The 72,089-nt window shown below is 37.1% G+C and overlaps 1 protein-coding gene across 3 annotated transcripts; it reads left to right on the forward strand.

Moving 5' to 3' along the window:
* The first annotated feature begins 1,705 nt into the window (after positions 1–1,705).
* On the forward strand, positions 1,706–25,389 carry LOC131160051 (uncharacterized). Of its 3 annotated transcripts, none has more exons than XM_058115354.1 (8): positions 1,706–2,120; positions 7,468–7,560; positions 7,991–8,058; positions 13,284–13,359; positions 16,878–16,981; positions 17,078–17,182; positions 21,747–21,846; positions 25,030–25,389. In XM_058115354.1, exons 2-8 carry the CDS (start codon positions 7,477–7,479, stop codon positions 25,204–25,206), a joined length of 714 nt encoding a protein of 237 aa, XP_057971337.1. In that variant the 5' UTR covers positions 1,706–2,120; positions 7,468–7,476; the 3' UTR covers positions 25,207–25,389. The 3 variants fall into 3 exon arrangements, with proteins under 3 accessions (XP_057971337.1, XP_057971338.1, XP_057971336.1); XM_058115355.1 differs by lacking the exon at positions 1,706–2,120 and adding an exon at positions 4,314–7,278; XM_058115353.1 differs by lacking the exon at positions 1,706–2,120 and having other exon boundaries at positions 7,459–7,560.
* Positions 25,390–72,089: the final 46,700 nt, after the last annotated feature.

Consider the following 72,089-nt stretch of genomic DNA (forward strand, 5'->3'; position numbering starts at 1 on the left):
AAAACATAGCAACTCATCCTAAGTAAGTGCACATTTTATGTCCAGCTCGCCTAAACACCGTTTAATGCGAAAATATGCTCCAGAGGTTTAGAGCCTTTCACCTAAAGGAGACGCGATCCTTACTTGCTCAAATTCCACAACATCGCAATCACAACATTGCACAAAGTGCCAACTATTTTATATAATAGCAATTCAATAGATGCACAAACACATGCTATGCTATAGCAATATAACCGTCATCCTTTACAAGATGAATATCTATCACATTAAAATTACCCAACTAAACAAAATATGCAGCTATAGTAACCAAAGGGAACGTATATATAGCCATATCAAGTAATTAGAAATAACAAGTTTAAATCTTCCTAACTAGGATTAAATTCCACGCAAGATTCTACCTTTAATTTCCTTTGAATACCCAAATTCTCTAGGTGAATAAATGAAAATTAAGAACGCCTACTTTGATTTTCTACTTCTTCTAACTTAGTTTAAGTTTCCCTCTGAATTCCCTATATTTTCTCTTGATTTTCTTCGAATTTCCTTGATTTTCTATTGAGCTCTCTCTCTCTCTCTCTCTCTCTCTAGAGCTAGGGTTTATAGCAAGAGTTTTTTTGTGTGTTGGGAGTGCTCTGCAAGGCTGGAAAGGTCAAGATAATAACTACGTGTTGCTAGCTACTTGCCAAGTTTCTCCTTCTAGGCTAGAAACATGGCAGGACTGCAGTAGTTGGTGACAATAAGGGTTCTGTAGTGTTGCCATTTATTTGCTAGGTGTTGACTGCTGGTCTGCAGAGTTGCCAAGTGGCTGTTGCTAGTTTGTAGTGTTGCAAGGTGTCATACTTAGTTTCAACATACCCCATGTTGTGTGTGTGTGTGTGTGTGTTTTTTTTTTCTCATTCTTTCTCTTTGCCCCAATTCAAATGTTGTTTATATTTTAGCATATCTTTCATATTTTCCTTTCATCTAAGCCCCTTCTACCACTAATAAGTCAAAATTTCTAATATTAGTTAACACAACTCAATTAATAAGTAACATGGTGAGTGTGAACTTGTTTAATGCAAAACAAAACAAACTCATGCTAATTTCTCAAAGTAGTTTAAATTTATTGTAACCTAAAGCATATGATTATCACAATTATCCTCAAGAAAAAGGAAGGTGTCATCAGAAAATTGAAGATGTGACACTATGATCTCCTCCCTACCTACTATGAGGCCCCGAATGACATTGAGACCTTGGGCATGATTAATCATCCTACTCAGCACATACACGACTAAGATAAAGAGATACGATGAAAGATGATCCACTTGCCTAAAACCCCGTGAGGCCTGAAACCACTCCGTTGGTTGATCATTGACTATTATTGATATTGTTGCTGGTGAGGGACATCTTTCTAACCATTTCCTCCAAATCCCATTGAAACCCTTGAAGACCACACATTATCCAAAAACCTCTAGCTAGCTATACCGTAGGCTTTTTGAAAGCCTAATTTGAGTAAAACACTCCTCTCTTCCCTTCTCCTCACATTCTCCACCACCTCATTTGCCACAAGAATAACATCTAGAATATATCTATGTCCTTGATAAAGATTGACTGCTCTAAAAGCCTCTAATGTAACTATTCCCCCACAATACCACCTCAAATCTTTTAGGAGCCGTTTGTTTACATGAATGACCTTTAATTGTACTAGTTTTTCATTTTATTAGCATAGTCTAGATGAATACCCTTCCTTAGTTCCTTGCTCTCTCGTCTCTCTCTGTCTCTCTCTTCCCCCTTATTCGTTTGACGCAACCAACCTTTGCCACCACTTCCCACCACCACCGTCTCCCACCACAGCAATCACCATATCCGGAGCCTCCGATCGTGCTGCCACTGGAACCCCCGCCACCACTTCCCACCGCCATTGCCTCCCACCAACGCAACCACCAGATCCGGAGCCTCCCATCGTACTGCCACCACAATCTCCGCCACCACTTCCAACCACCACCGCCTCCCACCACAGTAACCACCAGATCTGGAGCTTCCCATCGTGCTGCCACCAAACCCTCCGCCACCACTTCCCACCACCACTGCCCATAATCGCCTCCCATCACCACCTCCTCCCATCACAGCAACCACTAGATCCGGTGAGCAAAATTCTGTGATTTAATTTCATGAAAATTTCTACCTGGTGACACTTCCTTCAGAAACTATGACTTCATACTACCAAATCCAATCATCATAGAATATTTTAATGCTACATGAAAGAACTTAGAGTTTATTGTGCTAGAATAGTTAATTTATGACCCAATTCTATTTGTGAACAACCCTCAATCATATTATTCTACGAACTGGTTCAATTTGAAAAGTGGGAGGGTCTCCCACCGCACATTGAATTGATTTGATAAACCTGAAGTTTGGGGAGATGTTATTTATGTTAATTTATTGGATAGGTAATTTTCATGGGTATATTTGTGTTCTTGTATTTGTTTTTTTTCATATATATATATATATATATATTTTTTTTTAAAAGGCATATTTAGATGTCTAGATTTTACCAAACAAGTTACATTTTTTGGTGTTAAGGGGTTCAATTAAGTTTTAAATCGTTTCACAAAATTCAAAGTTTAATTTGGCATTCAGTGCTTAATGCTTAATTTTCTTGAATGTCCCCTTAGACTAGACCTTGTCAAGAATTTTATTGAGGCTAGTTACTGGGTTTTTCGGTTTGGAATTCTCTCACTTTCTTTGAACGCTCCTTCTTAGGAACAAAAGGTATAAACGTACCATTCACATTCTTCCCACCACTCCATTTTTGTGAAACTCATGAAAGAAATCCATTAAATCTTCTCGAGTCGCCTCCCAACTGTCTTAGAAAAATGCCATTGTAAATCCATAGGGGCTTGGAGCCTTACACCTATCCTTCTCAAAATTGCCTCCTTGATCTCCTCAATGTCAAAAGGCCGTTCTAGCCAAATAGCATGGGTTTCCTCAATGAGGCTTCAATTTATTCCTTCAATCATCAATCTATTTGTGCAATCCTCTGTGTACAACCGCTTATAAAAAGTCTGTCCGATATCTCTTCCCCAATTTAGCTGAATCCCGCCCAATGTTTCCTTCATTTGTTTCTAACTCCTTAATCAAATTCTTCCTCCTCCCATTGGCCTGGAATAGTTTGGTATTGCAACTCCCTATTTCACTCGCTTCATCTTGGATTTCTATTTCCAACTTATACTTTCCCTAAAAAGAAAGGTGTCCCCAGGCCACAAGGATGCCCGCTTTGCGAGGGTAGGGGGAGGGTTGTCACAGCGTATGCAGACTTACCCATGCTTTTTATGCAAATAGGCTATTTCCTTGGACTTGAACCCATTATCAATCAGTCACAAAGGAGCAACCTTATCGTTGATCAAAGGCCCACCGTCAACTTATAGTCTTCCTAAGAAGTATAACCGCTAAATCATTTCTATGTTGATATCTTCTAACCCTAATATCCTATCCTCTTTGCTAGCCAAGCCACACTCCTCCCAATTGTCCAAACATTCAATCTCATTTAGAATCAATTTTTTTTCCTCAAATCACTGAAAACTTACTTATTCTTGAGTTTCAATCTATTTTTCATATCCTTCAACTTTCTCATAGATCTAAAGCCCGTCCACCCTTGAACATTGCTCTCTTTCAACCAAGAGTTAGTGTACTCCCTGAAAGAAGGATGAGTCAATGACATATTCTCAAAAAAAAACGGGCGGCAGGGCCCCAACAGATGGGGTTTGTATCCAAAAGAATTGGGAAATGATTGCAAATTGGTCTAATGAGAACTTTCCTGGAAACATTTGAGAAAGTATCCTTTCATATGGGTGAACAAAAAATGGTCAAATACGGGAGGAGGCAATTTTGTCTCTTGACGCTACTTAGGTAAAGTGGTCATAATTCAACAGTAAATCCTTAAGCCCACACTCTCGAATAATGGAATAAAAAGTTCTCATACCACTATTCACCCTCAAACACCCCAACCTCTCCCTAGTAAGTTGAATGGTATTGAAATCCCCACTCATCAGCCAATGTGAATTGCAAAGGTCAAAAAGACTAGCGAACTCCTCATAAAAAAAATTCCTCAAATGAGATAGTGTGGGATCATAAATTGAAGAAAACCACCAATTCCGAAAACCCTTAAGCCCTATTTGGAACTCAAAAAATATTAGGGAAAGAAAAGGAAAATATCAAGGAATTCACATTTTTATGTTTGGTTATCAAGTCAGAAAGAAAATAAAAAATATATCAAATCTATGAACTAAGTTTTGATTTTACACATCATTATATTTTACACATCATTGATATTTATTTTTTTCCTAATTTTTAGTCATATCAAAACAAATTTTTACTTTTTGATAGTATTTAATATAGAAGGAAAATATGAGGGAAAATGAGTTTTCTTCATTTTCCTTTCCTTTCCTTTACCCAAGCAAAATCCTTGATCTAAACGTACCTTAACCTCTGGTAACACAGAAAGAGAGAAATCACCAGCTACACAATCATTAAACAATGCCATCCTAGTATCCCAGAGAATGATTTGCCCTCCAAGGTACTTAAAGAGGGAAAGAACACCTAATCTCTAAGCCTAGAATCCCAAATACTTCTCACTAGAAAGGCATCTACTAACTTAGATTTAGACTCTTTGATGAGTAAAACATTCGGAGGAACCCTACTAATTAACTCTTTCACAACCCTATGCTTTTTACTACTTCCTAAACCTCATACATTCCATGACAGAATCTTCATTGATAACTTATATCACCACCCATACACCTTTCTCCTCTAGCATAGTTGACTGAGGAGGCAAGCCTACCTAGCTCTCTACTCAACTTTGATGATCATTTTCTCTCCCTCCTCACCCTAAGACCTAACTCATCAAGCAGGTTTTGGGCATCACAATTGTCCCTCTCATCTCCTAGAAGGTCCACTGTTTGAAATTCTCCCTTTTTAGATAACCCCTTTTGGCTCAATACTGTATTAGATGTAGAAAAGGAATGCTTAGGGATGGCGAGAATACCTGTTGGGTTAGCTACCCTGGTCATTGAAATCCCGAGAGGTTCAGTCCCAGTGTCGCAAGTTGGGCTATTTGATATAGGAACAGGAAAAGAGCTTAGAATTTCTGCAGAGGAAGTATTGAGGGAAGATGTTCTGACTAGGTTCTCCCAAAAACAAAGGTTCTTCTGAATGTTGTTACCCTTCTCAACTTGTTTACCCTGATTGTCTCAGTTAGGATCCTTAGTTTCCAATCCCTCCCCTTCCTCTTGGTGGGAGCCGCTGAGAGCACTTGATGAGGATGGGCAGTGCTGATCATCATTAGCTCCTTCTGTATTTCATACGTGCTTAATCAACAAATCCTCAGTTTCAAAACCATAAGAGGAAAGAGAAGCAAACTCTCTTCATCAGTATCCATGGTGGTCTCATAATCACTGCAACCCCTCCCATCTTTGCTTTAATGTCCTCATGCACCTGTGTAAGTTTTTGTAAGTCTGGATGCTGGGGTCCTTTCTCAGTTTCAGAGCCTGGTTTATCTGTCATATTTCTTTCTATTTTGCTCATGTACTTTGTGACAACTTGTACCCAGGAAGGTGCTGCCAATGGAAAAGAAAGCATAGCCTTTGTATTGTTCTGTCTTGGATCTTGACTTTCCTGGACATTGGAAGATTTCCTGCAAGCCCATTTTGTCCCCCTTCACTTCTGTTTACAGCCAAATCTTCCTTGTACTGGGGCTGATGAAAGACCCCTCGCTTATATGAATCAGCTTTAAGCCTGAACCTGTGGGCTTTCTTGTAGCCCACTTCCTTAGTATGCCCATTGCCATTGTGCATATTCAAAAAAGGATGTGAGCATGAGGTTGAAAAATTGCCCAAATTGTGAGAGGTTTTCCTTCCTTTTCTATCTTTCTCATGATCCTGGTCAGCCTTTCCTTCTTTAATAGAGATTTTCGAGATCCTCCTCACTGGAATTCTTCCCTTTTCGGCAAAACAAAGCTTGCAGTCTTGAGAATACTGAAAGTCTGGGTTTCATCAGAGGCTGTTGCTGTTGTTTGTTTGCAACACTAATATATGTGGTCCACAGTCACGACATCTCAAGATCTGATTTGAGTTTGAACCTTTCTGAGCTTGTTGTTCTCCTGTAACTACCTCCCAAATTTGCATCCACCCCTTGGCCTCCTTTCCATCTGGTATGCACACAATTTGAATCACTCTACTTGTTGGGTTTTCTCCAGAGATATGAAACAACCAAAAGCATTTTCTCTTTGTCGTAACATGATAAAATGGTTTGGAGCCCTAAGAATTTTCACCCATGGGGTTGCTGTTTTTGTGTTCAAGAAGGTCCTGAGATTGCCCAACAGCCACAATCTCTCCTGTTCCGAGAGGGAAAGGGAGAAGAGGCCATGTCTTGCCTTCTTAATGATGACAAGGACCCCTCCCTTTTCCTCAATGCTGAACCTTTTCTTGTTTGTGAAGAAATTGAAACTCCTTATGACATCTGCTAAGAAGATAGCCTGAGAGCTTGCTTGGAGTGGAGCAGCAATGAACCTTGAAGAAACCTTGGTTGGAGTGGGGGCTGCGTTGATCGCAACAAGGAAATGAGGTCTAGGATGGATAAACGAGACTCAGATTTGTTTGCAGCAGTTAGATGGAGTTAGGATGTGAAAATGAGGCTTGGTTCTACTGGGTTGGGTTGGCTTAGAAAAATGAGGGGTTCACAACAGCAGACAGTTCATATGATGAGTATTGAGCAAACAAGGTTTGGATATTCCTTCAACCGTGAGACGAAGGACTAGGATGGGAGAACGATGCTTGTTTCTTCAGGGTAATTTGCTTTAGAACAGTTAGGGTTTGTAGAGCAGATCACGAGCAAAGGGTAGAGTTGATGAGGGCTAAAGGTTCAAGGAGAAGGAAATGGTTTTGGGTAGAAAGATTGAATGATAGATTGGGAATCAAGTTTTGAAGGAGGGAGGCCAAGGTTGCTTGTTGCAGGTCCCAGCGGCCCCCATCATCATCAGTCTTAATATTCAGAGGAGGCTGGGCCTTAGGTAGCCAGAGGAGAAAACTTCGTCTTCGACCATTGAAAGAGAGAGGGAGCTTCGTTATGGTTCACCGGTGGAGGGGAAGCCTTCGTCGTCGACTGCCTAGAACCTTTGTTGTTGAAGTGGGCTTTGAGATCATTGCGGGCTGCAGGGATATGAAAGGATATTTTCTTTTGCAACTAAGGTGTTCATTGGGCAAATATTTCTCCAACAAAATCCACCTGGGAATTGTTTGATGAACTGTAAGTGAGTGTTTCCATGGTTTCTTGAGGACAAGGTTCTTTTCTACTTTGGCTGAGGGGGGGTGCATGATATGAATTTTCCTAACATGAGTTTGAACAATATATGATTATGCAGCTCTAGTGGGCCTCGGTGTTGTTTGGCTTTTGACATGTCTGTTTGACTGTGTGTTTGCTCTTTTGATGCTACAGGATCTTGTAATGGGATTGAATAAAACTGAAGTGAACATTAGGAGGTTGCTTGCTGCTGCACCTCAACAGCAAAATCAGACGAAGCTTATCCATGTATGTTTAGAGAATTTTGAAGTTTGTATTTGGTAATGAATTTTAAGTCATTACCCCCTTCATTCATTCTTTTATCATTTGAACTTTGTAAAAATTGATTTGAATATTGTGTTTATATTTTGATTCTCTCTTCTTGCAAATCTTTTATGGTTTTTTTTTCTTGGTTGCTTATACTGTATAATTTTGTTTCTAATGAAATAAAATTCTTGCCTGATCATTATCAGAATATTTTTTGTTTATACTAATCATAATCCCTAAGCTACTCATGAGCTTTGTATGTTGCATTTTTTAAAAATAAATTTTTGACTGGATGCTTGGTTCTAAAAGATTTTATTTATTTATTTATGTATTCATCATGCTTAGGTGCTGAAATTATGTTTGCTCCTAAGGATTAATATGCTTATAATAATCCATATTGTGTAATCTGCAGTATGTTGCTACTTTGCGCGAACAATTAGAACAACTGGGTGAAGAGAGAACTCCAGAAGGCTTACCAAGGTTGTTCTGCGGTCTTTCTTTCTTTGTCACTTCTACTGCCAGACTCAATTAATCATACATAATCATCCCAATAGGCCCATACTACCATTATATACAGATTAATAGCAGCATTCTCTATGTTTTTCCCACTGCAGAACAGTTGCTTTGAATTGTAGACACTTGTGTTGTTCCTGTTTTGAACTTAAATCTTCTCCTAATTACCCTCCTTTTTTTCTGTTTTGGGTAGTTAATTGGAAAGGGCATACTGAGTTGTTATTCTCATACACTTTTTATGTTGACTTTTTTTTTTTTAATTCTTATGTCTGAGCTTGTTTACTTTTTATGTTTATTTCTTTGTTTTTTTAATCTTTAGCTTGTGGAGATTGGGTCATATTGCACTGGTTGGGGTAATGTTGTGTTCTGTTTCTAATTAATCGACATGCTGACATATATGGAAAAGTCTATTCAATATTATAGATTTAAAAGTAGAAATGATAAAAATCAAATAATTGAAACAAGTTGTAGTTATTTAGATGGCTAGAAATGATTCAAAATGGATCTAAATTGCAAAAATGGGTTTAAAATAGCTAGCAGTTTGGCTGCTACTACGCATTTTACTTTCTTTTTGACATGGGTTGAAGCATTGCTGAGTAGACGATATTTGTTTTATATACTGACGTTGTTTTTAATTTTGTAACCTCCTTTCTGTCTAACTTCTTGCAAGATCTGGTTTGCACTGTATTATGCTAGGAATATTTACTGTTGAGCTTCATCGCCATGTTAAATTTCTTAGTGAAGTTTTTTCTCACAAAGTCTCCATTTGGTTTTTTAAAAGGGTAGTCAAAGATGAGGCAAAACATGATTGTGGAAACCATTTTTAAGGATTTTGTGTTCACATTCTCCTTCTGAAAAATCAAATGAAGCCTAAAATTCACTCAGGTGTGCTGTTTGGAAGCAATCATTCTTGTCTCTCTAGGTACCTATTTTTTTTGTGGTTTGCTTTATGGAGCTAGGATATAAGATTAAGAACAAGACTGGGTGGTATTAAGTTGATGTTTTTATGTCTTTTCTCCGTTTTCATGAGTGAGAACTTCTTGTTCTCCTTTATTGCATCTGTTTCTCCTAGTTTCAATAAAGCTTCTTTTTCTATTAAAAAAAAATATTGGTTGGCCATTGCACAATTGAAGATAAACTGGAAATTTAATTCAGAGTGGAGTAGTAGTCAAACAACTGACTGACTGATTTTCTTGGATCAACCAACCTCTTATCTGCACCACCTTATAGGTTTTATTTTAAAAACGAGAAATTATTTTCAAAAGCCCTGAACTCCAAGATCTATGTGATTGCTTCGTTTCTCTTTTAACTTTGAAGGTTGAAGATTTTGAGGTTGTTTGAGTTTTTGAGAAAATTCTATTCTCATTGAAAAGGATATTCCAGGAATGATCTTTAAAGAATAAACTTATGTGTTCCTTTCATTTTCTCTCCTTATTTATTTTTTATTCTATAGGGATCTCTGTTCAGCATTCGTATCTATCTTTGAAGCGTTGATATGGATATGGGGATATGCAAATGGGGGTTTGCTGTTGAATGAGATTTGGGAGCAATATGGTTATGTTTTTAAATCCTGTGATGATCTTGGGGACCTTTCATATGTTCATCCAGCTCCATTGGAAGAATTGGAGGGGGTTTCTATTCTTGAGAATAAGGGGTTGGAGAACAAAATGCAGTGCAATGATGGTATTTAAATACACCAGAGGTGGTGATTTCTAGGAAGGATTTGGAAGCCCAAGCGATATTGGATAAATTGGATTTGAAAATGAGTGATACTGGAGGAACGCAAGTGTGTTTTATTGAGGGGGTAAATTCAAAGTGAAAAAAGGTCAAAGGGAGCTAGAAAATTTGAAGTGCTCGGTGAATTGCGATGGGGGAGGGTTTGAAAAGGGGTTTCCTTGGTTAATTGTTCTTTTTAGTTTTTGTCTTTTTGCTTTATTTTTTCTTTCTTTTCTTTTTTTCTTTTTTCTTTTTTCTTTTTTAATCTTTTCGGGTGGATTCCCCTCAGTTTGTAACTTCTCTCTCTCAATCTAATATACCTTCTTTTATTATCTAAAAGAAAAAGATATGGGGATGTGTAAATTTGCAAAATTGTGAAATTTGAGATATAAAATGGTGGGGATATATTTATAATTGAAAAATACATTTGCACATATATCCATCATCATTTTACATGTTCTATTTATATCATACATAACAAGTACCAAAAAGTTTGTATTTTACCATGTTCTATCTATAACATACATAACAAGCACCAAGAGCCTTAAAAGATGGAGCAAGGTATGGATAGAACTATAAAAGCACAAGCATTTAACAGTTGTTATATTTCTTGTCTGCATCTTGTGTTGATTCTATAATTATTTAGCTGCTAGTAAATAAATATTTTTTTGCACAAGAAAGGAAGCTATCCTGACGTTTGTGGTTATCCATCATGTTCAAAAATTATTTCATGCATTTTCAATGTCAAAATGCCTATACAGTGTACACATGTATAGATACATTGTGGATATGTCAAGGTAATGAGATATTGGACATGTATATGAGCATATAAAGAGTATCATTTTTTTATGAGGATACAACTTGTATATGGCTACAGTCTAGAAATATTTTTACTTCATAGATGGTCTATTATACTCTTGATGATTTGAGACGAGGAATATTAAAAACTTGTGGTGATTTTGAGGTTTTATTGCCACTTCACCTAGAAGCTTAAGCTCTTAGGTGGTGTGCCTATTATATATACCAAGCCATAACACTCCTTTGCATGTGTAGCTGGATTGCATGTGGAGAGGCAAATAAATGATGAGCAACACCCATCGTGGGTATGACACAATTTTAACAAATTGACAATCAACACATGCCATTAGAATAGAACCTGAGACTTCCTGATGACCATGGCAGTCAAAGGTGTGCCTAGACGCAAGGCACACTCAGGTGATGAGGCTCGTGCCTAATAGGGGTTGAGGCAAGGTGACATTTACGAGGCACACTGAGACGTGAGGTGCGCCTCACACATTTTATTTTATATTTGGCTTTTTTTTTTGTCCTTTTTAAATCTCAGCCATTTGATTTGTGTTGCAAGCATAAAATAAAGGTTAAAAGCACAATATTATAATTAGTTTATCCTGCATCTAATATCTTTCAACTCAAGCAAGTTAGCATTCTCTCAAAAGAAAAAAAGGTCTCAGCATCTCATGGTACAGGTCCAACAGGCAGGGCTTCAATCAAAGGCCATCCATTGATTCCCAAGGCCAACTCTCAAGCTTTAATTGAAGGTTAACTCAGTTTTTTTTTTTATATTTGTTTTTTTTTGTTTTTTTTCCCCATCATTTCTTCTTCTTGTCAACCAGGTGTCACCTCTTTTTTCTTCTTTATTCTTTCTTGTTCTTCTTCTTCTTGATTGACCAAAATCAGTGATTCTGTTGCTCTGCTGCTATCAGTTAGAGCTGCTGTGACCCCCTTTATTTTTTGCTGTTTTTATGGAATTTCTGCCACTTTTTGCTGACATATCTCCTCATCTGTATTCAGACTTCTTTCTTCTTTTCTTCTGACCTTCTGTGCTGCTCTCAGTCAGAACTGCGAACCTTTTTTATTCTTTTTTCCTTTCTGTCTCTGTTTTTTTTTTTTGGAGTTTCTGCTCCTCCCGAAATCTCTGCTTTGCCGCTCCTCAGTCTTCTTCTGAACTGCTCTGCTGCTCTGAGCCCCTCTTTGATGCTGCCCCCTCCCCACATATATATATTTTTTTCCTTTTTTGCTGTTTTATTTGGAAACTGAGCTATATGTTTTCATGGAATCATTTCTTTTCTTGGCATTTCTACTTCTGTTAGCTGGAATTTCTGGCATTTCATTTACAGCTGCACTGCTGCTGCTTTTGTTGTTTCTTCTTTTTGGTTTCCAGCTGCTTATTTCTGCTTCTCTTATGTGGAACTTATGGCATTTATTGAAAAATTGTGTTATAGTATTCATTTTTCGTATTGAATAATTCAAAATTTTGAAATTCAAATATTAGTGCTAATGTGTTTACAGCCAAGAATCGATTATATAGGGTGTTTTACAGACAAATTTATTAAATGTGCGCCTATTTTGCCTTGTGCCTAGGCTCCAAGCACCCTTTGTGCCTCATTGCGCCTTGCACCTTTGACTACTATGCTAATGAACATGGCTTTAACACCATGTTTAAGAATCAAATCACCTATGAGCTTAAACTTTTAGTTGAAGTGGTTGCTTAGTATGGTATCTAAGCTCTGGTCCCAAGAGGTCAGTTTAGGTCTGTTTCCCTGTTATGTTCATTATGGTCACTTCATTCTTTTTGTGTTTGTCCACAAGTTCAAGTTTGTTTGTTTGCACCTGTGAGATGGTGAGGGGGAGGTTGGATAGCTTGGTATAACAATTAACAAGCTTTTATGTTGAAGTGGTCGCTTAACAGATGATACAAAGATGCTGACGGCTATAGGGATGTTGGTAAGGATTTTGAAATACTAAAATGTTTCTTGTTTACTTGATACTTGAAGCCAATATCAAAATATTTATTGATAAACATAGATGTTTGAGATAGCAATCATACTATTAATTCCTTGATATACCCGGTCCACTCTTATCTCGTTTTGCATGGGATAAAATTGTTGTCTCGTGTTGGACCAGATATCAGAGAGTATAATGCCTGGTTTATTATGTTCCATATGCAGAACAATCATGTTATAATTTACCAAATTGGTTTTATTGTTAAAGCAATAAGGTGATGGTACAAGAAGCATTTCAAGTTAAATTATTATCTGTTTCTAGCAGTCATTGTTGATTGTATTTCTTGGTAACCAAATATTGGATATTAAAGTCCTCTGATTCTGGTTTAGACTTGTCCTATAATACATTGAAGACAATTGATTATCAGATTAGAGATCTTTGGCATCAAGCTGGTTTTAGATGAAGTAATAGCATGCCAGTTGTTTAGTCTAGGTTCTTCAAACTTGCTTCTAGTATGTATTTGAATTTCATTGAGAAATTGAAATTTGAGGAGACTTGGAAATTCAACTACTTGCATCATTATGCAAAATCATTGTTAAAATTTTTTGGATTCTATATTTTGTATGATAATTCTTCTTGCATCTTCATGTTTTATGTTGTTTTTTGTTTGCTTCGAGTACTGCGAGAGTTCATTTGTGTAATCATGAAACTTTCTTTTTGGATTGTTTCTATAGAGTCTCAAAAGCTTTGTTGAATGATTATTCTGAGAAGATTGAAGCTATTGCATCCAAAGTAACCACTGACTTTTTGGTGCGTGGCCGTTTATCTCCCTATGAATTTTAGCAATTTACATTTTAAAAAATTTGTATTCGTTTCTATAAAAAACAAGTTACATTCTGGTTCTCCACTCCCCTGGACTCCCTTTTTTCTCTTCTATATTTTTTTTGGACATTTAGTGCAATATTCCTGATGGAGCATGGTTTGCTGTGTATTTTTTTCATCCTCCCTCAACTTTTATATGGTGAGAGTCCAGTTCACATTTCTATGAGGATTTGTGTCTGTGATATTGATGTCATGAAAATGCATGTTTTGAACCAATGTAATGTGGATGCAAGGATCAGGTATTTATATCTGCCATAAACCTGAATTGCTTTGCTATGGCTGTAAGAAATGCATATGATGTGCAACAATGTATGAAGAAAAGGCTAGATAGGGCTTGGTTACTGTCAGCCTCTAGATCACTTGATGGTTGAGGCATGTGGTCAATTAGGCCACATGCCATGGTTGCATCAAGAAATGGTCTGTCATTGTCTATCTTGTGGGTTTTGGACTATAAAATATGCTTCTTGGAGTGAGCACATAGTATTCTCATCCAACAGTTGATTTGTTTCCTTGGTGGATGCTCGACATGATCAGAGGTGGACATGGTTGGGGCAATGGTCTCTGACAACATTATTGCATTGGCTGGTTGGATGTGTGGGTGGTTAATCTGATAGCTTGTTGGATGCATTAAATGTCATGCAGCTCTGTGCTCATGTGTGGGAGGTGGCATGTTTGAAGGGAATCCGCACAAGAAAGACATTTAGCTCGTAGGCCATATTCCCTGGTCAAAGACATGGGCAGTTTGTTGACATGTCGACCAGGGCAATTATTTGGCTGTTTTAGAGTTGGTGGATTATTGCCCTGTTGGCACATGCTGGTCCAGCACAGTTTAGGCAGTTCGGGTTCTCAACTGCAATCCCTTTTGACAGTTAGTGTCCAATGTGTTAATGATAGATTAAAGGTAAGGAGGTTCACTCCTCTCAATTCTATGTTTGTGTGCGATGTTTTGTTTCTCTAATTGCAAGATATTAAAGTTATTAAACCAACAAGTTGATTGTGGGAAATTGGCTGAACCAAGTGGGACTTGGTGCCATCATGGTGGGGAAAAATTCTTGGGAAATTTAGAACCTGTGATAGTTACTTAGGTTGAGCTGTTTTCTTCAAGCACATTAATGAATAACATAAAATTACTATGCCATGGATATGTAATGATTTAATCAACGACCACTAGTATGGCAATAACATGTTAAGCCCAGCAGCTTGGCTACCAGAAGATGTGTGTTTTTTTATGTTGTTGATATTCCCGATGCTCTCTCTTTCTCTCTCTCTATCGCATGCGGGCGAAATCTTCCCCTTTATTCTTTCTCTCTGTCACCAATATTCATCATGGGTGTGGTAGGCGATGAAAGGAGAGGCTTGCAAATGTTCAATCCAGACTGAAGTAAAGAGCCTTTTATCTGAGGTTGAACAATTTGGTGAAGATGTATCTCTTTTTATTCTTGAACACAATTTGTCTTGTATTAGGTGGGTGAGGCTGTATTCAGGTGCTGCAAAGTGGTTTTCCAATGGGTTGTCGTTGTCTTTTGGAAGGTTGGGTAAAGGATTTTAAAGTGTTCGCATTGGCAGTGCGAGGTATTGGATGGTGACTTGAACAACAGAAGTGGGCAAGTTTTTGGAGTTGGGGCTTGGTTGGAAAGGAAATAAAGTTTTCTGTGTTTGTTGGAGGGTCAACAGGAGATGGTTGGCGACGATTTTGAAGGAATTTTGTGCATTGGCCAGGGTTTTCTTTCCAGATGCTGCCGGCACAGGTGAAGGAGTCCAGCGAAGTACTTGTTCGTGGAGCCAGGTGGTGATGGCAGAGAAAAAATTGGGCATTCATTGTCAGAAGTTAATAATCTTCCTCTGGATGCTATGTCACCTAAAGCCGAGGCGACTATGGTTTTGGTAGGGGCTGCAAGGGTGAGACAGGTGGCTAGGGTTTCCCTTGGGGATGAGAGTACAGTGAGAATTGGGTGGAATGGGCCTGGGTGATTAACGGTTGCTGTGGACCTGGGCCAGTTAATGGAAAGGACAGGATTTTTTTTAATTATATATATATCTCAGACAGGCCAGTTAAATGAACAGGCTCAAAACCAGATTGCTAGTGGCTCAAACCTGGGCCAATTCTTGGAAAGAAGCACTGGCTCATTTAATTCTCAGCAGTTGGGCCACTTAATGGAATGGGCCCAAAAGTTGAATGATACTATTAAAGTCCAGGAGGCTTTTGAAACACCCCAAGGCTTGGACAATACTTTATGTAAGGGCCAGGGTTTTCTATTTTTGGGGATTCAAGCAGAGGTAAGGTGCAGGAGGGCCTTATATCGCTTTGGTTCTGATCAAAGACTGTGCAAAGAGCAGAAGGCACAGTGCAGGTCGCACAATGGCTGTAATGGTGGGAAGGCATCTCAAGCTGTGCAGTGGAAATGAGGTTAAGGGATGCTGTTTGGGTGTGATATCTTCGCCTGAGTCCTGATCGCATGTCAAGAGAGATTTCTGGGGTCAGTATTAATTGTGAAAGGACTCAGGCAGAGCAGGAGTTTCTGCCTGTTGGAGGTCAAGACTCAAGATAAGGAGTGAAGCGGCAATGGTTTGCGTTTAGAGGTGATATGTAGATTGGGGGATATCAAGAATTAGAGGGGATGTAATAAGGTTGAGGATATGAAGGTGTACTGGTTCCCTGCCTCTAGTCTAACAACCAGTTGACCAAACTATTAAAAAGAGACTCTGTCCCAAAATTCTTCTATCAGTAGCAGAAGAGAAATTGAGAAGGAAAAGTAATGGATTGATATTTCAGAAAATGACAGTGAATATGATAGTGATTTCATCTGTGAATGGTTCCTTTTTGGATGAGTTGCACAAACATTCCAGTAATGTTTCTGTCTGTTCTGAAGAACTTGGGGATATTTTTCTTGCGTATCTCCTCCTCTGCTTGAAGTGTTAGGATGTATCTATTTTTTAGGAAGGAGGTTTAGTAAAGACTTGGCATTGAGTAGTCATTATAGGTCTAACCCTGTGGAGGAGGTTAATGTGAAGGACATTGAAGCTCAAAACTTGTTGGATAAACCTGTGTGGTCCTGGGGCTTTTCCCCATTTTAGTCATTCATTGCCTCCCATAATTTGTCTAGTCTGAGGACATATTGAACTAATATTCATGTTCAGTAAACACTTGTACAAGCTTGATATATTTAAGCCTTGAAGACTGTTGACTTATCTCTCCCTGCCTCCTCTCTTGTCCATTTTCATGAAGAGCTGTCACTTGTTATATTTCTTTATTCTAGAATTTAGTGTTTTTATTTGGGGTGGGGGAGGGAGGGTTGTGGACCTGTTTGAGGAAATTATGTCTTTTATTTATTTATTTTCTGATTAGTTTTAGTTTCATAAAATCATCCTGCTTCTGTCAAAGCACATACACTGGCTAATTATGGTGGTTGTCCTTCCTAAGCATTCCCCCTTTTGGTTACGTGCAGAAACCTCAAGAGCCATTTCAGGGGACCTTGGTCAAAGAGAATCTTTCTACAATAGAAGAGGAAAATGATATTCCCTCTTCTCCAGGATTGAGGAGAAGACACGTGTAAGTGACATTATTGTTTCAATTAACATGATTTGTCGTGGCTACTTGTGCTTCTTTTTCCATGTCATATTTTGTTTAGTTAGATTCATTGTGCAGGCCTGCTTTAAGTGTTGAAGATAGAATTCAATGTACTACGGAGGCTGATCCATCTGTGCCTGTCAAATTGGATGCTGCTGGGCGAGCACACATTGAAAAACACAGGTATGTCTGTTAGGGGCTGTTTGGTTTACTGTATTTGAGGGATTCCCATGAATTTAATGTAGGAGATAATATATTTCCCCTATTTGGCTTGTCATGGAAATCGTATGCAGTGGAAATCTAAGATGCCACTGGAATGTGACATTCTCACAAAACATGGAAATCCAACATACACGTCATCTTAGGTTATTTTTAATTTCCGTGGGCATTCAAATCTATGGAACTAAAATGTCCCAATATTTAGCCCAGAGATGGGCAGGTGTAGATTCCTAGGTATCCTATAACATGAACCAAATAAAAACATTTTCATGAGAACATGAGACAGGCATATTATTCTCAGGCACAGAGTTCATGATTAATCTCATTCCATGGAGGCATGGAAGATTATGAACCAAATGACCCCTTAGAACATGAGTGTGGAACTAGAGTGATTTTAAATATGTAAATGACAGCCTAAATATAAGAAGAAAAGGTAATATTTTGGCATAGATCTCATACCCACATAATATATTGGTATAGATCTCATACTCATATACTCATGGGTATGGTGCATACATACAATATATATTTATTTTAAAGTCAGTATAAATTGAAATTCTTTAATTGCAGAATGTATGTCCACAATGAGAGCAATGAGTGGGGCATGTGCAACATAGGCCAAATAGTGCACCAATGAGGAGTGAACTAGTTATTGTTAGTGGTAGTAGTAGGGGTGGGGGTAGATCTAAAATAACTTGGAATGAGATAGTAAGGATTTAATAACCTAGTGAGACTTAAGTATTGGTTTGTTGCATGTTGTATTACTATTTGGAAAATAGAAGAATTATTATTATTATTATTATTTTTTTTTACATTTTTGTTTTTCACACACTAGATCTATATATTACCTATTAAGATCCCCATTTACTCGCACTTGGATGATGTATCTCACCAATGTGCTGTGGGTATAGCGCCCACTGTCCGCAAACAAGTGTCTTCTTGTGCTAGTCTCCTTTAAATTAACCCTTGATACCAAGCTAAAGCTTATTATCTGGGATTTTGTGTGAAGTGGATTAGGAACCCAAAATTTTGGTTATTATATCTAGGAGACTTAGTGTTGACTTTCCCTTGCATTCTTACATGCCATAATGTCAAGCAACATATTAGAATATAATGCAAGATATAACATGTCCGTGGCATATGAATTTTCATGCAATAAATTTATATCATTTTCGTTAACTGGCATACAGATTCCTTTGACAATCACCTGCCAGGCCCTCCAGTCCATTGATTTTATAAATATGCCCATTCTAAGTTTCCAATGGGTGTAATTAACACCACAAAATAATGGAGGACTAGTAGGTGACTGTCCCTCTCCGAATGGGAATACACCAATGTGAACCATCTCGATCTTTAGCAAAAATATTTAAGTCAATGCCACGAGACTCTGATGCCAATTGTTGACTTTGGTGTATTCCCAAGAGGAGAGGGGGGGGGGGGGGGGGGGGAGTGAATTGGGTATTAAAAATTTATTTCTAGATTAATCCAAATCAGTAGCAGTAATACACAACTTAGGGTCTGTCTATATAATTGTAAACCTAATCAACACATGTACAACATATAATGAATCAGGCATACAACATACATGTGCTGAAAATAAAAGTGCAGAAAATAAATTGCAGAAATATAAAGTACACGCATGTTATGTTATCGGGGTTTGGCCAATACTGCCTACGTCCCCGCCTCAGCTCGCAAGACCAAGGATCACCATTATTGCTCACCTAACGGGTGAAGCGGTACCGTTTACAATCAGATCAAATTACACCAGGGTTGACCTCAACCTTTACACTCTCTTTGTGGGGCGGAGAAGGCCCTACTGATCCTTATGGGCTAGATCAACGCCCTCTCAGGCCACACTTGGAATACAACGGACAATTTAAATTTGCATACAATTTTAATGCTTCTAAACACAAGCAGATTTGTACCAATACTGCACAGTATAATCAATGCACATCAAATAGATAAGAACTATAAGCTCAGTGCCAATGAAGTGTGCTAACACTCAATCTGATGTCAATATGCAATCAAATCCTAGAGTGTATTTTCAAACAGTCTTTGAAACAATGTATCAATATTAATCAATAACAACTAGGGTTTCAAAGAGTTCCAACAAGAGTATTCAAAATATCCTAAAAATGATTTTTGAAAATATTAGCTCAAGTGATATTTGAAAAATAAGCTTGTGAAAATAACTTTAACACAAAAAAACACAAGCTTAATAAGTCTTGCAATAATGATGCAAAGACTCACTAGCTACAAGGTTTTCCCACACTATGATTATTAATTAAACCGGGGGAAAAATCTTGGCTAAAACTCTCAATCAAAAACAATCAATCAACTAGAACAAGGAGAGTTTTAAGCAAGTGGAATCAATGTGGGATCACTCAAGAGCACTCTTAAGAAGCTTGATTTATCAAGGGAATAGCAAAGGAAGAGTGTATGGGCTTTGTATTTGAAAAATATGCACTCAACAATTCAGAGGATTTTTAGGCTAATCCAAATGCTAATCCCCATTTAATTGTGCAAATGAAGTCATATTTATAGACATTGTAAGAATTATGACCGTTGGGGACATCAGGGGGATTTTTAGAATTGTTTAAAATGAGTTTTATAAAAATAATTCTGTTTTACCTCAATTAACCCTCGGTAATTTTTGGCTAACCCAAGAGTTTCGGTCGACCATATTTGAGGTTTGGTCGACCAAATCACTAAGTTTAGTCGACCATGGCATTTTTGAACTAAGGTTTTGGTCGACCAGATTAAGGCGATTTTGAACCCTCCGAGGTTCGGTCGACTAGAGCATGTTCGGTTGACCAAATTCAAAGGTTCGATTGACCAGGTCGAATTTGAACTAATATTTTGGTCGACCAGGGCGTTGGGAATTCCCCACGTGTCAATTCGGTTGACCGTATGTGCCCAATTCATTTGAAAATGGTCGACCAACCAAAGTCAAAATGTTGATTTCAGTTCGGTTGATCGAAGCTTCTATGTAGCTTTAGGTTCGGTCGACCGAGACCACTTAAGATGTGAATTTAAGCCCTATTTTGGTCTTAATGATTCATCAAGCCAAAGTATTTATACATAAGGCATTTTAAGCTATGTGAGTTATGATTCCTATGGTCATTCTAAAGCCTAGGCTTTTTAACTAGTCCCAAAAAAAAATCCGGAGTCGGTCAACCTTCAGTGATCCCCAAGGTCCTGTGGTTCCCTATGGCCTTTTAGCTTATAGGATCCTACATGCATGATATGCATCAATTATTACAGACCGTTCTTAATTAAATATTACAGACCCGAATAAAAAATACAAAGAAATTAAACACTTTGGGTCTTCTTTTTCGTCAAGTCAATATGTGTTGCCATATGATTTCGCTAATATGATCCTGTACACAAACTCGGCAAATATTAAATACCTTGTATTTGTTATTATAAAAAACGAGATAGGACCCAAAAGGTCAACACTTAGACTAGGTGATTTTAATTTCTTTAGAAATGTCAATAATAGGGAAGTGGAGGAGCTTGCTTATTTAGTGGAGGTTTTTGCTACCCTTGCACTGATGCTAGTTAGAAGGAAGAATTTGGAAGGGGGATGGTTTTTGTCATTTTTCTTGTTTCTTGACTTGATTGAAAGTGTCTTCTTCTTCTTTCCCCATGGACTGAATAATTTGGAAGCAAAAATTCCTTCTAAAGTTAAACCTTCCATGAATTATTACTGATTATGTGTTGGAGGAGATGAGGCCTTAGAAGGGTTGTGGCCTGGATATGAGTGACAAAATGTATTAAATTTTCACATGAAGGTATGCCCACCTTTTTCTTAATTGGAAGGTTGTTAGGATAATGTGGGGCAATTTGTTTGTTGTTCTTGGGGTGGTGTGGGTGTATCTAGCTGATATGGAAGAATTTATGAGGATTGATTTTTGGGCTTCCAAGATGAGCAAGAAAATGATTTTGTACAGTTGCTTATTTGCCATTCTTTGGGTGTTGTGAGCTCGAAGAAGTGTGAATTTTTTGGGGTTTACTATTCCTCTTCTATTTGGGATATTGTTGTGTTCTTAGCCTCATTTTGGGCATTTATTTTAGGTTTTGTCCACGTGGATTTCTGGCTTTGGATTTGGATTTGTATGGATTTTTACGAAACAGAATATAATTTTGTGCAGTTTTTTGTCCAAATCTGTGGTCTAAACTCCAAGCTCTCAAATGCTAGTCAATGTTTTTGGTATTGGAGGTATTTTCTTAGGTAACTTGCAATATAAGTACTACAAGCTTGATGCATCATTCAATGACTAAAAGCCAGAATTAAGTGTTTTGAAAAGAAGCCTGCACCACCAAAGTCCTTTAAATGACTAACATGCAAGTTGATTTAGTGACTCAGTGATCTTAGCATATCCCAGATCTTAGTCAATGTTAACCCAAAAAATTTGGTCAAAAATAGATATATAAATAAGAAAAAAATAGCGATGCTTAATTTTCTTTTTGATATTTTGTCTTTGCATATTCTTAATTAATACCTTTCAAGTTGCAATTCTAACAGAAATCTTCAAGAAGATTTGACCGATGAAATGGTTGAGTTGGCCCAGCAACTCAAAGAGAGGAGTCTTGTGATGAGCCAGTCCTTACAAAATACCGAAAAGGTATGATTTTATAATTCATTAGAAAGTTCTACTTTCCTTTATCTTAATGTATTAATGAGGATGGTGCCATTCATGCATATCCTTGCAAAAATAAGTGATCATCCTGATAATCTGTGATATTGAACTGATAACGTCTTTGTTTTGCTCTCACGAAAAATTTTAAATTGGTTGCTGTATGTTAATCATTCTTTATATAAGATAGAGGATTGAGTGAGCCTTATTTTCCCATAGTTCAGACCATTTAGTCCTCACCTCCTTTCAAAAAAAAAAAAAAAATCAGTTTGTCTTCTAGAGTGATATTTTTTTCTTAAAAAATAGTTTTTGTAGAAGGAACATACTGCTAAGCAATAAATATAAGTGATTTGAGGGGAACACTAAAAAAGGGCAGCCTGGTGCATAAAGCTCCCGCGTGTGCAGGGTCTGGGGAAGGGATGGACCACAATGGGTCTATAGTACGCAGCCTTACCTTGCATTTTTGCAATAGGCTGTTTCCACACCTCGAACCCGTGACCTCCAGGTCACATGGCGACAACCTTACTGTTGCATCTAAGCTCCCCTTCAAACAAAAACTAGTATTAATGTGCATGAAAAATTTATAGATCAGTTAGCAATGCAGCCACTCTCACTTGTGTTATGGGACTTTGCCTATGTAATTATTTACTTAACATAATGCTTGTGAAGTGCATAGCATTTGGAACATTTCTGACACCTATAATCTTTGGAACATTTCTGATAGACACCAATAATCTTGTGATCATTGTCAAAGTGTTAGCTAAGGGTTTGTTTGGTATCATTTTTGTTTTCTATTTTCTAACTCTGTTTCTGCAAAGTGAAGAAATAGATTATGTAACCGCGTTTGTTTATGTTGCCAATTTTCTGTTTCTGTTGTTAGTTTTTTGCTGTTTGCAAAAAAATTGAAAACCAGATTTTGTGGTTTTTAGTTATTTACAACTTGTTGCCAGGAACTTTAATATTAAAAAATAGTTCTTTTAGATTAAATAATTCATTTTATACACTTCAAAATAAAAATAAAAATAAAATGATTACTAAATTTATATATAATTAAAATAAAAATATACGTAAATTTCAAAACATAATAATATATCCAATTACAAAATATTTTTTTACTATTTTTCAATTGTTATGCTCAATAAAATTTTTATTGGAAATTAATTTTGAAAGGTATAACAATTAAGTAAAGTAATTATAATGTGTATTATTTTGCAATTTAATTATTTTAATCATATGTTTATAATATTATTTGATTTAACAACGAAAATAAGCATTTTTTAATTAAATTTTAAATTTATTTTAGTTTTATAAATATTAACCAAACAGGTTGCTGGTTTCTAGTTTTTGGTTTTCATTTTTGGTTTTTGTTTTTGTAATTTTTTATAGTGATACCAAATGGCCCCTAAATTGTTTTTCCATATTGGATATCAATTTCTAATGAAGATCAATTTAGGAAATTCTCTTATGCGTTAGGGTTCTCAAGCGGTTCAAGTTATTTTTCTCAAAGTAACTTGCTTTTTAAAATTTTTGCTATTACTCAATGATCTATTGATGGGTGTAGCAATGCTCACAATCTTAATGAAAGTTTGTTATTTCACCTCTTAAACTGCAATATTACACCTTTCTCTCCGTCAAAATAATGCCTGTAGCTGTGGATCGTGCTCATGGGGGGTCCATGGGAAGAATATTCTCCGTTTTCTTTATTAGAAGACCTTTTGAGAAATGAAATACTAATTTTGAAAATATCTTTTTGGGGCCATCTTTTCCTATTGAGTACTCAATTTTGGAAGTTAGGTTTTCAAAATTATGAATACTTTCCTAGTATTTTTAGAGTTAAGTGATAAGTCGTCATTTCTAGTTTAGGAAGCCCTAGGTTTCCTAAAATGGTCCATCACCTCTATCCTACTAAATCCTGAATGGGAGGAACGTTCATTAACCTGAATTATGGTAAATTGACAGTTCAGGGCTCTGGGGGTTTAGCGATAAGAATAAAGGTGAGGTCCATCAGAACTGAGATAATGTACAGGTCCATAATGTTAATCCTTCATCCCGTGATCCAATTTTAATGGAGCCTTTGGAACGAGCCCATGGTTTTATGATCAGGCTTCAAATATGGCCCAAAAGATTAGGCCAAGTATTCTATAAGAAGAGCTATAACATAGAAGCATCTTAAGAACTGAAAAGTAGTCATCCTTGTGTCAAAATATAGACAATTCAGATGGAGATAAGGAGGGAGGATAGGCGAAATCTGTCTCCGTCAACATCCATTTTCCATCAGAAGGGTCTTCATAATTTACAGCCAGACTCAAATTGCCACCATTAAACCCAACCCTCAAATCTCAACACACGTATGCCCTGCCTGCACCTCCATCACCATATAACCCAAAATTGTAACACATCATCCTCTCAAACACAGTCATCATCCCTTTTTTTCCATCCTCGGCAACCTGATGCATCAGCACAAGTTTGAGGATGCAAATGGAGGTAGGGCAAAGAGGAGAAAAAAAATGAAAAAAAAAAAAAATTTTGAAGTTGGCTTGGTGTTAAGAGCATCTAAATGGTGTAAAATGGATGGTTTTGGGCTGTTCAGATGCCAACAAATCTACAGCGATAGTTTGAGAGCATCACATTGGCAATGTACGGAGTGAAACTGTCAATGAAATAAGTGAATAGAATAGTAGAAAACTTGAAGTCATGAGCTCTCCCTCCTCTTTCCTCCCTTCTCTTCTTTTGTATTTCTTGCCTCATGGTCCTCCCCTCCATACTGAGAGCACCACCAGCCTCACCTCGGTTACTGTCTTGGCACCCATCATCATTCTGTTTCCACTCATGGCAAGCACCACCTCCAAGCCTAATTGCTGCCAAAGTCGACAGATAAAGAGCAATGGTAAAGATAGATTGTCATTGTTGTATGTATGTGAAGGCCTTGTGCAAAACATCGTAAATGGGTAATTGGGCTTCCATGTTTCTTCTTAGTTAGATCTTAAATGACAGGAGTGGGTTGTCATTTTATCAAAATTACTCGACTCTGCTGCTGTTCTCTTGTAATTAGGAGCAGGATTCAATGACGCATTTGTAAGTTACACAGAAGAGAACCTCTTTCCCTTGAGCTTTTTTCTGATTAATTGATAATTGTTTGTGTAATATCGTAGTTACAATTTGAGTCTGCAGATACTAGATTCTACGGAGACTGCGATTGAGCATAGCTTGGCAAGCACCGGTCATGCCAATACACGAACCATGCAGATATCCTCAGCTAGTTTTAAGACGACATGCTTCACATGGCTTGCTATTTTCACAATGACATGCATCTTCATCATGGTTGTACTTCTGATTCGTGTCACCTGATTTGTATCTTGGGTCGAGAACTCGCCGAGCTCTCTCGAAAATTATGAAATTACCTGCATATGTGAAAACTATGAGTTATCCAAACCATTTAATAATATATCTACTGTTTCTTGTACTCGAAAGAAAATGTTAATGAGACCGTTTTGTTAATGATGGAAAAAATAGTGATATTTTATGTGGAAAGCCCAAATAGCAGTTCTTTTTTACCCTTTCCTGTGCTGTAATATTGGATAAAGTTTGAACAATAAATTGAAAACATTAAGGTAGTGTTAAAGAGGTTGGATTTTGGAATTTAAATTTGAATTTTTGTGGATTTGAATAAAATTTAATATAATTTAATGTTATATATATATTTTTTATAAATTAGAATAAATTTAATTTAAAGTTATGAAATTCATGTTTTTAAGATAGGATAAAAATAAGGAAAAAATACACTAATTTTTCTTGAAATTTGCTAAAAAGGCAGGCGCTTTCTTTGAGGCTTTAAATATTTCAAACCTCCTGAAGTTTTAAAAATTTTATAAATCTCTCATATTTCAAAAAATTTAAAGGCTATTTTAGACTTTTAATTTTCGGGATATTTATTCCTTAGAAAAACTATCTTGTCAAATATAAGAAAAAGTTTGTCTTTTTAGTAAATTTGAGGGGAGCCATTTATAAAATTTTTTGAAAGCTAAATGGAAGTTTTTAAAATTTAAGAAGTAACTTATTTGAAGTAATAAATATTTATTTTTGATGTGATATGGGCTTTTGCATGGATACTCAAAGAGATCATTGTCGTCCACTCATCCTAGTGTTGATTAATCTTGGTATTGATGAGTCACCCAATGCTTGTGATAAAGGTTTTGAGGCCACGCTACGTAAAGTGTGTTCGATGAAATGGATTAGTTCCATGTTCCAAAGGAATGAAGCACGTGCATTGCATGCTGGTTAGAACTTAGAAGGGGGAACTTTAATGCGTAATTGTGTTTTGAATAAATGATTTAGACACCTCACTTGGATGTTTGAAGTCAGCCTCTAGTTCTTCTCAAATCCTTTTTTTTTTTTTTTCCTAAATATATAGTTAGAGGCTTGCTAATGCACCTTTAGATGGGGGATTTCGATTGTTAAAAAAAAAAATTTTTTTCTTGTAATTTTTTAATATTAAATATAATAGTAATAAGAATTTGTTCAAATATGATCAATTTTTTTTTTTCAAAAAAAAAAATGTAAAATAATTTTTTTGTGTGTTGATTTACTATTTATTTTATTTATTTATTTTCACTTTTCTTGATAGCAAAAAATGAAAGTAAGTTCGATCATATTTAAAAAAAAAAAATATTTTTCAAGTTTAAACAAATTTGAAGTATTCACTTGAATCTAGATACCATTATCCATGTGTTTTTGGCCCAATAATAATACAATAACATCGACGTCTTTACGGTGTCTAACAACTCGTTAGCATTAGAAGAGAGAAGAAATGTGAAAGAAGAAGAAAAAAATTAAATACTACATTTTGAAGCATTGACTCTTAAATTTAAAATCACATAAATTTATATAAAATAATATAATTTAATATTTTGTGCATTCATGTATGATGGGAATTGTAAGCTCAAACTCAAGACCATAGACTGATGTTAGGGCCCAAAACTTTTCATGAAAAATCCTGTAACTAAAATGTTATACACACACACACACACACACACACACATATATATATATATATATATATATATATATATATATATATATATATATATATATAGGGTTGCAATTTTTAGGGTCAAAATTAGGGCAAAAACTTAGGTTTACACTAACTGTTGACTTTTTTGAGTCCGATCCCTATTTTGATGCTAACGAAGCACCAATGTCTTATGTGTGTATTTAGTACTTGTGAATAGGTATAATATTCAACACACACATAAGGGCAAGAGAACATGGAAGCCAAGACAAGACATAACGCTCACTCTGGCTTATTCCATGAAGTTAGAAGAGTTAGGAAAAATAAGAAGACATATTTATTTTAAGTATAATGCATTTTGTTTTATAATTTGGTCTGTAATAATGCATTTCATGCATGATATGAATGTTAAGCTCAAAATGACCATAAATTTGACCATAGGGAGCCAAACCTGACTTCAGTTGACCGACGTTGCATTTTTTAGGCTTAATTAAAAAGCCACGGTCGACCGACTAGATTATGTGTTATAGCCCTTGGTCGACTGAACACACTCAAAGCTCAAAGTCAAAGTTTGACTTGGCTTGGTCGATCGACCGATTTTGAATTAAGGTTTCACGATCGATCGACAACATCGTAAGCTTGAAGTCAAAGTTTGCCTAAGGCTCGGTCGACCGACCTAGTTTTGAACATACCGTCCACGGTCGACCGAATGGTCAAATTGTACTTTTCATTATACTCGGCCGACTAGCCATTTAGTTCAAATTTACCGTGGTCAATCGAAATTCAAGTTCGACAAATCGAACCTACGAAGGTTCAGAAATTGCCCTGGCTCGGCCGACCGGCCTTTGTCCTCAGTCTACCAAACCGCTCAGGTTGACTAGTTTTTCAGCGCCTAAATGCAATAACTAAAAAAATGACATCTGTATCCCTCAAACGGTCTGATTTTGAAATGTCTATATATATATATATCCCTTTATTACTCTATTTTTAACATGAGATTAAAAAGAAAAATCCTCTCAAAATATTTTGATTCTTTATTAAATTTCTACTCTCTTATATTGATTTGTTTGAAAATTTTTTAAAGAGAGCATTCATTTTGTGCATTCATTTGTACATTATAAATCATTTACTTTCATTCAATCCTTGTCTTTGATAATCATTCTTGAGAGTAAGATTATTGTTTCTCCCACATATTTTTTTTTTAACTATATTTGGGAGTAAACTTTGTATAGCTTGTGATTCTTGCACATCTATTGCAAGATTTCAAAAGCTCACTAATCCTTATTGCAAATCTCTTTTGAGCAAATTACCCTAAACTTCTCCTACACATATTTTGAAACATATTTTTGAAAAAATATTTCGGTAGATTAAGAGCACCTTAAGCATATTTTCATTTACATATCTTTGCTAGAAAATGTCTCTTAATTTTTTATTTGGGCAAAAATTATTGAAAGCAAATACCCTAGGTTCTCCTTTATTCTTATTAGAAAATATTTTTTAGAAATTGATTTGGGGTTGATTCTTTGAAGCAATTATCATATACATCATTTTCGAAGATTGCAAATATATTTTTAGAAATTACTTTTATTCATATTGAGCTTTTATTTCATATCATATGTGAGCGCATTGAACTTTATTGTTGTACACATCTACTTATATAGAAGCATTCATTGTTGTACGAAAAATATTTCATATTGATTATCTGTTGTATTCCAGACGTTTGGTCAGAAGAAGGAGACTAGCCCTGTGAATAGTCCCGAATTTGCTCAGACCTGGTTAGCAGAGCACCGAACTGGTTCTGACCCGATTAGGAGAACTAGGTGCACCATCCTATAAGGTACTGTAATCGGTGTCGCTCCACCTGTTAAGCAAGCAATTAGTGAAATCCTTGAGTTGTGGCTTAAGACGGGGACGTAGGAAGTTTTGGCCGAACTCCGATAACATATCTGGTGTCAGTTTTATTTTCGAAAATTTACTTTCTGCACCTGTATGTTAATATTTATTGCTCTGAATGTTTGATATACTGAATTTACTTTAATTGCTTATATATCTACTCAGTAGTTTATCTGTTGAATTGGTATGTGTTTTAGATAGACCCTAGGTTGAGGTATACTGTTGTTGGATTAGTTATACCTAGGAAGAAATAATTTTAAATTTCCAATTCACTCCCCTATTGGGAATACACCAATTCCAACACTAACCTCGGTCAACCGAACCATTCATGCCTAAATCAGCTCAGTCGACCAACCATGCCTTAAGGGAAAAATGGTAACTTTGTTCAAGGTCACCCAAGTAGCCCAAAAATGAACTGCAAAGTCTGGCCGACTGATCATACATATTCTCTCAGCCAATCCTTTACCCTCGGTTGATCGGCCTATAAATGAGCCGAAGACTCCAGCCGATCGACCATGCTCGGCCAATCGGTTTAAATAACCTAAGATTGCCCCGATCGACTAAACCTACGAAGGTTCATTTGGCTTGGCCGACCGACATCTTAACCAACCAATCGAACCCTTAGAAAAATTCAAATTTTATGTGTAAGGTTAGCCGATTGGCGCCGACGCCAATCGACCGAACCTCTCGGGTTTGGTAATTCTTCAGCGTTAAAAAGGGGTTAATTTTTAATTAATCAAATTATAAAATTCCCACCATGTCCCTAATGGTCATATTTTTTGGGAGTTCTATATATACCGCATCATAACTCTTGATTAGCACCTGGATTAGCAAGAAAAATTCTCTAAAAATATTTTGTGCTCTTCATGGTATATTCTCACATTCAAGTATTCATTTCACTCTCTTTCTCTTATCTGTTTGCAAAATATTTTCAGAAAGAGAGCATTACACTCACCTTCTTTATCTTCTTATTGATTGTATATTTTGAAAAGAGGTTGAGTACTCATTTTTGTGAGTTTTATACATTTATTTTAAAAGCTTATACTCTCATTTGTTTGTTCATATTTGAAAATTATTTTTAGAGAGTTAGTGTAACGACCTGCTTCGATATTCACATAATAAAAGCAGAATAAATAAAATAGTCAACCCGAACTTGTGGGTAACGGGGACATCTGTCATTCCCAGCGGAAACCTAAGCAGTAGTAAATATAAATCACATTCTCAAAACCATAGAATACATAATACCAGAGTTAATTATAATCCATCACGTTCTGTATTTATACACAATCTCCAAAATACCCAAAAACACCAAAAAATATTTCCTAGGATCCTACAACAAAAACCATTGATCCTAGCACAACGCTTACCATCTTAGCGGGGTAACTTAATAAACTTAACGGCGGTCACGACCCGCCGGTCCTTCTAAGTTTCCTGAAAATCATTTAATATTCGGGGGGTGAGACACTTCTCAGTAAGGGAAAATAAACTAAATACAACTGTGTGACAACATGAATATTTAATACAATTATACATAATTAGTACATTTCATATATCTAAAAACATACGTCATAACATAGTGAATAATCATATACTTTCATATTTTCTAGTAATTCATACTGATCATGAAATGTCTGTTATAGCTGATAATATTGAAAACATACCCAGGATGAATAGCTAGCTGATGTCCTGTATTACCCCCCATGACGGGTTGTGTAGCCTAAATGCGGGACCCGACAATGGCTAGCCGGCCATTGCCGAGTAAAAAATGTTTGTAAGTACGATGGGCTCACCACACCTTGGTTCGGACTGCCAGGTGGACGTCTACACTCAACACTGAAAGCCACATCGACTATCCATCTTCCACCCCCTCGTGGGGTGGTTAGCACCAATTTGATCATAGATATCTTATCTATAAGCTACAGTACCGAGCTTCTGAAGTTGAACTAAACTAACATCCGAGTTCTGATAACATATGATACATGATATTATAACATTTTTCATAATCTCATAAATACGACCTCGTGTCGAAAATCATTTCATAAATACGGCCTCGCACTGAACATCATTTCATAAATACGACCTCGCACCAAACATCATTTCATAAATATGGCATCGTGCTAAACATTTCATAAATACGGCCTCGCGCCGAAATCATTTCATACATATCATTCTGAAAATAATCAATTATCATGTACTTATCAAAATCATCATAATATACTGTATCTTTTCATAACTCCTGAAAACATGTTTTATTCGTAAAATTTGTCATATCATTACTTCTCATAAAAAATAACATTCATGCCACACAAGTTGAATAATTCTGTACATTTCATTCTAAAATCACATTTTCCGTATAATAGCAGTATTTTCCCAATAACATACATTTTCTCAATAATATCCAAATATCATGCATGTTTTCTTGAAAATTAATTTACCAATAAATAATAATAATACGCGTGGAAAATAACTGCTTTAGTTTATTCCTTTACCTGTCAACTAAAAAGCCCCCATGAATTCCTAGACTCACACCCGTAGGATTTCTTGATCAATACCCTGAAAATGAAAACTTCTAGTACTAAACTTCAGTATTTTCACGTGAATATCTTTTCCTATAACTATAGTAAGACCGAATTCGGCATAAAAAGCCTTACCTATGATTCGGGGATGAATTTCAACTTGCTCCCACCAACGATTTGCTTCGGTAAAAATGAAGAGAACTTCTCCAGGAGCGTCATGGTAGCTTTAGACCATCGAACCAGTGAAAATTCGGTCCGAAATCAAAGAAGAGAGGAGAGAGGAACCGTAGAGGAGAGAGAGAGAGAGTGAGAGATTTTTGATTTTCTACAATCTTAATCCGAGTTTTAGGCTATTTATAGAGCCGAATTTGTCGATGAGATACGTCACCTCATCGACGAGTCCTGTAGAAAGTTCGTCAATGAACTGGCACCCTCGTCGACGAATTTTAGACTTTCAAAAATTCTCTCTCGGTATCTTCTCGTTGACGAATACCCTATGTTCATTGACGAGGACCTAATAAATTTCCGTAGTTATTACTCCCAAAATGCAATGTCATCGACGAAGTCTGCTACCTTCTTCTGTTTCTATTTCTATTTCCCTTCCTCTTTATTATTTAAATACCATTATTTTTTGGGTTGTCACAGTAAACTTGAGTTCTTCCCTTATTATTTCATTCATAAATATTTTTGGGAAGACTCTCTATAACTTGTGAATCTTTGCATCCTTATTGCAAGATTCAAAGGCTTGTATCGTGGTTATTGGAAAAATATTTTTTGGAAAGCAAAAGCCCTAATATCTATAATACCTCATATCTGAAAAATATTTTTGAAATAATTTTTTGGTTCTCAAGATATTTGAAAATATACTTAGTGAATATTATATATCTTGATTCAAAGATCACTTACATAATACTCTCTCTCTCTCTCTCTCTCCCTCACACACACACACACACACACACACACACACATATATATATATATATATATATTGAGAGTAGTCACATAATCCACAAAATCTCTATTGAGCTTAATTTCATATCATACGTGAGTACATATAGTACTTCACTGTGTACACATCTGCTTTTGTAGAAGCATTTATAGTTGTACAATCATTTTCTATATTTGTTGTATTCTTGGCGTGTGGTCGGAAGAGGATTGCATTGACCTGTAACATGCACTGGATTGGTTTAGTCTCGGTTAGGAGAACTAGGAGCACCATCTTGTAAGGTGTTGTAATTGGTTGAACTTAGCCTAGGTTAATTGAGCTGGGGTATTCCTCGCCCTGTAAGGAGAGGGTGTAATCGGTGTCGCTCCACTTGTTAAGTGAGCATTTAGTGAATCCTCTTGCTGGTAAGCTTGAGGCGTCGAACCTCGATAAAAACCCTGTGTCACTCTATCCCTATTCTCTTTACATTCCATTATTTGCATGCTTATATTTATCTATTGATATCACTGCTTGAGTTCTTGAATATTACATTGTGATTGATTGAGAAATACTGGAACTGTGATACTTGTATAAATTGTTTTGTCTTTCATATGTTTGTTGAATTAATAATTGATTAGAAAGACCCTAGGTTGAGTAATACTGTTGTCATCCGATTTAACCTAGGAAAGAATTTTTAAAATCTCTAATTCACCCACTCTTGGGATTACACCAATTATATCAAATTCATAATGAGAATATTTCAATTTTTTTTCATTTTTTGTATTGTTCCTCATTATGCACATAAGAGAGGAGCCATATGAGTTAAAAATCTCACATACTAGTCTGGAATCAAAAGCAGTTATAATGTATTTTGGCACAATCTAAGACCATAGAGACACATGGTCTTGGGATGTTTGAGAAAGTCTTGTCTTGATGGTGTCAAATTAGAATTTGCTAAGCGAGAAACTAGACATCTTAGCCTTTTACTAGGTAGCTCAAGTGTCTTTCATGTCATTTGTGACATGCGTTTTCTTTTTTCTTTTCTCACCCTAAGAATGTATCATGGCACTATTGGCAACAATTTATCTCATCCATTACTTAGAGGATGCTATTTCATCTGTTTGCCTTTTCCCTTAAAACCACTCGTAATTATTTTTCGATAAGGATCTTTTTACAGTGAAGCAATCTCTCTCTCTCTCTCTCTCTCTCTCTCTCTCTCTCTCTCTCTCTCTCTCCCAACCCACATACCTTTGTATTCCCACTAGCTTGAGGAATCCCTTTAGTGAACAAAATCTTTTCCTCATCTAGAATCTACATTTAACCTTATTGGAAAATGCTTAGTTCTTGTCTTTTGACTCTTTCTACAACATCTAATACTTGTGTACAACTTAAACTCCCCTATACTCTCAAAAAGCCCATGTACATTTTGAAAACTCTACTAGGGATAATGATCGTCTTGTCGAGCGCTAAGAATTCCTGAACTTTGATACATAATGGTTAAAATGTTGTAGATATTTCAATCCTTTCAAGAGAAGGTGTTTGGTGTTCCTTAGGAGAGCAAAAAAATAATTAATCAAACAATTTTTATTATTAGTCAGAAGATTCCCACATCCACCATGGTTTCACAACCGTAAGGGACTACTTTGACTCTTACCAATTTGCCTCCAATAGGGACCGATGACTTTATTGCTCCTCTTAGTTTTGGGGGGGGGGGGGTGTTTGATAACGATTCGTTCATTCCCTTCACCTCTCCTCTTTATTACTCTTTTACCCTTTCTATGTCATTTATTAGATGCCCAACCCCTTCACTATAACCTCCTCACTCATAAACTATCCACCTCCCACTTCCTTAAACCTCATTGTCGGCGACCCTTCGACCTCCTTGGTGGGTTATCTTTAGGGTTGCAAATGAGCCGAGCTTCAACATGTTTAAGCTCAGCTTGGTAGAATTAGAGCTCGACTCAGGCTCAAGGTTGGGCTTGGCTCATTTTGTGGGCATGGAGTGGTTGGGCTTGGGCTTAGGCTCAGGCTTAAGCTCAGACTCGAGATCAAATTTCGGACAGGACCTATAAACATAATATTTCAACCCCCCTTATTTTTTGTAACCAAATAAAAAATATCATTAATTAATTATCACTAACCCTATAATAGGTTTTTCCTTGGAGCTAATATGTAATAAGACATAAAATATTATGAAATAAATGAACACCAAATAAAGTACTAATGGGATTTTATTGGTGACAAATTAGAATATTATTTTGCAAGAAAAATTTTCAGCCTCAAGCACATAACCATAGATTATTATGCCATTATAATCTATGGACAAATTTAAGTTCACATGTTTATAATGAATGCAATATAGCTTTTTTCGAGATTACAAAATCTAATTGAGGAGGAATAATAAAATTAATGGCCTTTAGAGGGTTTTGGAAATATGTTATTCTTAATCTTATCCACACTTTGCCTTTTGCATTCATTCTTCCATTCTTACCTCTATTTTATAATTTTCCCCCGCAAAGAATAGACACCCAAAAGATGCCTTAAAGTTGTGAAATATAATACATCTGCTAAAAATACAATATTCCCATTTATAGTAAGCCAATAATGCAAATGATGAAACCTTAATCCACATGATGAACCATCAACAAAAGAAAACCTATATGCTAATGTGGTTGCAGGTTACAGGAAAAAAGTTTACATGCAAATTCCTATACCCTACAACCTGTAGATTTGAAAAAACCCTTTAATACCAAGTGAAATTAAAAGCATAAAACCCAAGAACAATGATTAAAAAAAGACACGACTTAATAAAAGGAAGAAAATGAAAACATCTTGTTTGAAGTTTGAAAACCCTTGAATTTTTACCTTGGGGAGTTTCTACTAAGCTGCCCATTGGATCTCTTGATTGATTTAATCCTCTGAAGTTTATCGATTTGATCAAAGTAAGAATGAGTCTTTATATAGAGAGAAATTGTGACGCCCCTATTTTCATACCATTTTTTTCTATTAAATAATAATTATTAATCACATATACTCAACCATCAGCCATGTCAGAAACTCTGATACCCTAACAACATAACCCGACCCGAAGAGAATACCGAGTAAGCAGTCACACAAACAACCCTATTAGCGAAAGTTAATATATTTACATACCACAGCGAATACACATACTAGAGTACTAAACCTTCCATATTTACATGTATAAAACATTCCCAAAAAAACAATAAAACTCTAGGGGAAAACATACATCCCTAGTTCATACACTCACCTTGTATATCAAGGTATCAGCTCCCCTCTATCTCGGAGCTCTATCACCTGGTCTATCTCGGTTTCTTGAAATGTTCAGATATATGGGTGAGACACATCTCAGTAAGACGGAATAAATTATTTACAGTGTGTGGCAAAATGAGTTTTATTATATCATGACATACTCTTTTAAATCATCATATCATCTGAGAAAATAAACTGATATATGCTCATAATCATATAGATATAAAATACAAGATTTCATAAGCTTTTAATTTTATTTTTAAATTCATTCACATGCAACCCATGTTTACCAGCGAAGTTCTCGAGAATAGGGGAGATTAAACGCTCATACGTGTAACTCCCCTCTGCTCTGATATCGTTTGTATCATTGCCTGATTAACTCAGGTTCGGCTACAACTGATACTTATCAGGGCAATCACCTTACTTAGTAAGCCCTCAAGCGGAGTATTTTACTTCACATGAATTATTTATGTTATTAACTCACACTTTTTCATTTCCCATTTTTATCATTCTTTCATTTCCCATTTACATCTCACCATCCAACCCATAAGTGTTCTCGGTAACCAATGCATATATATCGCATCTGTAACTCATGGCCGTCCTAAGGATATTTATCCATGCCATATGTAACGTCCCAACCTAGGTTTGCCAGGGAGCACTGCATCTCTCATTCTCCACCTAGACCAGACAACAGGGGGCGGACCTTATCGGACTAATCACTGGCCCCACAGACCAACATGTGGCTTTTTCAGTGTGTTTTGTCCTCACTCACACACTTCCTGAGAAAACTTTCCAGAAGGTCACCCATCCCAAGATTACTTCAAGCCAAGCACGCTTAACCGTGGAGTTCTTATGGGAAGGCTCCCGAAAAAGAAAGGTGCACCTTGTTGATATGGGTAGTAACATCTAATCCCTTTAAGCCTTTCTTCCATGGGGTATCATATTCTCCCCCACTTACAAAGTGCAACGTCCTCGTTGCGAACCCACATTTCCAAACCTAGGCGATGTGAATTTCATCACACTTCCGGTTGGGTAATTGCTTTGATACCAAATTGTAACGACCCAAATTTTCTAACCATTTTTTTTTTTGTCAAGCTATATCATAACTCTAATACCCTGTATATAATTATCTATCATCATCACAACCTAGAGTGGATGCCATGGTAATCTCTACATTCCATGTATATTACCTATACAGCAAGAAAAACATAAATATCCAAACTATATCCCAAAATTCACAATACCAAAGTACTACTAATCCACCTATAAATATATACACACATATACATCATTTCCCAAAAATCCCAGAATACTAAGGGCTTTACTACTCAGCCTGAGACTCACCCCAAAACTATGCCAACTCAGCCGCCTCCTCTATCTCTAAGCCGACCTTGCATGTCTCTCTGGGTTACCTGAAATGTTTATAATGCTGGGGTGAGACACCTCTCAATAAGGAGAAACATGTTATTACCAGTGTGTGGTATATGAGTTTGTACACAAATCATAACTTTTATATTAAAACTATAAAAGAGATATCATGTAAAAGTATCTGTACTATAACTCACATCTATGTCTTTTAAAAATACAGTAATTCTGAGTTAACTATTCAAACATACTTCTATCTATAATATATAATCTCTATTTTCTGTGTATACTGTATATGTATATAATTCTGAAAACTTCCCTAGATGGCTTTATTTCATGATTTAACCTCTCATGACAGGGTTGTGCAGCCCGTAGGTGGGACTAAACACTAGTTGGCCTACCAATGCTAGTCTAATTGTATTTATGTATATATTTGTAGTACGAAAGGCCAGCTCCACTGGTTCCGGATGTCAGGGAGCTCCTTACTCTACCCGTGGCACAATCGGCAATACCATACTCTATCTGAGACGTATGGTTGCACTGTCTATACTGTAGAGCTATGGTACCGTACTCTGTAAACTGCTATGTTCCATTAGGGTCTGATACTATATAATACTGTTTCTATATAATATCTATTTGTTTTATCATGATTCTGTATAAACTGTATTTACCATGATGCTGTAATTCTCTATATTAACCATGATGCTATAATATACCTGTATATCTGTATCAACTGTAATTCTATATGCCATGGTTCTATGCTCTGTATATCATGGTTCGGTAAAATTCTGTATAATCATGGTTCTGTAAAACTCGGTATAATCATGGTTTTGTAAAACTCTATATAATCATGGTTTGGTAAAGTACTGTATAATCATGGTTTTGTAAAACTCTATATAATCATGGTTCTGTAAAACTCTGTATAATCATGGTTCTATAAAACTCATTACAATCATGGTTCTATAAAATACTGTATTTCCATGATCCTGTAATATGAATTTCATAGTACTGTATAAACTGTATGTCATAACTTTGTATAAATGTATAAACTATAATTCTGTAAAATACTATATAGCCAGAGTTCTGTAAATAAAACTGTATAATCTGTATATCGTAATTCTGTGAAAACTATATAATCGTAGTTCTGTAAATCTGTATAAAATTCTGTAGAATTCCAGTACTACTCATGCCACATAGTTATATAAAACTCATTAATTATAATCTATAATATTACATAATTTTCATGCTCTGACCTGTCAAAATCATACTCTGTAACTCATAATCAAATACTATGCTTTACTGATAAAATTTCTAATTTGCTGGCATAACATATTTCCCTTACTTGACTATCTAAAAATTAGTTATTATTTCCTATTTCACGCTTGCGGCGTTCGTAATTCCAACGTCCTGAAATTATATACATGAATTTTCTCAGTTAATCCACTGAGTTCCCAAAATAATTATCATATTCATATTTTCCCGAATCTATATATTTCAGTTTATCTACAGAATGTCAGCTAGACATGTATTACTACCTTTAACTTATTTCCCGAGAAAATACTCACCAAAACTCTGATTCATGCCTGCAGCTTTTACACCATAATCCTGTATTTCACAAATTCCCATTCCTTAGTTCAACCCCATAACTATATTCATATTCACATTTCTAGGCCTATACATCCAATGATTCAGATAAAAAACCCATAAACACTCAAATTACCTCGTTACCTCAGTTTTGGGATGGTGCCCCAGAACCTCAAACTGAAATTCCATTCTGCTTACGTTGTAGAGAGAATCTTCTCAGGAATCCCGTGGTGGTTCCTAATCGTCAATCTGGGCTTTAATAGAGCCAGAATTGAAGAAAATTGGAAGAGGGTTCGTGGGGTTTGGAAGGAGAGAGGGAGAGTGTTTAAATTTTTAATTTACAAATGAGCTCTTGGTTCTTTTATATCTTCAACATTGCTAACAAAAACCGTCGCTGGTTTTGTCTAGCTTTTAGAAAATCGTCCCCGGCTTTCTGCTTAACCGACTTGAAGTTACAGTTTACCATTTACCATCCTGCGATTAAATCCCAAAATCGTCGCCGATTTTCTTCCCCCTTCAAAAAACCGTCGCCGATTTTCTCCTCTGGCCAAAATTCCACTTTTCCTATTTTCTTTTATTTATAATATTTTCAGGTCTCTACATTCTCCTCTCCTTTTAAAATTTCATCCTTGAAATTTGCTCTCTGTACTATACACCATCCTCTGAGGAAAATTTTCTACTTATTTTATTAATTACCCTTACTTGTGGCGGAGGAATACCGTGGTTACAATCAGGGTTCTGGAAGATTACATGTATATACATAAAAGAAAATTCTCCCATAACCACAAACACTACCTATCCTATAAACTAAAATACTACTTGTACATACATCATTCTGCTTTACATAAAATAAAATCAAACTATGTTTACTTTACCCAAATTACCACCATTCATTTTCTGTCTAATGTTGGTTCCCACTGAACATATGTTGGTATTTTTGTTGTATTTCTTTCTCAAGCTCCCACGACGCTTCCTCTATTGCATGATTCCTCCATAGGACTTTTACTAGTGGAATTTTCTTGGTACGTAACTCCTGTTCTTTTTTATCTAGAATCTACACTAGTGCTTCCTCATATGCTAAAGTATCTCTAAGATCTATCTCTTGGTAGCTGATCACGTGGGAGGGATTTGTGATGTATTTCCTCAGTATGGAAACATAAAATATGTCATGGATCCTAGATAGAGCTGGTGGTAAAGCTAGTATATAGGCGACTGAACCCAATCTCTTAAGTATCTCGAATGAGCCAATAAACCTAGGGCTTAACTTATCCTTCTTCCCGAATTTTATTACTCCTCTCAACGGTATTACTCTAAAAAATCCATGGTCTCCCACATCGAATTCCAACTTTTGGCGGCAAGTATCTGCGTAGCTTTTCTACGAACTCTAAGCTGCACTGATTCTGTATTTAATAAGTCAGACTTTATCATATGCCTGCTGCGCCAACTCTGGTCCAAAAACTCACCTTTCACCCATTTCATCCCAGTATAGTGAAGAAAGACAGCTCCTACTATATAATACCTCGTATGGTGCCATCCCAATGCTGGTATGGTAGCTGTTATTATACACAAACTCAATCAGTGGCATATACTGGGTCCAACTACCCCCAAAATTCAGCACGCATGCTCGTAGCATATCCTCAAGTATTTGGATTATTCTCTCTGTCTGCCCATTAGTCTGAGGATGAAATGCTGTGCTAAATGATATCTGAGACCCCAAAACTTCCTGTAAGCTCCTCCAAAATCATGATGTGAAACGTGAGTCTTGATTTGAAACTATGGATACTGGCACTCCATGGGGTCGAACTATCTCCTGAATGTATAACTCTACAAGTCTGTTCAAAGAGTAACTGACTTTAATAGGAAGGAAGTGGACAGTCTTCATCAGTCGGTCTACAACCACCCAAATGGTGTTTTGTCCATGTAGCGCCGGCAGTAATCCTGTGACGAAATCCATAGATATATGGTCCCACTTTCACTCGGGAATGTGGAGTGACTGCAACTGTCCTACTGGTCTTTGGTGCTTAGCCTTTACCTGCTGGCACGTCAAACACTACTCCAAAAACTCAGCTATCTCTCTCTTTATACTGCTCCACCAGAATGACTCTCGAAGGTCCCAATACATTTTAGTGTTGCCATAATGCATTGTGTAAAGGGAACTGTGAGCCTCCTCTATAATAGCCTTCTTAATCTCAGCATTTGCAGGTACACATAGTCTGGTACGCAACTTCAGGGCTCCATCATCTGAAATAGTAAACTCTTCTCCTTGTCCATCCTACACTTTATCCATCAACTCTACCAATTCTGCGTCATTCCTCTGAGCAGCTTTAACTTTCTTTTGTAAAGTAGGCTATAATACTAGGTTGACAATAAATGCTTGGTGATCATCCTCTACTAACTCCAAACCGAGCTTCTCTAGGTCCATCTGAATCGGATGCTGAATCTCTATTCCTAACAATGTTGCACCCACTAATTTTCAACTTAGAGCATTAGCCACCACGTTTGTTTTCCCTGGGTGGCAGTTTATAGTGCAATCATAATCTTTAATGAGTTCTAGCCATCTTCTCTGCCTCATATTCAATTCTTTCTGGGTGAATAAACACTTCAAACTCTTATGGTCAGTGAAGATCTCACATCTCCCATCATAAAGATAAAGCCTCCAGATCTTTAGTGCATACACCACTGTAACTAACTCTAAATCATGTACTGGGTAGTTTTTTTCATACTCTTTAAACTTCCGGGAAGCGTAACCAATAACCCTCCCGTGTTGCATCAACACGCACCCAAGTCCCTTTGGGACGCGTCACTGTAAATAACAAATCCATCCTCCCCTGATGGAATAGATAATACCGGTGCAGTGACTAACCGCTACTTTAACTCCTGGAAGCTCTGCTCACACTCTTCAGTCCATTCAAACTTTATATTTTTCCTCATGAGTCGTGTTAGTGGACCTGATAATTTGGAAAAACCATCCACAAAATGCCAACAGTACCCTGCCAGACCTAGGAAACTTCTGACCTTCTGAATGTTCCACGGTCTCACCTAATTCACCACTGCTTCTATCTTGCTCGAGTCTATTGATATCTCATTCCTAGAGATCACGTGCCTGAGGAAAGTAACATGGCTCAACCATAATTCACATTTCTTGAATTTTGCATATAACTTCTTTTCCGTTAATACCTGTAATACGAGCCTCGGATGATTCTCATACTTCTCAAAACTCTTTGAGTAGATTAGTGTATCATAAATAAATACCACAACAAATTGATTTAAGTACTGATGGAACACCCGATTCATTGAGTCCATAAATACTACTGGTGCATTAGTCAATCCGAATGGCATTACCAAGAACTCATAGTGCCTATACCTAGTTCGGAAAGCTATTTTTGAAACGTCCTCTGCTTTAACTTTCACTTGGTGATATCCTGACCGTAGATCAATCTTGGAATAGACCTGGGTCCCCAAGAGCTGATCAAATAAATCTTCGATTATGTGAAGAGGATATTTATTCTTGACTGTCACTTTTGTTTATTTCTCTATAATCAATACACATCCTCATATTCCCGTCTTTCTTCTTTACAAATGGGACTGGTGCTCCCCAAGGCGACACGCTAGGTCTAATAAACCCTTTATCCAAAAACTCCTGTAACTGGTCTTTCAATTCTTTTAGTTCAACTGGAGCCATTCTGCAGGGCACTTTAGATATCGGTGCTGACCTTGGTAGTACATCCACGACAACTTCTACCTCTTGATCTGTTGGTAACCCACATAATTCTTCCAAAAAAACATCTAAAAATTCTCTAACTACCGGAATATCAACTTGTTTCAATTCTTCCTTTGGCATCTCCTTTATATAAGCAACATACCCCTCGCAACCACCCTAAAGTAGCCTTCTCACTTGTATAGCCGACACCAGCTGTGGCAAGGCACGCACACGTGATTCCATGAATCTGAATTCCTGTTCACCTGGGGGTCTGAGGATCACTTCTTTTTTATGGCAATTAATGCTAGCGTAGTTAGCCACTAGCCAGTCCATACCCAATATCACATCAAATATTTGCATATCTAATACCACGAGGTCGGCTAGTAATACTTTTTCATGAATACCCACTAGAAAGTTTTTAAGTACCCTCCTACACCTCACTGTTGATCCAGTTGGCGTGGCTACAGACAACTCAACATCTAACAACTGTGCCTCAACCCTAGATAATTTAGCATATCCCAATGACACAAAAGAATGGGTGGCACCTGTGTCAAACAAAACAACAACTTTATATGGTAAAGCAGTAAGAATACCTATCACAACGTCTCCGATAGCCTCAGCGTTTCCCGGCGTCAATGCATAAACTCTTGCCAGGGCTGTGTTCCTCTACTGGCCGCCACCCCTAGGTGCTTGATTATGTTTGTGGATCTATCTAGGGGCTGGTGCACTGTTTAGTGGCCAATGACAGTCCCGTGTTATGTGTCCGGGTCTACCACTTCTGTAGTAAACATTGTTTCCCAACCGACATGCTCCTGTATGTCTTCTACCGATTATGGGGAAAATAGGGTATGTTTGCTCGCCTTGGTACCCATGATCTCCCCTCTCTTGTCTCTGAACTTTGCCATATCCACTTCCCCTCCAAGGGCCTTGGCTGGACCCTGCCTAGAATCTCGGAGGCGTGAGCCTCTTTCTCTGGATCGGTGCTCCCACATCTTTTTTTTTTTACTCTCCTATGCTATTGTGGCCCTGTCAACCAATTCGAAGAAATCCCACACTTTTATGACTGCCACCTACTTGTAGATATCCTGCCTCAAGCCCCTCTCAAACATCCTTGCCTTTTTGAGCTCATCTGGGACGACATAGGGGGTAAAGCGTGACAACTCAATGAACTTTGCTGCATACTACTGGACTGTGAGATTTTCCTTAGTCAATTTCAGAAATTCTGCTACCTTAGCCTCTCTGATGCGATTAAAGAAAATTTCTTTAAATCGACACCAGGTCATAGCCACTGGTACACGTCTCAGCTCCTCTAATAATCTCGTAGCCGTCCACCATCACCTGTCAATTTATAGGTAGTATAAAGAACCCTCTGTTCATCCGTATAGTGGTGTACCATTAATATTTTCTCCATCTCTTGCACCCAATTTTTAGCAACTACAAAGTCGACTCTCCTTGAGAATTCCAGAGGATTCATTTTAGTAAATTTATTGATGATTCAACCCTGATTTGTCGATGGGCCTCCCCGCTCTCTAGAGTTTCGCGCAATCTCAACCATAACCTGCTAAGCCACACTACATAAAACTGCGTCTGAATCATCACTACCCACACCAAAGGGGCCTGCACCATTATCACCACTGGCGTGGGTACTGCTACCCCCAGGGTCCATCATGAAAAGAAGTTAAACATAGTCTGAGGACCCTGTTTGCATAACATAACTAACATATTTATCTAACTGAAATCTTATATCCTCAATTAACCGAATGTCCTTATTCTCAATTTAAAATTCAGTCTAGTAATTGAGAAACACAGCCCGATAGTAGTTTACTATGTCTTTTTTGAAATCGTCACCTCAGGAAAAACACAGAAACCACTATATAAATCCTATTTCCCGATCACTAAACTAAAACCTTAAATACTCATTTTAATTCCCAAATATTGACTCAATGAAATTCCAATCTATCCCAATTTCCATTCTCTTCCAGATCTATCCCTATACTCTGGCATTGTTTTCCGCTGTACTCTATAGTCTACAGAACCTAACAACTTAGGCTCTAATACCATTTTGTAACACCCCAACCTGGGTCTACCAGGGAGCACTGCATCTCTTCTCCTCCACTTGGACCAGACAATAGGGGGCGGGCCTTATCATACTAATGACTGGCCCCACAAACCAACACATATCATTTTTAGTGTGTTTTGTCCTCACTCACACACTTCTTAAGAAAACTTCCCAAAAGGTCACCCATCCCAAGATTACTCCAAACCAAGCACGCTTAACCATGAAGTTCTTATATGAAGGCTCTCGAAAAGAAAGGTGCACCTTATTGATATGGGCAGTAACATCTAATCCTTTTAAGCCTTTCTTCCATGGGATATCACACCATACTTCTCCCCATGGTCAGGGTTGTGTGGCCCGAAGGCTGGATCTTAACCGCAGTTGGCCTACCCGGTTAGATCAAAATAAACATACCATATACTCATTTGTAGTACAAATGACCTGCCTCACCCTGGTCTGGACTCTAGGGGGTAAAACTACCCTCCACACTGGCTCATTCGATTGCCACGCCACACGCTCCATGAGTCCGTGTGGTTGCACATAATCACCACTAGCAACTGTATCGTGCTTATTATTGTAATCCATCCATCAGGGTTTTGATTTCCACCTTTCCACTTTCACATATCAGTATTCACCATGCAGTATTCACGTTGCATTATTCACATTGCAGCATTTACATTGTAATATTCACATTTCTAGTATTCATATTGCAGTATTCACATTGTAATATTCCCAATTTCAATATTTACATTCTAGTATACACATTTCAGGATTCACATTTCAATTTCCACATCTCAATATTCATATTACAGAATTCACATTACAATATTTCCATTTCAATATTTATATATCAATATTCACAATTCGGTATTCACATTAGGTTCTCATCCTCTTCTATTTCATTCTCAACATTTCAATACATACCTCATCTCATACATACATACATACATACATACATACATATATATATATATATATATATATATTCATTTCACGTTTTTCCACATATCTCGGTAAAACAATATCAACATTTCATATTTCTTCCATTTTCCAACATACAGATCTATGCTCAAATTTTCATCATTTCTCAGGAAGTACTCATTGACTTATCATTTTTCATCACTTTCCACATTTCAAATCTCATATTTCAATATACATTTCATAATCTCATTATTTTCAATGTAAATCATTTAACCCAATTTCAAATACATTTCAGTATAAATCATATATCATACAATTTTCATCTAATATTCATATCATAATAATTTCAAGTAAAATATCATATTTCAATTTCTTATATTGTCCAACCAATAATTTTCATAAAAGACTGCTATAATTTATTCCTTTTGCCTAACTTACTGAGATCTCACTAAAATACCCAAATTCTACGCTCGTGGCGTTTGACGCTCAAAACCTTGAAATTCACATTTTCCCCAGATTAATCAACTCAACTCCCAGAATAATAATAATTTTAATATTTTTTAGGCCTACGCACTCCAAATAGAAAATTAAACTTTAATAATAATTAACGGATATATTTTCACTATCCTACCCTAACCTTGGAGTGGTGCTTAGAAAACGCAAATTAAAAATCTGCTCCAACCAATATGATGAGGATCGGAGCTAGGGCCCTGTGGTGGTATTCGATTGTTGATCTGATTGGAGATTTAGGAAAAAATTGAGGAGAGGGTGAGAGGTTACCTGACCCCAGGAGTGGTGCTTACGTCACTCCTACGACAAATCCACTCCGGTGAAAATGTTGGTGGTGAAGAATGGAGCCTAGGAGTATCTTCTATTTTTAGATCGACGCCCGTTTGGCCAAGAAAATCAAGGAGAGTGGGAGACGGAGACGTGAGGACCGAGAGAATGGAGAGATATTTGGATTTCAGAGGAAGAAAAGAAAAAATATTCCTAAAGGTTCTCTCCAGGTTACTTAATGTGTGTGTGTGTCTATATATATTATATATTATATATATATATATATATAAAATATAATATTATAATACTATAATATTATATCATATTATATTAATATTATATTATATTATAATATTTATTTAATTAATAATAATAGTTATTAATTAATTAATTAATTTTTATTTTTATTTATTTTTTAACTTTAATTTTAATTTTAAATTATTATTATTATTATTATTATTATTATTATTATTATTATTATTATTATTATTACATCCTCCTGTAATAATTATTTTTGGGGCGTTATAGAAATTTTCACAAAAAATTGAAAAGAAGAGAGAGCAGATATTGAGATAGTTGTAAGAAGAGATTGAAGGAGAAAGTTACCTCAATTGTGTGACTGAGGGGATGCGCACATGCGTTTTCCCTATTGTCGCAATGTCCCGGAGAAGGGCCCCGAACGACGAGAAAATAATAATGTTAAAAATATGAGGGAGTTGCCACTAACCTATTTTTTCCTTGGTGTAGTTAGAACACCTAATTACTAAACCTAGGCCAAGGAATGAGTAGTCTCGGTCTACTTTACCATATCAGGATTGCGAGTTTAGTTATGTAAAGGGAAGATATCAACACTCTACACACCCGTTCAACGAACAATACCTAATTAATTATGAATTATCCCAAAATCGAATTTAATAATCTTTAATTAACTCCTTTTAAAATTAATAGATAAATAAATAAATAAATAATTAAATAAATGAAAAAAATTAAGAGGAGATTAAAAATCTCAGTGAGATTTAGTAAGACCTCCAAAAGAAGGGATCTTGTTAGATAAACCCCCCTTAAAGCTAATAGAGGTGAGATTTAAAATACCTCATTGTCCTTTTTTAAATCATAGGGACACACGTAGGAAAAAATTAGTAAAAAATGTCCAATTATAAGTAAATGAGTCTTTAAAAACTATCCCTAGATTTTTCAGAATTTTTGAAGAAATTTTCTGAAAATTTTCAACATTTTTCTGAAATTTTTTGAGATTTTTAAATACTTTTTCTTATTTATTTTGGCTCAAAACAACCTATATATTTTTCCTAATTTTTTCCCCAATTGTTCTAGATTTTTTTTCTGAAATTTTCCTATTTTTTAGAATTTAAAATTATTTTTAATTAGAAAACGAATTAAAAATTAGTTTAATAAAATAAAAAAATACATAAAATCGATTTGGAAACAAATCGGTTTGACCATTTTGAACTACGTTAATCGGTTTAAGAGAGGGGGGCCCATGTCAATCCCAAGTTATAACACGTGGTAAAAAAAATTTATTCATTTTTTTTACTGTCATAGGGTGATGTCAACATGACGTGACCCTGCCATGTGGCAACTCCTTAGTGGCTTTGACAAATGACTAGGGGTTGTAAAATGGGTCAAAACCTAATAAGTCCCCCATAACCCTGAGTTCGGGTTTAAAACAAAGTGACTCATTTATAAATGAGTCAATCCAGAACCTATCCATTTATTAAAGGTGGGTTTAGATCAAATCACCTGCCAAGTGACCTGGTTACCTGCCTATATATACTTTATATTCTGGTCTCTAGAAGGCTAAAAGCCTAAAACCCCTAACCCCAGCACGCACGCGGCACTGGCGCAGAACTTCTCCGCCTTCCTACTGTTTTCAACCCCTCACCCAGTCACCCTGTGCTCCTCTACCTCCTTCTTCCTTTCCTCCGCATCTGGTAGTCTCCCTCTCTTTCACGGACCAAACCAACCCTAAAATATCCTTCTCCGCTGCACATCGTTGTCGTGCGAGGCAAATCCTAATTTCTAATCTGGCCAGCACGCTGCACGCCATCTTGGCATCTTCCAACAATCCAGCTTCCAAGTTCCGACTGTTGCACTGCCCAACATGTTAGCACGCTGCACGTCGTTGGCCATCTAAAATTTGAGGCTCCATTTGGCCATCTCCTCCCTCATGGCTGCAGCACATCCCAATAGGCCAACACGCCGCACACCGCACACAGCGCACCATCCTGGCATCTTCCAACAATCTAGCTTCCATGTTCTAAAATCTGAAGCTCCTCCCTCAAGGCTTTGCTTGAGTGCTCAAACCAAAGCCAACAGGCTCCCTCTCTTTTACATTTTGTATTTTTTTGTTTAGATATTAATAAATAAAAGGGAGTGTTTTTTTTTAATGTCATTTTATATGAAATTCTTACAAAATTTTAAAATAAATAAATTATATATTTTAAATGGGTGACCCATTTATTAAATGAGTGGGTTAGGGTTTTACATAGTAGTGACACATTAATAAACAGGTCAACCCAAACCTGAACCCGAATCCATTTAACCCCAACCCATTTATGACTCGCTCGAACTCAGCCCATTAACCTGTTTTGCCACCTCTACAGATGATGGGGATTGCTGATGTCACAACAATCTAACCATCTAGAGAAAACACGAATATGATGACTGTGTTTGTGACACTTATCACCATATAGATGGTGACATGTGTCCCACTTATTTTATGCTATTATTATTTTGTAGTTTTTGCTAGAAAGTGATGTCAACATGATGTCATCTTGCCATGTTGCGTCTCTAGTTGGCCAAGGAGAAATGACCAGGATTGATGAGGTGGCAGCAATCCAATCGTCCAAAGAAACACAAATCGAACAGTTCAGATGCGGCCACATCACCCTCACAATACTTGTAGAGACCCGAAAAGTTAAATTAATAAAGGTAAAAAAAAAAAGAAAGAGAGAGGAAAAGAAAAGAAATGAAAGAGAAGGAAAAAGGGAGAGAGAGCATCAGCAGGGGTTCGTAGACGAACCTAGAGTCTTTGTTGACGAATGTCCCTATAGTTCTCATTGACGAAGTACATGTGTCTCGTCGATGAGAAGATACTGAGAGTTTGGGTAATTTTAGGAATATTTAGGTTTGTCGACGAACCAACCTCCTCGTCGATGAAGTGCCTTCATGGGTTCGTCGACGAATCACTTGTACTCGTCGACGAATATCGGGCTGTAAATATTGAAACCCTTATTTTCAGCGCATGATTCTCTCTCCTCTCACTCTAAACTGATAGTTCTCTCTTTCTCTCTCTTCGATTCCAGCTCTGTTAAAGTTCGTACTGACGATCAGAAACCACCACGAGGTTCTTCGAAAGATTCTTTGTAACTTAGGCGGAGTAAATTTTTAGTTTGGGGTTCTGGGATATCATCCCAAAACTAGGGTAAATGAGTTATTTTAGAGTTTTAAAGTTAATTTGGCGTATATAGAGTTTAGGGAATATTAAATGTCAATATTGTGGAGGTTGTGTTGAATAATTTGGGAAAAAAAATGAATTTGAGGCTTTTGAGCTACGAACACCAAGGAGCGTATTTTTTAGGGTGTTAGTGGACCTCTTAGTAAGTCAGGTAAGGGGAATAAATTATAACAGTCTTTTCTGAAAATTATTGGTTGAGAAATATAAGAAAAAGAAAATATGATATTTTACCTGAAATTTATTATGATATGAATATCAGATGAAAATTATGTGGTGTATGATTTATATTGAAATGTATTTGAAATTGGGTTAAATGATTTACATCAAGAACAATGAAGTTATGAAATGTGTATTGAAATATGAGAATTGAAATGTGAAAAATGATGAAAAGTGATATGTACTGAAGAGTGTCTTCTGAGAAATGATGAAACATGAAATATGGAAATGCTTTATTGTGGAATGTTGAATAACGTGAAATGAGATGTGCATACAATATTATGAAATGAAATGTGTATTGAATTGATGAAATATCATTGAAATGATGTAAGGAGTTGTGAATACTGAAAATGAAAATATTGTAAGGTTAATGCTATAATAAGAATGATGAAATGTGAACACTGGAATGAGAATATGAGAATGTGAATATTGCAATGCAAATATTGCAATATGGATATTGAAATGTGATTATGAGAATGTGAATATTGCAACATGAATACTACAATATGAATATGAAATGAGAATACTAGAAATGTGAAAAATTGCATTGTGAAATACTGCAATTGTGAAATATTGAAATGTGGAAATTAGAACCTTGATGGATGGATGTATCGTTGAAATGAGCACCGTACCATTTTTAGTGGTGATTAAGTGTGACCATACGGACTCATGGAGCATGTGGCGTGAGAGTTCGAATGAGCTAGTGAGAAGGGTAGTTTTGCCCCCTGAGTCCGAATTAGGGTATATGGCAGGCCATTCGTACTACAGACGAGTATATGGTATGATTATTTTGATCTAATCGGGTAGGCCAACTGCGGTTAGGTACAGCCTTCGGGTTGCATAACCTTGACCATGGGGGGAAGCATGACGTGGAGTATGGAGAGTGACCTCAACCATGGGGTGAAGCGTGGTGTAGAAAATATCCTTAGGGTAGCCATGAGTTACAGACGCGGTTGTATTGGTTACCGAGGACACTCATGAGCTAAATGTGAAATGGAAATGAAAATGAGAAATGATATAGCATGAGTTAATAATATAAATAATTAAAGCAAAGTAAAACACTCCGCCTGAGGGCTTATTGAGTAAGGTGAGTGCCCTGATGAGTATCAGTTGCAGTCGAACCCGAGTTATTTGGGCAAGGATACAAACGATATCAGAGCAGAGGGGAGCTATTCTCCCCTATTCTTGGGAACTTCGTTGGTAAACATGGGTGGCATGAGAATGAATTTGGAAATGGAATTAAAAGCTTATGAAAGCTTGTGTTTTATATTTATATGTTTATTAGTATAATTGTATATTTTCTTAGAAGATATTATCACTAAAATGAATATTTGTTATGATATAATGAAAATCATACTTCCACACACTGTAGATAATTTATTTTGTCTTACTAAGATGTGTCTCACCCAAATTTTGTCTTACTAAGATGTGTCTCACCCAAACTTCTAAATATTTCAAGAAACCAAGGTAGGCTAGGTGATAGAGCTCCGAGATAGAGGGGAGCTGATACCTTGAGTAAACAGGGTGAGTGTTCTAAGTTAGGGATGGAGGATTTCCCTCGAATATTTTGTGTTTCTTTTTGGAAATTTGTTAGACATGTATATATGGATGGTTAGTACTCTGGTATGTGTATTCGCTGTGGTATGTATATATAAATAATGACTTCCACGGTTAGGTTTGTATATATAAGAATGGCTATGTATCTGGTACCCACTTCAGGCTGGGTTATGTATAAATGGTATCAGAGGTGTTGACGTGGCCGATGTGTGGTTTGAATATTGGTTATTAATTTTTTTTTAAAAAATTGTAAGAAAAATCAAGGTGTCACAGTTTGGTATTAGAGCCTAGGTTGCTAGGTTCTGCAGACTTTATTAAACAGCTGAATACAATACTAGAGTATAGGAATGAATTTTTGAGGAGAATAAGGGATGTGTAGGTTGAGATATGAGTAAATTATTATTAGAGGATGGGATTGGAGTTTAGGGTTCTATTTTGTGACCCGGAGGCAGGAAATTCCGTGATTGTTTCTGTAGTTTTTCTGGGGTAACGACTTCGGGAAAACCATAGTAAACCATCGCCGATTCTTGTTTCTAAGTGGTAAAACTGAATGTTAAATTGGGATTGAGGATATTGGAGATGGATGAATGTATAGAAATATTTTATGAGTTTAGTTTGCTAAGTGTATCAGTGATGTTGAGATGATAGACTTCTAAGACTGTTTTATACCATTTTCAGGATGGAGTTTGAGAGTAGTAGTGCCCATGCTGGAGGTGATGACGTAAGACGTTCCAGTATGGGTGGCGGAGACCCCGATGTAGTGCTACATAGCGTCACTCAGTAGGTGATGGCAGATATGGCTAGAGGTCCAGGGGAGCGGAGCTGCACGATTGAGCAGTTCACGCTTATGAGACCCCCATCATTCTCTAGAGGAGCGGATCCACTCATGGTTGAGAATTGGGTCCAGGATATAGAGAATATGTTGGCAATTCTTTCGTGTACAGATGAGCAGAAAGTACTATTTACGACATTTAAGTTGACAGGGGAGGCAAAGCGTTGGTGGATATCAGGGAGACTGTTGGAGAAGCAGAGACCCGACCCTGTAGTGGTGATGTGGAGTCACTTCAAGGAGATTTTTTTTTGAGAGATACTTTCCTGCTACTGTCAGGAGTGCGAAGGCAGTGGAGTTTTTGCACTTAACGTAGAGACCGATGACAATACAACAGTATGCAGCTAGATTCATTGAGCTGTCTCGGTTTGCTTCGTATTTGGTACCGGATGAGGAAAGGAAAGTGAGGAAGTTTGATGAGGGTCTGAGACAGATTTTATTTGAGCAGGTTATAGGCTTTCGGGCCTAGACATTTGCAGAGGTAGTGGATAGAGCTGTAGTGATTAAGAGTGGCCTTCAAAGAGGCACCGCAGCATAGAGTTAGGGAAAAAGGGTCGTGCTTTCATATTTTCAGGCAGGGTCCATCCAACGGCCTTAGAGGAGGCAGGATAGCAGAGGGGGATGGAGATAGGGAGTGGGAGATCGGACAGTGTTGGGTAGGTAGATGCCCCCTTCTTGTCCCATATGCTACAGGAAACACCCAAGAGAGTGTCAGGTCAAGGAGTTGGTTTGTTATCAATGCCATTAACCTGGGCATAAGGCGAGAGACTGCCAAGCATCGCCAGTTGTTGAGTCTACTTATAGACCATATCGAGGAGGTCACCAGGAACCCCGAGGTGGATAGTAGAGGAATATTGCCCTGGCACAGGTTTGTGCGCTAACATCGGGGGATGCGGAGGCAGCAGGAGATGTTGTGATAGGTATTGTTTCAATTTTGTCAGATACAACTACTATTTTGTTTGATTCAGGGGCGAATCATTATTTTATCGCCCGAGAGTTTCTTAAATTTTGTGGGTTAGAAACATATCAGTTGGGTGTCCATTTGTCAGTGGCTATGCCAACAGGGGCTGTGGGGATATGTGAGAAGGTACTCGAGAACTGTCCAGTATGCATTCAGGAGTGGTTTTTATTAGCTAATCTGGTGGTCTTGGATATGCATAGATTTGAAGTTGTACTGGAGATGGACTGGCTAGTTGCTCACTATGCCAGTATAGATTATAATCAGAGAGAGGTAGCGTTCAGACCTCTAGGAGGACAGGAGTACAGATTCATGGGGTCTTGTGTGCGCACCCCACCATAGTTGTTATTCGCCATTCAGGCGAGGTGATTGTTGTTAGAGGTTGTTAGGGATATGTGGCCTGTGTGAAGAAGATTATAGAATGGGATTTGAGGTTAGAAGACATCCCGATAGTGAGGGATTTTCTTGATCTTTTTCCCGAGGATTTGCCGGGACTGCCTCCTGATCATGAGGTAGAGTTTATTATTGATCTAGTTCTAGGAACAACGTCGATTTCAAAAAAAACCATTCAAAATGGCATCGGCAGAATTAAAAGAATTGAAGGACCAGTTGTAGGAACTGTTAGACAAGGGAATTATTCGGCCCAACGTGTCGCCCAAGGGAGCGCCGATATTGTTTGTGAAAAAGAAAGATGGGTCGATGAGAATATGCATCGACTATTAAGAAATTAATAAAATGACTATCAAGAATAAATACTTGCTTCCCCGCATCGATGATTTATTTGATTAGTTACAGGGGATACATATTTTCTCAAAGATAGATCTGCGGTCTAGGTACCATCAGGTGAAATTCAGAGTGGAGGATGTTCTAAAAACAACATTTAGGACTCGGTATGGCCACTACGAATTCTTAGTTATGACATTTGGACTGACAAATGCTTTTGCAGTGTTCATGGATTTGATGAACAGGGTCTTTCACCAGTAGTATCTAGACTAGTTTATGGCGGTATTCATTGATGATATACTGGTGTATTCAAAGAGCCTAGGGGAGCATAAGGAACATCTGAGAATAGTGCTTCAGGTGCTAAGGGAAAGGAAACTATATGCGAAACTCAAGAAGTGTGAGTTCTGGCTAGAGCAGGTTACCTTCCTTGGTCACGTGGTGTCCAAGGGTGGTATTTCAGTAGATCCGAGCAAGATTGAGGCGGTAGTAGACTGGGTATGACCAAAGAATGTGTAGGAAATAAGAAGTTTCCAAGGATTGGCTGGGTACTACCGCAAATTTGTTGATGGTTATTCTAAATTGTCGGGTCCATTGACGAGGTTGACCAGGAAAGGGGTGAAGTTTGAGTGGTTTTTTGAATGTGAGCAAAGCTTCCAGAAGTTGAAGCAACAACATATCACTACACCGATGTTAACATTCCTTCAGGTGAAGAGGGTTTCGTGATTTATAGTGATACATCGCATAAAGGGCTCGGTTGTATTATGATGCATAAGGGGAGAGTGATAGCATATGCTTCTCGATAGTTGAAAGAATATGAGAAGAATTACCATACCCATGATCTGGAATTGGAAGCGATGGTTTATGCACTGAAAATTTGGAGACATTATCTCTATGAGGGTAGGTGTGAGATTTTCACCGAATACAAGAGCTTGAAGTACTTTTTCACATAGAAAGAATTGAACATGAGGTAGAGGAGATGACTGGATTTGATAAAAGATTACGATTGCACCATCAGTTACCAGCCGAGAAAGGCTAATGTGGTAGCTAATGTCTTGAGCCAAAAATCAATGGGAGTATCAGTTTTATAGTGGTGATTCAACATCTGGTCCAGATGGATTTGGAGTGACTTGGGATAGAACTCGTAAAGGGCGATCACCAGGAATTCATTGCTAATCTGGTACTGTAGCCGACTCTATAGGAAAGAATTAAAGTGACTCAGAGGGGTGATGCAGAGTTGGTAGAGCTTATAGAGAAAGTACAGGATGGTCAGGAGGCATATTTTAGTATCTTAGATGATGGAGCCTTGAGGTTCCGTACCAGGCTGTGTGTACCTGTCAACCCTGAGATTAAGAAAGTTATACTGGAAGAAGCGCACTGATCCCTGTATACGGTACATCCTGGTAGAACTAAAATATAGAAGGATCTTCAGGATTATTTTTGGTGGAACAGTATGAAAAGAGAGATCGCCGAGTTTGTAGCATAGTGTTTGACATGCCAGTAGGTGAAAGCTGAGCATCATAGACCAACCGAGTCATTGTGGCCACTGTACATCCCTGAGTGGAAGTGAGAACATATAATGATGGATTTTGTCATTGGATTACTGCCGGCACTACATGGACAGGACGCTATTTGGGTAGCCGTAAATCGACTTACAAAGACTGCCCATTTTATGCCTATCAGAGTTAACTACTCCTTAAATAGATTGGTAGAGTTGTATATACAGGAGATAGTTAGAATGCATGGTGTGCCAGTGTCCATAGTTTCAGACCGAGACCTACGATTTACATCCCATTTCTGGAGGAGTTTGCAAGGAGCCATAGGTTCTCAGTTGTTGTTCAACACATCATTTCATCCTCAGTTAGATGGGCAAACGGAGAGAAAGATATAGATATTGGAGGATATGCTACGTGCATGTGTTCTGGACTTTAGAGGCAGTTGGATACAATATATGCTACTAGCCGAGTTTGCGTATAATAATAGTTATCAGACCAGCATTGGGATGACACAATTTGAAGCATTATATGGTAGGAGATGCCGATCCCCATTGTACTGGGATGAGATTGTGGAAAACAGATATTAGGTCCGGAGTTGATACAACAAACTCATGATAAAGTTAGACTTATCAAAGACAAGATCAGAACAACATAGAGTTGGAAGAAGAGTTACGCAAATATTCACCGTCGGGAGTTAGAGTTTGACATTGAAGATCATGTATTTCTAAAGGTGGCACCATTGAAAGGAGTTATGAGGTTTGGGAGGAAGGGTAAGCTAAGCCCTAGGTATATCGAACCATTTGAAATTCTGGAAAGAGTGGGTCCAGATGCCTACAGGTTGGTGTTACCGCCCATTTTGACTAGAATTCAGGACGTATTTCACGTTTCCATGTTGAGGAAATATGTCCCAGATCCCTCCCATGTGATCAAATATGAGGCATTGGAGCTTAATGATGTCTTGTCTTATAAAAAGTGTTAGTGCAGATTTTATATCAGAAAGAGCAGGAGCTGTGTATGAAAAGCATACACTGGTAAAAGTTCTATAGCGTAACCATGCAGTAGAGGAAGTTTCCTGGGAATTAGAGGAGCAGGTGCGTCGAAGATACTCGCACCTGTTTAGTGGGACTTATGGTTGATATATATATATATATATATATATATATATATATATATATATATATATTGATTTAAATAATGTAGTATAGGATAGGTAGTGTTTGATTTGGTTTATGAATGGTTTTGGGAGAGTTTATTTGGGTTATTGTAATCTCCTAGGACCATAAATGTAACCACGGTATTCCTCCGCCATAAGTGAGGGTAATTAATAAAATAGTAGTGTTTATTCTTAAGTTTGAAAATGTGATGAATGGAAAATTTTGAGGACAAAATTTTATAAAGAGCGGAGAATGTTGAGACCCGGAAAATTAAATTAATAAAAGTAAAAAAAAAAAACATAAGAAAAAGAGAGGAAAAGAAAAGAAAAGAAAGAGAAGGGAAAAGGGAAAAAGAGCATCAGTAGGGGTTCATCGATGAACCTAGAGTCTTTGTTGACGAATGTCCCTATAGTTCTCATCGGCGAAGTACACGTGTCTGGTCGAAGAGAAGATACCTAGAGTTTGGAGAAGTGATTCATCGATAAATCGGCCTCCTCGTCGATGAAGTGCCTTCATGGGTTCATCAACAAATCACTTGAACTCGTCAACGAATGCTAGGCGATAAATATTGAAACCCTCATTTTCAGTGCGTGATTCTCTCTCCTTTAACTCTTTCTCTCTCTCTCTCTCTCTCTCTCTCTCTCTCTCTCTCTCTCTCTCTAAACCCACGATTCTTTCTTTCTCTCTCTTCGATTTTGATTCCATTAAAGCGTGGATTGATGATTAAGAATCACCACGAGGTTCTTGGGAAGATTCTTTACAACTTAGGCAGAGCAAGTTTTCAGTTTGGGGTTCTGGGACACCATCCCAAAACCAAGGTAAGTGGGGTATTTTAGAGTTTTAAAGTTAATTTGGAGTATATAGAGCTTAGGGAATATTAAATTTCAATATTGTGGAGGTTGTGCTAAATAATTTGGGAAAAAAATGAATTTTAGACTTTTGAGCTACGAACGCCGAGGAGTGTATGTTTTAGGGTGTTAATAGACCTCTCAGTAGGCCAGGTAAGAGGAATAAATTATAGCAGTCTTTTTTTAAAATTATTGGTTGAGAAATATGAGAAAAAGGAAATATGGTATTTTACTTGAAATTTATTATGATATGAATATCAGATGAAAATTGTATGGCATATGATTTATATTAAAATGTATTTGAAATTGAGTTAAATGATTTACATCGAGAACAATGAAGTTATGAAATGTGTATTGAAATATGAGATTTGAAATGTGAAAAATGATGAAAAGTTATATGTACTGAAGAGTGTCTTCTGAGAAATAATGAAACATGAAATATAGAAATGCTTTATTGAGGAATGTTGAATAACGTGAAATGAGATATGCATACGATATTATGAAATGAAGTGTGTCTTGAATTGTTGAAATATCATTGAAAAGATGAAATAAGTTGTAAATACTGAAAATCAAAATATTGCAAGGTTAATGCTGCAATAAGAATGATGAAATGTAAACACTGGAATGAGAATATAGGAATGTGAATATGGCAATACGAATACTGCAATATGGATATTGAAATGTGATTATGAGAATGTGGATATTGCAACGTGAATACTGCAATATGAATGTAAAATAAGAATACTGGAAATGTGAAAAATTGCATTGTGAAATACTACAATTGCGAAATATTGAAATGTGGAAATGAGAACCCTGGTGAATGGATGTATTGTTGAAATGAGCACGGTACCGTTGCTAGTTGTGATTAAGTGCAACCACATGGACTCATGGAGCGTGTGGCGTGAGAGTTTGAATGAGTCAGTGAGAAGGGTAGTTTTGCCCCTTGAGTCTGGATCAGGGTATATGGCAGGCCATTCGTACTACAGGCTAGTATATGGTATGATTATTTTGATCTAATCGGGTAGGCCAACTGCAGTTAGGTCTAGCCTTTGGGTTGCACAACCTTGACCACGTGAGGAAGCATGGCGTGGAGTATGGAAAATGATCTTAACCATGGGGTGAAGCATGGCATGGAAAATATCCTCAAGGCATCCATGAGTTACAAACGCGAATGTATTGGTTACCAAGGACACTCATGAGTTAGATGTGAAATGGAAATGAAAATGGAAATGAGAAATGATATAGCATGAGTTAATAATATAAATAATTAAAGCGAATTAAAACACTCTGCCCTAGGGTTTACTGAGTAAGGTGAGTGCCCTGATGAGTATCAGTTGTAGCTAAACCCGAGTTATTTGGGCAAGGATACAAATGATATCAGAGCAGAGGGGAGCTACATGTATGGGCGTGTATTCTCCCCTATTCTCGGGAACTTCGTTGGTAAACATGGGTGGCATGGGAATGAATTTGGAAATGGAATCAAAAGCTTATGAAAGCTTGTGTTTTATATTTATATGTTTATGAGTAGAATGCTATATTTTCTCAGAAGATATTATCACTGAAATGAATATTTTTATGATATAATGAAACTTATACTGCCACACACTGTAGATAATTTATTCCATCTTACTGAGATATGTCTCACCCAAACTTCTAAATATTTTAGGAAACCGAGATTGGCCAAGTGATAGAGCTCCGAGATAGAGGGGAGCTGATACCCTGAGTAGACAGGGTGAGTGTTCTGAGCTAGGGATGGGGGATTCCCCTAGAGTATTATTTGTTTCTTTTAGGAAATGTGTTAGACAAGTATATATGGATGGTTAGTACTATAGTATGTGTATTCGCTATGGTATGTATATATAAATAATGAATTTCACTGTTAGGTTTGTATATATGAGAATGGTTGTGTACCCAATACCCACTTCGGGCCGGGTTATGTATAAATGGTATCAGAGGTGTTGACATGACCGATATGTGGGTATTTAAAATTTCTCTCATACGTTCAATTTAACTAGCAGCAGTATTACACAAACATAGGGTCTTTCCATTTAATCATAAACCTAATTAACACATGTACAACATATAATGAATTAAACAGAATACACACATGTGCTAAAAATGAAAGTGTGAAAAATAAACTGCGGAAATATAAAATACATGATCGATATGTTATCAGGGTTTGGCCAATACTGCTTACATCCCTTCCTCTAGCTCGCAAGCCTGAGGATTCCATTAATGCTCACTTAATGGGTAGAGCGGCAGTGGTTACAACCAAGTCAATTAACAGGGCTGACCTCAACCTACAATCGCACCTTACCAAGATGGTGTACCTAACTTTCCTAACCGGGTCTAACCCAATCCGGAACTATTTAACAAGTCTAGTCTCCCTCTTCAGGCCCATACCTGGAATACAATAAATTGTAAAACTTTGCGTACACAGAAATGTTCTTCTACACAAGCAGATATGTACTACAATACGTACAGTATAATCAATGAATCAATGCACATCAATAATATAGGAACTATAAGCTCTGTGCAATATGTGTGATAATACTCAGTCTAATGTCTATAGTTAATCAAGAGTGAGAGTGTATTATCAATCTATCTTTGAAACAATATATAAGTATATATCAATCACAAATAGGGTTTCAAAGATTTTCAAGAATATAATCAAAATATCTCAAAATGATTTTCACAAGATTAAGCACAGGAGATATTTTCAAAGCAAGCTTGTCAAAAAGTTTTCTACAAAACACAAGACAAGCCTAAGAGTCTTGTAATGAAAAATGCAAAGACTCATAAGCTAGTAAAAAGTTTCCCCACAAAATGAATATTGATTAACTCAAGGGGGGGAAAGCTTTTAGGCTCAACTCTCAATAAAAATCAACAAGCAATATGAGAGTATAAGCTTGTATAAGAAGTGTAGGAACTCTCAAAGCACTCACACCAAATATGATTTTGCAAGAGAATGAAAATAGGCGGAGTATTTGGGCTTGAATGTGAAAGAGAGCCACTAAAATTTCAAAGGAAAAATATGTTAATCAAATCTCTAATCACATCTCAATTTTTGCAAATGAGCTCATATATATAGCCTCACATAAAATTTTGATCGTTGGGATATGATGGGAATAATTAAAAAAAAAATTAAACTAGTTTAACCCAAATAACCCTGTGTTACCACAGTTAAAATTCTTTCAACCCTAGAATTTTGGGCGCTTGACCCTTGGTTCGGTCGGCCGAACAGACACGCTCAGAAAAGTTCTTTTTAAAGTTCGGGTGCCTGAATATGGGTTCGGTTTGCTGAACCAAAGGTGATTTAAAAAAACCATGGTTCGATCACCCGGTTTTGAGTTTGTTCTGCCAAACTCATGTGTTCGGGTGCTTGAGGCTATTTTGAACGTATAAGTTCGGGCTGTCGAGTTGTTGGGAAAAGTCAGAATAGCGGTTCGATCGCCTAAGAATGCTACGGTCAAATTGGTTTGGTCGCCCGAAACCAAGTCAACACTCTAACTAGTCAAAGGTTCAGTTGCCTAAAGTGTTTTGAACACTAGGGGGTCGGTCACCTAAAACCTGTTCATTTAGCCTTTAAATCCTATTTTAATTCAATTGATTTTCCTCATATTATATGTGATCTTAGGGACTATTTTACGTGTAAGTGCAAGGACCTAAGGTTATTCTAAGGTCTTTGAGGGTACTCCTAAAAACCTGGTGTTGGTCGACCGATCCCTAAGGTCATTTTAGTGGTTTTGAGCTTATCAATTCCTACATGCATGATGTGCAATGATTATTACATACTTTCTCTTATATTACTATTACAAACCCAAATGAGCATAAAATAAATTACAATAATGAATCTCCAGGGTCTTTATATTCTTCAAGTCACTGTGTGTCGTATGATATTACCAATTAATCATGTACACAAACTCCGCAAACATTAAATACCTTGTATTTGTCATTATAAAAAATGAGATAGGACTCAAAAAGTCAACATAAGCAGATGGTGATAACAGATGCTCGAGGTAAGCTCGTTACTCGAGTACAAATGGCAAAAATTGAATGTTTCTGCTCACCATTCAACATGATACACCAAGGTGTTTGAGCGCTATCATCAAAGATAAAGACTGGCTATGGCATATCAAGTTCGAACATCTGAACTTTGAAAGTTTGAAAGTTGGGAAGCAAGAAGATGGTGAAAGGTTTACCTAACATCCATCACCCAAATGTGATATATAAAAGCTGTGTTCTGAGCAAGCAACACAAAAATAGTTTTGGAAAGCAAGCTGACTGGAGATCTACCATGTCACTCTAGCTAGTTCACACAGACGTGTGTGGTCCATTAATGCCATTTTCAAATGGACAGAATTGATACTTTATCACCTCCATTTACAGTAGGAAGACTTGAGTCTACTTCTTGAAAAGGAAGTCATACGTGTTTGACAAGTTCAAAGAGTTCAAAGCTCTTGTGGAGAAACAGAATGGCTATCGCATCAAGTCACTCCAATCAGACCAAGGAAGAGAGTACAAAGATGAAACTTTCCTGAAATTCCTTAGGCAACAAGGGATTCAAAAATAGTTCACACCAACCTACACTCTCTAGTTGAACGGTGTAGTTGAGACGAAGAACTGCACGATCCTTAACATGGCCAGGAGCATGTTAAAGGATAAGAACATGCCAAAAAGTTTTTGGGCAGAAGCAATGTCATGTGCAGTCTATCTACTCAATAGGTGTCCTACAAAGAGTCTTGATACAAAAACACCACATGAAGTCTGGAGTGCTCACAAGCCCAGTGTAAGTTATCTTAGAGTGTTTGGCTCCATAGCCTACGCCAAGATCCCAAAAGCAAAAAGGACAAAATTGGAAAATAAAGGAGAGAAATGTATCCTTGTTGGATACGGCGGCAGCAACATGGGATATCAACTCTACAATCCCATCAAGAAGAAATTCATTCACAGTAGGGATGCCATTTTTGAAGAAAATGAATCCTGAAAGTGGGAACAGGCCGAATCTTCCCAAGATGCAGAATTGACGCTTGAAGGAGAAAAACCCACACAGACAAGAGAAGTGGCTATTGAGTCACAAGTTCCCGAGCTGCAAATACCTCCACATGGTTCACCATAGAGGAATGAAACTCCATCACTAATTGAGCATGAAATATCAAATATGAGGCCTAGAGGAGCCCGTAATCTAGCTGATCTGTATGACACTACAGAACCTATAGAAGAGTATGTTACTCTATATTGTCTGTTGTTGACCAGAGACCCGGTTAGCTTTGAGGAGGTTAATGAAGAAGGAAAATGGAGAAAAAAGATGGATGAGGATATTTAATCCATCGAGAAGAACAATACTTGGGAGCTAACAAATCTCCTGAAGGGCCGTAAAACTATTAGTGTGAAATGGGTCTACAAAACTAAGAAGAATGCTCAAGGAGAAGTTCAGAGATACAAAGCAAGACTTGTCACCAAGGACTACAAGCAAAAAGAATGGATTGATTATGGAGAAATCTTTGCCCCTGTTGCCAGGCTTGAAACTATCAGATTACTAATTTCACTATCAGCATAAAATGGATGGAAGATTTACCAGATGGATGTGAAATCAACATGTCCAAATGGCTTTTTGGAAGAAGAGGTCTATATTGATCAGCCACCTGGATATGTGAAGAAGGGCAAAGAAGATAGAGTATACAAGCTGAATAAAGCACTATATGACTTAAAGCAAGCACCTCGTGCGTGGAATATGAGGATTGATGAATATTTCTAGAAGAATGGATTTGAGAATTGTCCCTACGAGCATGCACTATATATGAAGATGGAGACATACGGAAGCATGCTGATTGCTTGCCTATATGTTGATGATCTAATTTTCATCAACAACAATCTAAAGATGTTTTCTGCTTTCAAGAGGAGCATGGTCAAAGAATTCGAAATGCCGAATATTGGCTAGATGGCTCATTTTCTTGGCATAGAAGTCATGCAAAGCGAGAAGAGAATCTTCATCTCCCAAAGCCATTATGCAAAAAAAGTACTGAAGAAGTTTGAGATGGAAAAATGTAATCCTGTGACAACTTCAGTTGAAACAGGATTAGATTTGAGAAAGAATGAGTAAGGAGATGTTGACCCCACATATTTCAAAAGTTTGGTTGGAAGCTTGGGGTATTTTACGTGCACTAAACCAGACATACTCTATGGAGTTGGACTTGTCAGCAGGTACATGGAGACTCCTGACCAGTCATATCTGAACACAGCGAAGAGGATACTTCGTTATGTCAAGAGTACCATCACTGATGGTATGTTCTATTCATCAAGAGGCAATTGCAAACTTATTGACTATTTCAATAGCGATTAGGGAAGATATTTTGATGAAAGAAAAAGTACAATTGGGTTCACATTCTTCATGGGAGATACAACGTTTACATGGTCATTAAAGAAGTAACCCTTTGTAACTTTGTCATCAAGTGAAGCTGAGTATGTTGCTGCCAGCTCAGCTATTTGTCATGGTATATGGATCAAGAATATACTAAAGTATTTGGAATTTCTTCAAGATAACCCCATAGAAGTCTACATCGACAACTGATCAGCGATTGCACTTGCGAAGAATCCAGTTTACCATGAAAGAAGCAAATATATTGATACTCAGTATCATTTTATCAGGGAGCATGTCAAGAAGAAAGAAGTGGAACTAATATCTTGCAGAATGTATGATCAAATTGCTGATATTTTCACAAAGCCACTCAGACATGATATTTTTGCAAGACTGAAGACAATGCTCAGAATGACAAAGGTAGGAGAGTCAAGTTTAAGGGGAGATGTTGGAAATTAAACTTGATTGGAGATGGCCAGCAGCCCACCTCAATTGAATTTGGGTTGAAGTCGGAAGCAACCTCACCTAAACCTCACCAACTAGCTGACTATTGTTGATTATAATCTTCACTTATCATAAGATGTTTTACTATAAATAGATGTATGTGTGTGTAATGTAATATGTGGTGTAGAGAGAGACATTAACCAGTGAGAAGAAGTGTTTGTGTATTTTGAATTCCTCTATAATTTTTCATATTAAAATCAATTGAGTGTTTATTATGCAAATTGAGTGTAATTTTCACTGAATTTTAATCACAACCAGTGATTGAGTGAGTCCCCTCCACCCATCATGAACTACAGCTTCAAGCGATATTACAGAAAGGCCATGAAGTTGGTGCCATGTGTGTGTCAAGGTGCAATCTTGCACACTTCGCTTCATAGAATTTGGGAAGTAAAATTTTGAGTCATACTTTATTCGTATTTGAGTCTGTAAAATGCATGTTGAATGATTTTTTTTTCGGTAGATGGCTAGAATTCAAGTAGTAAAAAACATGATAAGAGGAGAATGAGAGAAGAAGGGAGAGAGGGGAGGTTGATTAGAGTCTTGGGTCATGCTTGAGCCCCTTTATCTTTGCAAGTTTTTGCATGTGAAAATGGCATGTAACGAGCTATATGAACAACTTCATGTGGCCAAAGTCTCTGAGGTGGCTAGGAGTTCAAAGAAACCATTCTTGCCAGCAAAGAATAAGCGAGCGAGAGGCAAGGGGTCTGATCTTCAGTTTCTCAATGAAATAATGCATTTGTGGTGGTACTAAAGGTCTCAGGAGGCGAACAACGGTGGTCCTTGCTGGTTTCCGGGGTCGTAGAGGTCAGACAGCAGCCTTTGTAATTGCTGCAATCACTAAGGTTTCACGGAGAATCCAAGCAGGTCGTTGAAAAGGAAGACGTGCATGAAGGTAACCACGTGAGGAAGGCTCATATGCATCTCAAGTGATTTTTTAATGATGCGGACGAGTCGGTTGATTCACTTAAACCGGTTTGACCGATTCTCCCAGTTTGTTTTATTTTTAGTTTATTCTATGTTTATCTTTGAAAATTCATTTTAAGATTTTTTTTTGGGCAAAAAATTATCAAAAAATACGAAATATTTGAAAAAAAAAATTTTAAATATTTTTTAATACATTTATCTTTACAGTTTCTTTTTTTATTTACTTGCCTTTGTTTTTTTATTTTGTTGAAAAGATGCAATTTCTCAAATTTTTTAAAAAAAAATTTGGAAGGAAAAAAAAAAAGGGATTTGTTTCCTTTTCAAATTCTAAACTCCTATAATATTTTTAGTTTTTTTATCTACTTACAAATTTATGGCTCATTTTTCTCTTCATTAATAAATTTAAAAGTCCGAAAAAAATAATTTAAAAAAAGGTAAATTAAAACTTAAAAAATTTTATGGCCTTTTCCAGTCCTTTTTATTCCTTTTGCGATATTTTACCGTAAATTGAGTTTTGAATATACTCAAAAAGCGAAAAAAACAAAACAAGAAAAAATGTCACAAATAAAATAAGGATTCCTCCCTCTGTTTATAAAGCATTGTTTTGCTTCATTTAGTGAGTTTGATGAGTTAAGGTCTCTTACTAACTCTGAATTGTTCACATGGGGTGTTTGGGTGCAAGATTAGGTTCGTTTACATGTGTTCAAATGAATGCGCAATGGAAACAAACGATCTTACAACATAGTAACCAATAGTGAAATATACAGAAAATACAATCACGTAGATTATATGAAAGCAATAAAATAATGACATGAAGAATTACGTCTTTCGGAAATTCCTATATCAACGGGAGCAAACGACAATGATTTTTTACTATGTTCTATAAAAAAGACATATGGCTTACAACATACAACATGTACATATAACCCTCCCAGATGTTTTCCCCCCGAAACCCAACCTATACAACTTCCCAATTCAAAGTTCGAAAACTAACACTGAGTGACCGAGCAAAACTGCCGACAGTTTCAGACATACCATCGACGATTTAATGCCGATACCAAATAGTAGATGTAACTCTCAAAACAATCAACTGTTTCTTCTGAAACAAACGATCTTACAACATAGCAACCAATAGTGAAATATACAAAAAATACAATCACGCATATTATATGAAAGCAATAAAATAATGACATGAAGAATTACGTCTTTTAGAAATTCCTATATCAATGGGAGCAAACGACAATGATTTTTTACTATGTTTTGTAAAAAGACATATGACTTACAACATACAACATGTACATATAACCCTCCTAGATGTTTTCCCCCCGAAACCCAACCTATACAACTTCCCAATTCAAAGTTCGAAAACTAGCGCTGAGTGATTGAGCAAAACTGCCGACAGTTTCAAACATATCATCGACGATTTAATGTCGAGACCAAATAGTAGATGTAACTCTCAAAACAATCAATTGTTTCATATGAACCTGACATAACAGTCGACGGTTTGGTCCTGCAAACCTACATCTTTGTTTTTTACCTTGCTCTCTCTTTGTACATGCATTCTACTCGACATATGAACCACATATTACAACAATCTCCACCTTGGCGAATATACACCCCTTAGGAGAAAATCGAAAACATAACCCACTACTCCACCTAGGACAATAGGTTGGGACCGCCTCCCATCTAACTACTGTAGACATTAAGGAAGTCCAAGCAATGCTTAAACTTATCCATGGCAAGTTTGGCTACCGCCATATACCCTGACTCAATTGTAAATAGTGCAACCTAAGACTATACCCTGGACTTCCAACAAATTGACTCTCCCACGACATACCATGTTATAGACATCGTGTCATCCAAGTCCCCTACATAGTCTGCATCCACAAATCTCATAACTAACGGATCACTCTATTGCCTACCGAATATAATGTCATAGTATGAAGTTCCCACACCGACAGCTTGTGCTAGACTTGGTCTTGTACTAACCATAGCATACATCAAACACCCTACTACACTAGCATAGGGGACCTTTGACATGTCACAAACCTCATCGTCCGTCCTTGGGCATTGAGCAGTAGAAAATTTAAAATGATTACCCAACAGTGTATCGATGACCGATTTTGCACGAACCATGCTAATCCTCTCCAATACCTTCTCCGTAAAACTGCCCTAAGAAAACCACAATCTACCTGCAGCTTTGTCCCTGCAAATTTCCAACCTAAGAATCTTCTTGGTCGTACCCAAAGCCTTCATGTCAAATTATTTTCTCGATAGATTTTCCAATTAATTAACCGTAGTCAAAGTCTTCCTAGCAATTAACATGTTATTCACATAAAACAACATAGAAGTCTCCCACTTGCATCCTATCGCCCTCTTCCCTTCTGTAGGCTCCACCAATTCCCACGTCTAATTCTTATGCAATGACTCCATTTCCTCCACCATAGCACCCATCCATATACTTTTCTCCTGATTGTGCACTGCCTCTTGAAAAATAGTAGGAACCTTACTACTCGTAATGACTGCATAAGACATCAAATCATCATATTCATACCAGGGTGGTGGCCTGATAGTGCATTTAGGCCCATTGTGATCCTGCTGGTCTCCCAAGTTAACACTCTCTGCATTATGAACAATATCATCTCTGCCCTGAGTCTGTAACTCCACCTGCATCACAATCTCATTTCTGCTACAATTTATACTATGATGTTGCTGATTTCTCGAGTTAGAACTCCCTACATTATGAACAATGTCATCTCTACCCTAAATTTCCAACTCCACCTACATCACATGCTCATTGCTGCTACAGTTTTCTAGCACCTATTTCTCTTCATCTACTTGAGTACACTACAGCATGGCTTTCTCGTCAAAAACCATGTCTCCGCTAATCACCGCCTTGTTTGCCATTAGATCCCACAGATTCAACCCACCTTTTTGATACCCTAGAAAAATGTATCATCTAGACTTTGCATCAAAATTAGATCTCACCTCACTAGAAACATGCACGGTTGGACATCCAAACACTCTCAAACCGAAGTAGTCTACAAAGTTACCTGTCCAAACCTCCTCTACAACTTTTCCATCTAATGATACCCTTAGCAATCGGTTAATCGAGAAACATGTCATACTTACTAACATTACCAAGAAGTTCCTTGCAAGCCCTGCATACAACCTAAGACACCGAACCCTTTCAGTTAGAGTTCGATTCATCCTTTCCTGCGTATTGTAAAATGTCTCCTTATGCCATACTGTTCACAAAACTCCTTCAACACCAGCGTACTCAATTCCATTGTCTAACCTAAGGATATTTCTCCTAGTTTGGTTTTCCACCTCAGTCACAAGTTAAACCTAGAAAATATCTCTAACTTGTGTTGCATGAAATATACCAAAACCTATTGTGATAAACTCACAAAGTACTTATGTCCAACCTGCGATGCTATCTTCACCGATCCTCAAACACCTAAATAAATGTATTTAAGAATACCCTCCTTCTTGTGTGTGGTTGTTTTACACAAAGTTGTATTATCTAACTCAGAATCTGCAGTTGCAACTCCCCCTACAACTGTGGTACAGAACAGTACATAGATATTTCCCGCTAATTTCTATCCCCTCACCACCATCAAGACACCTTTACACACCTTAATTATCCCATTTTTCATACTTATAACTATACCCGTTACAATCTAAAGTGCCAAATAAAATCACATTCTTCCGTAGATTCGGTACATGCCTTACAACACATAATGTTCTCACAATACCATCATATATTTTAATTCTGATATTCTTTATTCCAATAATTTTGCATGAAGCATCATTTTCGATTAGAGAAAAAAATTTTACTGACCTGTAGGTGCTGAACCAATTTTAATTTGATGTTATGTGATAAGAACATCCCGAATCTAGGATCCAAGAATCCGTGACACGTTTTGAACCCGATAAAATAGAAACATATATATCACCATCATTGCTCCCTAAGTCTCCTTCTTCCACTACATTCGAAGATTTCAACGAACCCTCTTGATTTTATACATTCCCCTTCTTCCGCTCCGGACATTCCGATTTTATGTGCCCAATTTTTCTGCACTTAAAACACCTTATGACCTTCTTCTTCCTGGACTATGACCAAGATTTATTACTACTCGATTTGCTCTAGAACTTGCTTCTCCCATGTTCTTGGTTACCTTTCACCACAAGTCCTTCACCTTGTGAAATCTTATTACTTGTCTTCTTTCTTTGATGAAAACCCAACAAAATGCTAGTTACCTCTTCAAAGTTCAAGGTTTCTTTTCCCCATGTCAGAGTAGTAACCAAATTTTCATATGTATGAGGCACAAGTAGGGAATTCAATAACATCAACACGTTGTCTTCTTTCTGAAACTTCACATCAATCTACATCAAATCACTTATAAACTAATTAAATGCTTTAATGTCTTGGTTCAAATCCAAACCCTCCGCCATCTTATGCCAATACAATTTTGCTTAAGATACAACTTGTTCATTAAAGACTTGGTCATATACCGACTTTCCAGTTTCTGCCAAACTTCCACCGGAGATTCCTTATCCATGACGTGACACAACACGTCATCAGCTAGACAAAGCCTGATAGTCGACATAGGCTTCACTTCCAATTCCTCCCAGCTTGTTTCATCCATGCCTTCCGGTTGACTCCATATAATGCCTTCACCATACCTTACTGCACTAACAGATCTTTAACCCTCCTCTACTATAGTCCAAAGTTTCTCGTTCCATCGAACTTAACAACGTTAAACTTTTCCGAAGAAATTCCATAAGCCATTATAACCTGATGCTCTGATACCAATTCTTTGTTCAAATGAATGCACAACGGAAACAAACAATCTTACAACACAGCAATCAACAATGAAATATACGGAAAACACAATCATGCAGATAATATAAAAGCAATAAAACAATGACACGAAAAATAACATGGTTCGGCAATGCCTACATCAACGAGATCAAACGACAATGATTTTTCACTATCTTCTATAAAAAGACATATGGATTACAACATAGAACATGTATATATAACCCTTCCGGAGGCTTTCCCCCCAAAACCCAACCTATACAACTTCCCAATTCAAAATTCAAAAACCAACGCTGAGTAACTGAGCAAAACCATCTACGGTTTCAATAATACCGTCGGCGATTTAATGTTGAGACCAAATGGTAGATGTAACTCCACAAAATAGCCGACTAATTCTTCTGAACCTAGCAAAATCGTTAACGATTTTAGGAAAATCGTCGACAATTTGGTCTTATAAACCAGCATCTTTGTTTTTCACCATGTTTTCTCTTTGTAATGCATTCCACTCAACATATGAGCCACATATTACAACAAGGTGGGACGATGTTTTTAAAAAGGTAATCTAATTAAAAATGAAGAGTCGTAGTCTTTTCTGATTAATGTTTGAACATCCCAAAATTATTGCAGTACCATTCAAAAGGACAGGTATGTAAAAGATGCTAGCATATTCCCATCGCACAACCATACTCCCAATACATATGTAGACAATGGATTATCGGTTTCTTGGACCTTAAGTTTTGTTAGAGACTAACTAATTGATAGTAATTAGGTGAACTTAACCACATCTAGGCAAATAAAAGGATAGTGGCAACTCCGTAGAACCTAAATGAGAAAAAATAAAGACCAATGAATCATATTTGGATCGTTATCACCATGGAGGCATAAGATCCCTAGTCCTCACATGTTGACAAGGGCAACTTGATCAACTATAAATCGTGAGTATCTTGATTCTAAAGAAGTAAGTTAACTTGATTAAATGAGGTATTCTCTTCTTAATGATATTTTGAATGCAAAAAAAAAAAAAAAAATGCATTCTAATGAATAACCCAAAAAGACTACAAAATTAACACAACAAATGAGCTCTGCTTGTATTTTGACACATAAGCAATGCTCATGTCACTTGACAAATGGGCAAAGTCCATATAATTCAACAAATGAGCAATATATATATCACCTAACAAATGGGCAATAGTCATAATACTTAACCAATGAGCAATTCTCATATCACTTGACAAATGAGCAAAGTCTATATAATTTGATAGATAAGCAATGCCTATATCGCTTAAGAGATGAGTCAAGACTTAGCTGCAGCAGTTAATGGTCTAAGACAAAGTTTTAATAGAAAAAAAAAATGGGGTTAAATGAAAGCTCTACTTGGCCATGCAAAAAAATAAAAATAAAAAAAGGGAAAAAAATCCTAGTCGACAACCGTATGGAATGCCTATTCAGTTTGTAGGTTAAAAAAAATTCATAGAATTCAAAGATCAAACCCAATGACTCTTGATGGGACATCCATTAATTGTTCTTTTCATTTACATCATTAGTTATTATGTAAGCACTCATTGTCCTTTAAAAAAAAATAAGGACAAAAAGTTTTACTTGACCATTCAAAAAGAAAGGAAAAAATAAAAAATCATAGTTAACAATAGTATGAAGACTCGAGACGCACACATTCAACCTACCGCACGGAGAGGCGATTATCACCCTCCAGGACGTTACGGTTTTGATCGGGTTGCCAATTGATGGGAGGCCCATCACTGGTCATATTACTGGACCAGTAGAGTAGGGGGCAAGCAGTCAGGGAAGAGCGCTACGCCGTATGTGCGAGCGATTGTTAGGGGTTGTGCCACCTAATAGTGAGATGGTTGGTGCCCACATTCGCATGCGGTTTCTCAAGGGGGAGATGTTTTGCCAGCTCTCGACAGATGTAGATGCGCCTATAATAGCGTGCCACACACGAGCCCACTTGTTGCGTTTGATATGTGGGACGCTATTTTGCGACCTCTCAGGGAGTTATGCGCATCTGATGTTCCTCCCACTCCTTGTGGATTTGATCGAGATATGCTCGTATAGTTGGGGTCGACGACATTAGCATGGCTTTACAGGGAGATGTGTCGCGCAAATGACTAGTCACAACGTGAGATCTCTGGCCCACTCCTCTTATTACAGGTTTGGGCATGGGAGAGATTCACTTCCTTAGCTCCTACACGTCATAGTGTCCTTCGTATTGATAGGTACGAGGACAGTCGTCCGATTGACCCAGTCCCACTCACATTCCGGTTAGTAACTTCATTCACAATGCAGTTGTGAATTGAGTACTACGAATACTAATTTGTAGTACATACTAGTCGT

The sequence above is a fragment of the Malania oleifera genome, chromosome 7 (genome assembly GCF_029873635.1).
Source record: "Malania oleifera isolate guangnan ecotype guangnan chromosome 7, ASM2987363v1, whole genome shotgun sequence".
In the NCBI taxonomy this organism is placed as follows: domain Eukaryota; kingdom Viridiplantae; phylum Streptophyta; class Magnoliopsida; order Santalales; family Ximeniaceae; genus Malania; species Malania oleifera.

Bases quoted from the DNA above. Each gene is read 5' to 3' on its own strand.
- LOC131160051 (XM_058115353.1), top strand. From the start codon at position 7,459: ATGCTACAGGATCTTGTAATGGGATTGAATAAAACTGAAGTGAACATT. The intron at 7,561-7,990 runs GTATGTTTAGAG...TGTAATCTGCAG, and splicing joins ATCAGACGAAGCTTATCCAT to TATGTTGCTACTTTGCGCGA. The intron at 17,183-21,746 runs GTATGTCTGTTA...CAATTCTAACAG, and splicing joins GCACACATTGAAAAACACAG to AAATCTTCAAGAAGATTTGA.